We start from the raw sequence: 72,089 nt of genomic DNA, 5'->3' as shown, positions 1-72,089 counted from the left end.
ACGGCAACGACGACGTCGAGTTGGCGGCGGAGGAAGACTCGGCATTCAAGCGTCATTTACTTTTCCTAAATGACAAAATCAAAAGAACTAAAAAAAAATAGTCATTCTTTATCGTAACATATTAAAAAAAAACAATCATTTGTGTTTATTAAATGACAACAACAAATAATATAAATCTAAATGGACTCAATGGATGAAAATGACTTATGTTTTGGATCAATATTAGTATAAAGCTTAATATTATGATGAAAGTTAGGTTAGAAAAATCAAGGTTAGAATCAAGGCCAAAATCAAGGACAAATCCAAGGCCAAAATGGGATGAACAGTAATCCCGGACCCCCCCCCTTGGCCCTAATCATAGGACAAAATATTTTGGCCCTAATCTGCTAAAGGCCAAAATCTTGAGCTCAAGCCCTATTTAGGCTCAAAGCTAGACATGGCGGGTCAGGCCCATTATGGCCAAACTTTCACCCCTAACCTTGACTACTTTCTTGAGGGGTTATTAAGGAGTGCTTGGACAAGTTCTATGCTTCTTCAAAAAGTAGGGTGCGTCGTGAAAAGACTAGGGTATTGATACTCTTCTTGCAAAGGAGATCACTCTTGCTAGTGGTTTTATGGAGACCAAGGATATTGGTTAATATTTGGGGGTACCCATATGGAGTCACCGAGTTAAAAGAAGGGACTATGACTTTATCTCTAGTAACATGAAGGAGTGTTTAGCAGGTTTAAAGACCAATTGCCTTATCTTTGCAGGGAGGGTGACACTGGCCAGCTCGGTGTTAATGACATTCCTCTCTATGCCATACAATCGAGTTTGATTGCCCGAGGGATCCTATATGATGTAGAAAAGATGGCATGTGCCTTCATTTTATTTTCTATTTATTATTATTTTTTTTTGGGGGGGGGGGGGGGGGGGAGGAGATAGACTCTAAAAGAAGAGTGCTTGTGAGGTGGGAGATTCTTTTTCACCCCAAGATGGAGGGGGGTTGGGTTTTAAAAAGCTTTTTGTCATCAATGATGCTTTTTTGATGAAGGTGGTTTGGGGTTATGTGCAACAAAATTTTCTTCGGGCAAAAGTTCTCAAGGCCAAGTATGGTTCTACTTGTTGCAAGAGTAAGCTTTTTTGTTACCAATCTTGATTCTCCCATTTGGAGAACAATTTGCAAAGTGGCACCTAAGGTTGAGGCTAATGCAATTGGATCCTAGGCAATGGGAAGACTTTTCTCCTCTGGAAGGAAGATTGGTTGGGTGTTGGTTTCACCTTGGAAGGCATAAGTTGAACAATTATAGTCTGCCAACTTTATCTGAACTAAGAAGCATCCAGATTGGTTAGCAAAGGTCGTGCCGGTAAAGAAAAAGAATGGGAAAATTCATCAGGTTGATGAGGGACCGATTCCTAAGGGAATGCAGTGGGAAAGTGTGGTAGACTATGTTACGATGGATAGGAGGTGGAATTCTGAGAGAGAGTTGAAGACTTGCTTGAGGCTTCATTCTGAGTAAGGATCAGTGAAGTGCATATCCCTTCGGAGGTGGCGGCAATGACATGTTGGTTTGGAGTCTTTTGGAGGATGGCACCTTCTTGGTCCATTCTGCGTATGATTGTTTATAAGTGATAGGTCCAACCCCCCCCCCCCAATGGTGGAACTTGATGCTGATTTTTGGGAAGCAATTTGGTCACTTCAAGTTCCTTTGACGTTCTTTTCATTGCTATGGTTGATTGGGCATGATGGGCTCCTCACATATGTGAGGAAGAAGAAAATGAATCTGATAAGCTATGATAGATGTTGTTGTTTTTTTTTGTGGGTGTATTAAATATCGGTCCCCACGTCCTTAGGGACTATGGGTATGCCAAGGGCATTTGGTGTGGTATTCTCTCAACAGATCATTGGGGCAAGTTTTTTAGCTTTAGTCTCTTGGTTTGGCTTAGGTCCAACATTATTGGGACTTTATCTAAATGCATATTTTGTTGTCATGTGAAGCTCGCTTGTACTGTTTCTCTTATTTGGGTAATGGAAGAACCGTGATGTTCACTAGTTGGACTTTGTTAGACCTACCAATGGTTGGAGGTTAACTCAAGAATATTGTGTGTCGATGGTGAATGCATGGGAGGCATGTTTTAGTTCCAGTCGCTCTTCATTGCCTAGGGCCCCTCCTCAGTGGAGACCTCCTCTTGTCGGATGGGGTGGGGGAATGTCGACGTGGTAGTTCGCCGTAATGACAATCGGGTTCATGTGAGTGACATGTTTCTAGATTTGGAGGGGCAATTCAGGGGTTGTTTTGTCAAGCGGGTTGCCATGGTTCATCTTTTGGAGGCAGAATTGATTGCTATTCAAGTTGGGTTGAGAACGATGATGGAACAAAGTTTCCTTTGTTGCAGTTGGAGTCAAACTCCCAAAACGCCATTGATTTATTGGATTGTGGTTGTGTTGATAAGGGGAGGTTCAATCTCCAGGTTGAGGAGGTCACATTTTTTCTCAATTGGGCGAGTGGTGCCCGTTGTCTCTATGTTGTGTAAAGCCAATAAGGCCGTTGATTCGACGTTGAAGTACACTTTGGTTGCGGGGTGTGATTGGATGTTCTTTTTAGATGTTTCTTTGGAGTTGGAGGATGTCCTTTAGGCTAATCTTTGCTCTTACAAGCTAAGTTAGTTTGTTTTCTCTTGTGTCTTTGACTCTGTTTTTGTATTGTCATAAAAAAATAGGAACTAAACTTTTTGCACATCTTTACACGGGAATTAAATACCCTTATTATTAGTAGTTACATCTTTTCAACTAATACTCTCTTACCCCAAATCCTATGCCTCTTTCCAAACAATCAAATTTTATTAAAAAAAATAAAATAAAAAATAAAAAATCATACTCCTATATAAAAGTTCAAACTTAGATTTTGGTACTCTTAATATTACATTTCTATTGTGTAAAAAATCACCTCCGTTAATTTTCTTATATAATTATTATTCAAACAACAACAACAAAATAATAATAATAATAATCCCAATGTATCGTCATAAAAAAAAAAGGAACTTGTTATAAAATAAAGAGAATATATTAGAGACAAAGAAGAAAACTAGAACAAGATCAATCAGAAGTAGTCCATTCAGTTAAGTGCATTACATATTTATAGTAGAATGAGCATCTACTCTGATATGGAAATATCAAAGTCTATAAAGAAATACAATATATGATTCTTGCACACAATAAGATGTTATTGATTTGGAAAGATAGATTGCCACCCAAGATAGAATGTGCATATAATGGAAATATTGACTGCCAACATTGTGTGTTGAGATCACTGTAATCTTCAATTAAGTTGGGAATGTGAATCACCAAAATTGTATGCTAAAGTGGTTGAGATCTTCAATTGGAAGTATTGTCTATTAGGGGGTGATGGATATCCACAATCAATATTATTTATAAACACTCCCCATTTGATGTCCATCAATAGATAATGTACCTTGTTAAAACCTTAATAAGAAAAAAACAAGTGGAAAAAAATTTTAGTGATGGAAAAAGAATATACATATCTAAATAATACGTATCACTAATTACTTTATTAAAAACCTTACCGGGAAAACCCAGTGGGATAAAACCTTGGTGAAGGAAAAAAGAGTGCAACACATATTTTACTCCCCCTGATGATAAGATTATTGAATATCTTTGAGTCTACGCATCCCAATCTTATTACTAGCTTTTCAAAACTTGAAGTAGGTAGTGCCTTAGTAAATAAGTCTGTGAAATTATCAATTGCACGAATTCAATGAACATCGACCATTTTGTTGAAGATCATGAGTGAAGAAGAATTTCGGTGAAATATATATCGTTCTATCTCCTTTGATGTAACATTCCTTCAATTAAGCTATGCATGCAGCATAATCTTCATATAATATTGTTCAAACAACTTCTTCTAGTAGAAGATTGCATGCTTCTTGAATGTGTTGTACCATTGATCTTAACCAAATATATTGTTGGCTTACTTCATGAATTACTATTACCTCTTCATGATTTGCAGAAGTGATAGCTATAGTTTTTTTTCTAATGCCATAGAATAGCTAACATTCACTTGAAAATAAATAGCATGTTTGAGATCTAGTTTTATGTAGATCAGATAAATATCCTGTATCTGCAAAACTAGTAAGTTAATATCCACATTCATAAAATAATATCATGTCAATAATTTCTCGAATATACTGAAATATATATTTTATAACATTTCAGTGTCTTCGTATTGGAGAATAAATAAATCTTGTTAATACACTTATAGAGAATGCTACATCCGATTGTGTATTATCAGCAAGATACATTAATGCCCCAATTGCATTAAGATATGGTACTTTAGGACCAATAAATTCTCCATTGTTTTATTGGGGTTGAAATGAATCTTTCTTTATATTGAACGATCTCACAACCATTAGGGTACTCAATGAATGTATTTTATCTAAATAAAATCGCTTCAAAATATTCTCTATATAAGTTGATTGATAAACGAATATTTCATTCATCAAATGCTCAATTTACAAGTCAAGACAAAACATTGTATTTTCAAGATTTTCATTTCAACTTTCTTCAAATAATTTACTACTTTTGAAAATTCTTCAGGAATTCTAATGATATTTAAGTCATCTTCATATACACTTATTAAAATCAGATCCATATCCTTTAATAAAAGCACAATAATAAATTAGATCATTTTTATACTTTTCATTTAGTAAATACCCACTAAATAAGTTATATCATCTATGCCATGATCATTTCTGAAGCCTTATTGAACAAACTTCTTAGGAATTTTTATGTGTTTCAGGCATTTTGAATCCTTCAGGGATTTTCATATATATTTCACACTCGAGTGAGCTATATAAATAGCTTGTAATAATATCTAATAGACGCATGTCAAAATTTTCATATACTGCCAGATTAATAAGATATCTGAAGGTGATTGCATCCACCACAAAATAACATGTTTCAATGTAATCAATGCTAAGCCTCTGCGAAAATTCTTGTGCCATAATTCATGCTTTATATATCACGATTTCATTCATTTTCTAATTTCATTTTTCGTAGAAAACTCAATTGTACCCCACTGGCTTTAGACCTTCAGATGTTGGACTACAGGTCCAAAAACTTTATTTTTCAAGCGAATTCAATTATGCTTGAATTGCGTCTGTACATTTTGGCCAATTATTTCTTCATTATATTCATCAACAAATTTATATTCAAGATCCTCGTCTTGTTGCATTATTTCAACAAAAATGTTATATGCAAAAATTGTTGTTGACAACTTTATATTTTTGGTTTCATCTTTTTCCTGCAATGACATAACTAATCGAGATCTTTTCATTATTTTCAGGTACCTGAACCTCCTCTAGGGTTTTATAGAAAGTTATGTCTTCAGGATCTTCATAATCAATTGTCTCCATATTATGATCATCTTGATCATTTGCTCATTTTCTTTTCTAGGATTTTATTCTTGGAACCGATTGATCTTCCACGTTTTAAATGTGGTTTTATTTCATTTGCATTGATAGATTGTCCTGCTGGGATATCAATTCTAATTGGAGCATTTACATCTAGAATATGAGATTTAGTAACTCTTAGTAGGTCAACAAATCTGGCAGTTGATCAATAATATTTATTGCATTATCCTTTGAACTTCAAGTTCACAGTGCTCAGTGCGAGGATCTAATGAGATAATGATAATGCATACAATCAATATCTTTTTCCAACTATTTATTCTCTCCCTCTCATGTTCGAAAAACTAATTCATTAAATAAATCTCCTATCATTGGCAATATATTGAATTATATAAGGAGATTCATATCCAACATATATTCCCAACTTTATTTGGGAACTCATCTTTGTGCGCTGTGGTGGAGCAATTAGAACATAAGCCGCAAATTCAAAAAATTTTAAGATGATAAATATTTTGCTTTTGACCATAACTCAATTGTAATAGGGAGAATTTATGACAACCTTTTGGCCTGATGCATACAAATGATGCTTTGTTCTCATAAACAATGGTTTAGCTATTAATTGGAGACATTTAATAAATAATTTTACCAAACCATTTTGGATATAAACATGAGCAACAGGCTATTCAATTGTGATCTCAGTTGTTATACAATAATCATAAAGCTTGAGATGTAAATTCACCAACATTATTAAGACAAACTGTCTTTATTTTATAATCCATAAATTGTGCTCTTAATATAATTTGAGCAACAATCTCGCAAATACCAAATTGCGAATTCATAATGAACGTACATGTGACCATTTTATAGATGCATCTACTCAAATAGTATATTATATGAATGGTCCACATGATGGGTGAATGTGCCCATATATTTCACCCTGTATACGTTTCAAAGACGTAGAATGTTCAATCTCAACTTTAGCTGGTGAATATCCAATAATAAATTTCTCTTGAGAACAAACAACATAAGAAAATTCATTTAATTGAAGAATCTTCTAGTTCTTCAATGGATGACAATTGAATTTTCAATAATTTTTTGCATCATACTTGATCCGAGATGGTCCAACCGGTCATGCCAAATAATAAAATTATTGGAATCAATGTTCATTTGATTTACCCAAGCATGTGTTTCAACCATGCGATATTCGTGTAGTACAAATTGAGAGAAAATATCTAATTTTTTGTATAGATATTCACTTTTACCATTATTTGTAGTCTCAATTTGACAATCATTTTGGCAAATAGCTTCGAAACTTAAGAAGTTTCCTTGAGACTTACTACAAAACAATGAATTATTCATAGCCAATTTTATCTCCCAGATAATAATAGATTAGCTCTTCCGGAGCTTCCAATCATGTTGGACTACCGATTTTTTATATGAATATTGGCTTCCACATCATCAAATAAGAGAAATATGTATATTTTTCTCTCAGTATAATATGCGTCCCAGCATATAAGAGAATATTCACATTCTTCATCAAAATGAAACAAAATATATTAAAAGATATATAGAAAGTCAATAAAAAAAATTATAGAGGAAAAATATTAAATTTAAGATAAACTAAAATATGAGATGAGATTTGATGAGAAAAGAATAACAAACTAATATAATATTAATTTTATTTTTATTTGAATTCTACTAACATAATCAAATCTTCAACTATTATCTTTAAAGGAGTTTGTAGCATTTAGATGTGTAGTATCTGTGAGGCCATCAAAATCATCACTTGCATAGGCAAAAATTGCTTAAGTATTATGATTTTGGAAAAATCCAATTATCTCCACATTATTTTTATTTGTTTAATTAAGGCTTGACAAAGCTTAATTAAATATTGTGGAGTACGACAAATACATGTCCAATGGCTTTCATACCACATTGGTAACAAATATTATCTTCACTCCTTTAATAGTTATGTTGAGAATCCTTATTATCCTCTTATTTATTTTCATAATAATGACGGTAATTATTTCGTCATTTGCCTCCTCATTTTCCACAATCATAACCATAATTTTAATTTTGCCTTCTTTCAGGCATATCATGAATTGTTGCATTCACTTCAGGGAATTGAATAAAACCAATAAGACGAGCTTCATGACTTTTCATTAATAGTCCATTATTTTACCTACTCGTTCCAATCAAACCCCGCAACCACAAACTGATTGGCATTTTCTGATATCCATAATAGAGATTATTTCTTAAAACTAGACCCCTTTTACAATATTATTATTGTAACAACAAATCGGGTATTCTATTCCCCCAACTTGAAAATTTGCCCCACCTAACTTTGTCCCCCCCGCATATTTTCATGAAAAATATTTTCTCCTTATATTTTAATAGAGAATTAATTTAAAAAAACTAGAGAACTGTATTTATTTACAACTTCATGTGCATCTGTTATCCATGGGGAGGTGTATTCATTTACGTGGTTTCCTTCCCCCCTGTGGGTGGGGGGGGGGGGGGGAAAAAAAAATGAATCTTGCAATCTTAATCAAAATGTTAGTGAGGTGCATTTAACCAATATTTAGTGGTACAAGCCTAATAACCACTATATACAATAAATAAAATCATTATTGGTTTATGACAAACCTCAACTGTTAAGGCAACCTAATATTTTAATTGATTATTATATTCAATAAAATACATACCTTTTTTTTTTTCTTCATGATGCACTTACATTATAAGATTGACAAGGTAAACTCCAATGTTTACAAAAACGTGCAAGGAGGTCGATCATTCTTTTCACTTTGGAATAGAAAACATAATGATACATAGTCCGTTGTCTTTCTTCTCAAAACGCAATACTTCGAGCGGAGTCGTTCACAATTACTTCGAACGGAATCGTGTTGATAATGTGTTATAAAATAAAGAAGATATTGTAGAATACAAAGAAGAAAGACAAGATGAGTTCAATCAGAACTAGTCCATTCAGTTGAGTGCATTACATATTTATAGTAGAAGGAACATCTACTCTGATATGGAAATATCAGAGTCTACAAAAAAATACAATATATGATTCTTACACACAATAAGATATTCTTGATATGGAAAGATAGATTGCCACCCAAGATAGAAGTTGCATAGAATGGAAATATTGACTGCCAACATTGTGTGTTGAGATCACTGTAATCTTCAATTAATATGTGAATGTGAATCACCAAGATTGTATGCTGAAGTGGTTGAGATCTTCAATTGGAAGTATTATCTATTAAGGGGTGATGGATATCCACAATCAATATTATTTATAACAGAACTAAAAATTTTGCACATCTTTACACTGGATCAAAATACCTTTATTATTAATAGTTACATCTCTTCAACTAACACTCTCTTACCCCAAATCCTATGCCTCTTTCCAAACAATCAAATTTTATTCACAAAAATAAATAAATAAATAAATGTTTAAAAAAATCATTCAATCATACTCCTATATAAAAGTTCAAACTTAGATTTTGGTACTCTTAATATTAGATTCCGTTAATTTTTCTTATATAAATATTATTCACAAAAAATAATAATAATAATAACCCAATGTATTTCATTTTCATCCCACCCAAAAATCTGCTTAACATTGTATTTTCCAAAATCTTAAAGAAAATGAAAAAATAGGTAATTTCCTTGGCAAAGATTAAAGGAAGAAGGTCCTACCGGGAGTCGAACCCAGGTCGCTGGATTCAAAGTCCAGAGTGCTAACCACTACACCATAGAACCATTACATTATATTATAGACAACAACAACAACACTTGTCCTAGCTAAATGAGGTCGGCTATATATTGCCTTCCAATCAGCTTTATTTGAGATCATACTAGATACAAAGTCTAAGCTATGTATATCATTTCTCACCATTTTTCTTATCGTTTTTCTTAACGTAATCTTAGGTATGCCCCTTGCTCTTCTGAGTAGGGGAGATGGTCGAGTTTTGAGCAAAGCTAGGATTGCACTGATTAGGCCCATGGGCCAAGGGGCCCAATAAGGAGAACAGAGGCAACTTTTGAAGAGAGCTAAGATTGACAGACTTGGGCCCATGGGACAAGGGGCCCAACAATGAAGATTTAGGGGGGGGGAGTAAAATGGTCAAGTTGGCCAGATCGTGGGAGGAGAGAGGAGTAATAGGGTTGTCGGGGGAACATCTTCCAAAAGATTGTTTACCATACTGGTAAGAAGTAGAGGTGGAGAAGGGTGGTCAGAGACTTCAGAAGTTGAGCTTTCATGGAAGGGGAAATCAACAGGTTTAGGATCAAGCAAGAAAAGCAACGACCTAAGGAGGTTGGGAGAAGGGCTCTTGGTTTCTATGGAAGAAGCAGGGTCCTAGGCTATGGTAGGGTTAGCAGCGTCATCGGTGGCCGTGAGATGGCAGAGGTTCATTGTTTGGGTAGGCTTTTGCCTGGATCTACGCCTTCGGTAAGTGCAGGCTATCGGCAGCTGTGGAAGATGGAGCAGATTGTAAGATTTCGGCGGTGATTTGGGGAGCTAACGATGTGGGAGAAGGGATTAGAGATTCAGAGGACTCATTGGTTGGAGTATGGACAATTATTGGAAAGTCGATAGTTGGAAAAAGTGGATTTGCAACAGCGGTGGAAGCCTGTTAGTTCTTGAGCCCCGACAGAGGTGGTGGCCACAACAACAACATCAATGTAACATTTCTCAAGTCTATCGATAATTAGGTGAGAGGAAGAAAAAGCATTTGCAGGAGGCGGCATCTATTCATCATTCGGCGGTGGCACACGAGCAAGAGAAGAGCCTAGTTGGATAGAGGGCACAAGGTCTTCAGGCATTGATAAGGGAAGAGGCGCCTTCGGGCAAGAGTTTGCCGAAAATTTCGATACGGCAAGGCAAAGCACATCATCGTGACCAAATGAAGCACAGATAGAGCATCTATTGGGGATCCAGTCATAAACGATAATTTGGTCGTAGTGGAGACCAAAATCATCTTCAATGGAAATACAAGGGGATAGGGGTATATCAGCAGAAACATCCACACAAATTCAGGCATAAGAGAGCCATTGCAAATTGAGAGTCTTAGGGTCAGCACAGAGAGGGTGACCTAGAGCCGAGCCAATACGGCTAAGGCAGTCAGGACTCCTGAATTCAAGAGGGAGACTAGGGAGATTAATCCACAAGGGGAGGGAGTGTAACGTAACCCGACAAAAAGGCATTGAGGGCTCCCAAGACTTGGTGAAGACAGGGGTTAACTACCAACAACCCAAGGAGAGCCTTCAAGTGCTTTGGCTTTGCAGGATGGAGAGGGGAGCTTAAACAAAAAGATACCAGAGTCTATGTTAAAGATTTCAAAAGAGGCTTGAGCATACCATTGCTTGGAGAGGGAAGCTTTGATAACATTAATGGGGGGACAAGGGCCAAGGAATTGGCCGATAACAACCAATTTCCAAGGGAGGGTGCTGGGATTGTTTGTAGAGGAGGGACAGTGGACGAGGGGATGGGGAGTCGAAAGCAATGGAGAGATGAAGGATAGGGAACAATCAGTTGAGGTAGAGGGAGGAGAGGATTTGGAGAAAAGTTAGCACCAGCGTTGCAGTGGTGGCAGTGACGGCGAGGAAGATGAAGGGTTAATGGGGTAACTAGTAGCAATAGGGTTCGCAGATCCTTGTCCCTCAACTCTTGTGTATTCATATTACTTAAAGGTAGAAACTCTTGAATACAATCACCAATGAGAAAGGAGAATAGTGGCATTGCCTTGACACAAGGTAAGCATAACTGTGAGAGGCATGGTTTGGTGATTCATGATCATAGAGGGGTAGCGAGGAAGGCTTGGTCATATCTGGAAGTATTCACCACAGTATTGCAAGCGAAAACACTAGTTGTTTAGTATTACCTTATGCACTTACAATGGGGACTCAACGTCTTCAAGTTGAATCCAACAATATGGAGCTCGTCAATCATTTAAATGAAAGACTAAGATCCCCCACTTGAGGAAGCATGTGTGATTGAAGATGTAAAACAACTCATTGTCTTCTCTTCTTCTTCTTTTTTTTTTTTTTTTTTTTTGGGGGGGGGGGGGGTACAATCACAGGTCCAAAGACCCAAGCAAGGAACTAAAAAAGAATTAGCCGGTACGGAATTCTTGATCCGAGGATATCCTCCAAACCCAAAGACCAACTGGAAAGAATGACTAAGGAGGCGATGAATGGAGCGGCACCTTGGACATCCAATCAGCAGCTTTGTTCGCCTCTCTTTCCATATGGGTAAATCAAACGCGTCCACTTCCACCAGCAAAAGATTTTATTCCTTCGATGTTGCTATCAGCTTCCCCAACCCACGGCAACAAAAGGATCAAGAAACATCACCACCTTCAATGAAACTGATTCAATCTGCAGTTGCATGAGATTCATCCTAGTCCGACATGTAGACCCTCCGAAATCACGACAAGCTTTGCATCCACGACCCGACGGTGCTCAATTCTCGTCATCTTTAATATCCATTTTATTTTTACTTCATTCCAAAGGGCAACAATGTTGTAGTTGACACCCTGACAAAGAAGGCTCTATCACTCATGTATGATAAATTGGCCATGTTCCATTTAGTAGCTTCATTAGTAAGATTTTCTGAGGCCACAATATCAATCTCAGTAAAAATTCTCCTACCAAAAATTTATCTTCTGATTTCCATTTCTTGATACAATTTTCCCAGCATTGTCAAGACTCCCTTATGAAATTATTCCATCATCTGCTATATATTTATTCTTTTTCTTTTTCAAATAGCATGGTTGGTATAAAGGAGGTGGTTGGATGAGGATTTGAGGACTAGAAGAGGTAACTAAGAAGGTCCCAAACCAAAATGATCAGCTACATTAGCGTCTCATCAGCCAACCAAGAACTATCCTCATCACCATTTCTCTTTGCAATATAGTTTATCATTGAAAATGAGATTTGACCGAAAACTTTAGCTTTCAATATGCGAAATATATATCCCACTTGTCAACTAAAGTGTTAACACAGTCATTGACATTCTTGTTACATTTTCATTGGAGGTGAAGTTCGTCCGGACCAGCTTATGCACACCTTGATTACTTCTCATAGGAATAACTTTTTAAACATAAGGTGAAACTTTGTCCTTGGCTCTAGGGGATTTGAAGTCTGACATTCATGTTGCATTTTTATTCGTACTTTCTACATATAGAATTGCTAGTAAATTGAGCTGGGTCGAACTTTTTAAAAGGGTAACCCTAGTGATCTTGACCTTGACCAGAGAACAATAATTCCCAAGTTTTACCTTACATTTATAAAAACTATCCTACAAAGTGATAGATTTAAACTAGAGCATGCTAACCTAGACCTGTAAATGGATCGGATTCAGCTCGGATACAATGCACCAGTATCCGAATTCGAATCCGATTAGCAAATCCGCTATCCGAATCCGGCAAAAATTTAGAGTAGGCATCCGAATTTGAATCCGAAACTTTATCGGATATCCGATAATAATCCGATCCGGTAAACTATCCGATTATTGATTGATAATTGTCACTTTTAATATTTTTTATTATAAATTTTTTATTTTCAATTACCGGTTTCTAAGTCCGATTAGCATCCATTTTTAAAGAAAAAATGTTAAATACTTTACTCTATGCGGATAAATTTTTATCCGGATATTATCCAATCGATAAGCAATTATCCGAATCCGAATCCGTTTGCTTAGCGGACGGATACGGATATTTTCCGGTAAGAAAAATTCCGGATACGATACCCTTAAACGAATACCAATGCGAATTCGGAGGCGGCGGATTTTGGCTATCCATTTACAGGTCTATGCTAACCTACCCTCAACCCTATTTAAGGGCTACTCCTTAGGTCAGAATTTAAAACCTAAACCATATTGCAGTTCACAGCAGGTCCCAACTGTTGGTGCTAAACTTGCACCCCCTGAGCTACATCTTGTAAACAAGGACCTACTAAGGTCCCGCAATATCTTTATCTAATTGTGAGTTCGTTTGTAAGAAAACTCTGGAAACGCATTTACTTCTCACAACTGTAATTCTACGTATTCTTTATTTTCTAAAAACTGGTAGACTTCTTGGTTTCGAAATAAGAAACCCGTTGAAAAAGGAGTTCTTGAGGAAGCGTAACACTAGCACATTGAGGTAACACTAGCACATTGAGGTCTTTTTTGAGTCAATGATGTCTTTGTAGCACATGAGTCCTTGCTTGAGTTGGTGTCTTTTTAGCAGAAGAGTCATAAACTATAATGATGTCCTTGCATCCAACGAGTCCTTTTCGAGTTGATTATGTATTTGTAGCACATGCTTCCCTGTTTGAGTTGAGATCTTCGTAGCTGATGAACCTGTTTGAGTTTGAGTCAGGGATATCTATGTATCTAATGTGAAAGTAGAGCTCCAGTTATACTGGATTGTTTGACCTTGTTAATGGTAAACCATCGAGAGTGCAAGGTTAATGTAGGAGAAATGAAGTGATAAAAGGTAAGACTAATGGAGATTATAAAGGAGGTAGCTGGTGAAGATAATGTAGGAGGTGAAGTGCAGTAATGGGTACGAAGGGTTGGAGAGGATATTGGAGATTAGGTTTGTGGAGATCGATAACAAAAGCTGTGGAGATAAAAAAAAGGACATCACATTAGATCCAGAAAGGTGGGAGATAACGCTTTTGATGGAGAGAGCAATTCCTGGACCTATAGAGCTAGCTCAAAAGTCTACCATGAGAAATATGCACAAAAACATTGCAAGTTGCTAAAATTCAGTGGGTCCAATCCTGATAAAGTTTATCAAACAAACATTCAAACATCAAAACTAGTTTTTCTTGTATGGTCCCAAATTCCACGCCTAAATAAGAATGTGCCCAACAAATGCAAGTGTTAAAAGCCAGGTGAATTATCGATCCTGGATTTTGGCAGAACGAAAGAGTGAAATTTGGCAGAACAAAAGCAACCCCTGAGTGTGTCTGGCAACCCCGTATATTTTCCTTCCTCTTCTTCTTCCTTAACAGATTCTCATAAATGTGAAATCAACAAGCACAAGATCTCAGCTCTAACATCGTTCCCCCCCCCCCCTCTTATTTCTGTCATAAGTAGATTACTCAAATCTGCAACTTAGGAAGCCCAAAATATTAAGTTCTCTGCAACTTGAAGAACTCCAGATATTTTAACATTACAGTTGCATGTTTATAACTTTATATCAAGATCAAAATGTAATACTCCCTGATTTCCTGACCATGCAAGAACAGCAAATCTTTTGGGCAAATAAAGTGATTTATGCAGTTTCCATAGCTTTTTGAGAAACTCCTGGCATAAGATGTTGACTCCCTATATACAAAACCAAGGCATATGAACATCATTGGTGGAATAAAAGATGAGAATAAGTGAGGTTTCTGCAGCAAAATTCAAGAGTCTCACCTTTTGGTAACTAGATATACTGTGTGGATGATCTCCTTGAGTTCTTCAAGCAAGCAAAATTTTATTACAACATACCAGTAATGGAAAATCACATCTGAAGAAGATTATTCACAGTAACTACAACAGAATTTGTTCTTCGTAGGTCCTGGAATGATTCAAGAGGTCAGATATCCCAAATTTCATTATGAATATAAACAAATGGCAACTACAGAAGCACCCCTAATTCCAAACCAACACAGCCTTAGAATCAACAATATAATTACCAGAACAAATCTTATCGGAATGTTGGTCAGTTTACCTCGATACACCTATAGCTATATGCTTCTAACCTAAATATTATCAGAGTGGCAAGAAATCAAAATTAGAGAATAAAACCTGGTGATTTTAGAATTCTACAATTTCAAAAGAGAATGTTAAAGAAATTTCCTTGAAATGAAAAGAAGAGAAAAGAAATCTCAGCCTCAAACTTCCCCCTTCAAACATCCCACCCCCCCACCCCAAAAAAAAAAAAAAAAAAAAAAAATTTCCAAAGTCTAATCTCTCTGAATTCCTGCAACCAGAAAACATTTAAAGCTTACTTCTTGAACTAAAAAACTTCTTCTTTACCTTTATAAATAAACATACTTGAAGGAATTTGTAAGATCTCCATCCATGAGGAAAAACTAGCTATTGCACTGGGAAAAGACAAAAGTAGAGGAGGCTCCCAGACTGAGGACCCCGGCCACCAAGACTTAGCTAGTTTCACAGTTTGCTAGCCCCGCTTTTAGTGCATCAGCTACACTGTCTATCCTCCCAGACAATCAGGGCCAGTACTGGATTTTATGTAATAGCAAGGGCAAAGCTTCACGCACCTCTCTCCCCTGCCCCCCCAGGCCAAAAAGAAAATAATAATAAATAAATAAATAAAGTAAAAGATGTGGGCACAACTCTCATACTTCCTCCAACTACCATCACTAAATCTCACCCACGGAAATTTTACCTATGTTGTTACTCTACATGTGCAGTTTCATGCCTTGGAGGAGTGGTATCAAACAGGGGACCGGGAGATGGGGAGCATATTAGACATTTCATAAGCAGTGGTGCTACAGTAATCTAAGTCTTCTGAGCGATGTCAGCATGCAATTTTGCCAAAAAAGGTGGCAATCTTTTGTCCTATGTTTGTTTAGAGCAATTAGTTACTCTCATATCTGGGTGTGCATGTGGCTATTTTGCCATTTTACCCATTACTCAAATGAAAAAAAAACCTAACGTGATGAGTCATCAGGACTAAACTGAATCCCATGACTTAGAACTGTATGTCAAGTCTTCAAAAATGTTGTCCTAGATGCACCAAATGATATGATAATCCGGCTGACAAGCATAACTTGAAGCCAGCTTCGTCAATTCAATAAAATTATTCAGAAAATTAAACAATGTTGGAGTCAAATTCAAAACATACCTGGGAAATTATTTCATCAGGAATATGAGGCAACACCTCCCGCACCATGTCAGCCATTACATTTATACTTGATATATTGTCATCTGCAGAGAGAGATGTGCTACTAAAACTTAAACCACCAGTGGCTGGGACAGATGAAACAGGAGAACCTGGAAGAGCTTGAGTGTTAGTCACAAACCAAAGGCTCCTAGTAGCATTTTCAAGGGCAGTCACAGTATAGTTTTCACCTAAAGATGCCAGGTGTCTCATCATCATCTGTACTCTGCCAAGTCCAGCTGATCTAAGGGCAGTGAAAACACCACCACCATCAAAGCCTTGGCTTGGCCTAGGATGAAATAGACCCATAAAAATATCTGTGGGGTTAGTGAATTGTAAAATGCAGACAAACTACATTAGAAGGCAAAAGCAAAGAACTGAACCTTGCAGGAAGACTTTCTAAGGAGTTCTGTTGCACGTTGGAGAATGCTTCCACAGGAAGTGAATGTCCAGATGTGTTTTGCTGCTCCAATCCTGAACTGATTTGACGAGCAAGCTGCTCGTTCTCTACAGAATCTTCAGTATGGGGATTAGTATTTTCTTCAGGTCTGACCACAAATAATGGCCTTCGACAAGTAGGGCATGAATAAATCTTGGTCAGACCTTGATCCAACCTGGAAATTGTTATTTAACATTGACTCAGTTGTGAAAGAATTGGATGGAAGCCCAATTGCAAATAAACAAAAGCAAAAAGAAATTTATATTCAGTAGTTAACATCAGTAGTTCATACCAAGACTGCAAGCATGCTAGGTGGAAAAGGTGGCCACAAGATAACTTTTTAGCCTTTGCCATGGGATCCTGTTATTTACACATTGTTACCTCGGGAAGAGCCTACAGTGATAAATATAACAAACAACGAAGTATAGTGAACTTTACTTTACAAATAGCACACTCATCATCATATGCTTCTATCTCTGCAGAAGTTGCATCAGGAAGAACCTTATTGAGGGCACTTAGAGCTTTTTTCAGATTAACAAATCCTTTGATCCGGTTATATGTAGCAGTAGCCAAAGCCTGATCATGAAATGCTACATCAATGAATAGAAGTGACAACAATATGGCAGATGATAATATTCCAAATCAGAGGTTGACATGGCAAAATAAGTTGAATAAAGAAATTTACACGTATAGTTAGGAAAAGGAATGGTTCCACAAGATGGAATGCCATGCCACGAATCCACCACATATACAAATAATGACCTAGGGCCATTAACAAGGTCATCATGTCTAGAAAAAAACCAAAATTCCGAGTAAGAATGCCTTTCCATTCCCATAGAGAACCTGCAATAAAACACTTCCTGCTCAGGAGTCGCAACTACACAACTGAACAATTTGAGAAATAACATCTTATAAAAATTAAAGAACTACAAGCATACTAAGTTGCAATGATGAGATACATCAAATTAGAATATCAGAAATCTCTCACACTCTCCCCCCTTTAAAATTACAGACTTGTGCCTTCAGAGATACGGATTCTTTATTTTGTGACCTTTAATATGCATAGGTAAGTGTATGCTTTTACTAGACAATTCTTCCCTTCTAATGAGTTGACAAATAGCTACAGAGGTTCCACTAATATTAAATGGAAAAGTCCGGGAAAATTAACGAAATCATTTGCAACAATATAGTACTTCCCTGCATGCTTTCCTCTACTGTAATTTCTCATTCTTGATTCAAAAGGAACACGAATACATAAATAAATAAAACAGATAAATCTGACACCACACCACACTTGTAACATGAAAAAAAAAAAAAATCGAAACAAAATGAAACAATTCTACGCAAAATGCATGTTACATATATACATAAAATGAAATGATAACATAGAGTGGATGATGCAGCTGCTTGGTTCACCAGGGTTAGTTTTCTAATTTTAATTTACTACTCTAACTCAAATTGATAAAGTTGAGGGATAGAGTTGTCAAGTGTGATTCAATATCTACTACAATCATTGAGTTCGAATAGGTATAGAGTTCGTTACAATCTTTAAATATGCACATATATACATTAAATAAAATGATAATACAGAGAGAAGATGATGCAGTTGCTTGATTCACCAGGGTTAGTTAGGGGTTACTTTTTGTAATTCCATTTTATTACTCCACTCTTAATAGAGTTGTAGGATAGAGTTGTGGAGTTTGATGGAATATCTACTACAGTCATCGAGTTTGAATACATTTTGATTTTGTTACCAGTATCTGTATATGCATGTAATCCATCAAATATTCAACCTAGAGTGCAATTTTAATTTATTACTCTAACTCAAATTGAAAAGTTGAGGGATAGAGTTGTCAAGTTTGATTCAATATCTACTACAATCATTGAATTCGAATAGGTATAGAGTTCGTTACAATCTTTAAATATGCACATATATACATTAAATAAAATGATAATACAGAGAGAAGATGATGCAGTTGCTTGATTCACCAGGGTTAGTTAGGGGTTACTTTTTGTAATTCCATTTTATTACTCCACTCTTAATAGAGTTGTAGGATAGAGTTGTGGAGTTTGATGCAATATCTACTACAGTCATCGAGTTTGAATACATTTTGATTTTGTTACCAGTATCTATATATGCATGTAATCCATCAAATATTCAACTTGGAGTGCAATTTTTTGGGTACTTACAGGCTGATGCCATAGCAAGAAACCATGTTCGACTGGTGATCATCTCTACTCCTGATTATTGTCTTTCAGGTTTTTTTCTATCTCAATCTTTTCTTTCTCCTTTATGTTTTGTTTTATCTAATTCATTTATTTTATCAGTAGGCACCAGGCAGTGTTGAACTCATGACATTTTTCTGTTTATGTTCTGGTTTTCTGTCTTCTGTCTTCCAATTCTCATTCTTCTTCTCCTTATCTATTTTCTATTAAATTTCACATTGTACCAGCACTCTTGTTGGAGAGAAGAGTTGTTAGAACTCGATATGATGGGGACATCACACGTCCACCCATCATTCGTCATTACCACAGACAAAGACAACGGAACCTCTCAGCTTGGTTCGGCAAGGCATATGGAAATATTTTCTAGAGATGGTCATCTGGATTTTTTCCTTACCACATTTTTTCCTTTTCTTACCTTACTATTAGTATCTTGGGATTATTTATTGTAAGGGTAGTTTGGGGAGTGTCTTTTCATATCTTGGGTGTTATGGGAACTTATTCTGTTGAGATTATTTTAGGAGAGTCCTTTCTCTTGTTTCCTTTTCATTCACTGGGGTTATTTTAGGAAATCTTTTTCCTTTATTTTACCAACCAACAGCAAGGATCAAGAATGAAATCAGAAAGAAAAGAAAAAACAGATTGAACCAGTACCTTCTCTCCCTTTCCTCCTCCTCCCCTTCAGCAAGCCTTCTTATTCTCCTTTGCTAGTGTTTCTTATCTAGAAAATTCCCTCACCCCCTCTCCTCTATCTAGTTCTGCCTTCTTCTTCTTTTTTTATCTCTGAAAAAAAAACCTTGTTTCCTCTGCAATAAATTTTTTTCTTCTCCTCCCTCATGTTTCTTTTCTCCCAAAAATCTCTCGGCAGCCCAGTTCTGCCGCTGGCTTTTTCCTTCGCCTCTCTTCCTTATTTTCTGTTCTCTTCTTCATCCCCTACTGCAGAATATTTCTCTGCTATTGAGTCTTCATTCTCCCTTCTTCTCCTCAGCCCCTCTGCTCCCTTACCCCCCAAGACAGTCCCCTTTGCGCAGAATTTCTTTTCCTGTTCTCCTTCTCTTTCCCCTGTCTTAATCCCTGCTGCAGTAAGAATTTTCTGCGATCACTTGGGTTTTCTTCTTGCCCTCTTCTCCATTCTCCTCCACAGTTCTGCCTTGTTATTTTTCTCTGTTGCTAGCTTACTGTGTTACTATTACTTACTGCTGGTTATATTATCAGATTTATTACCTTAGTTTCGGTGTTTGGGTTAGATTTTAGTTTTGATTTGAATTGGGATTGACACTGTTTACGTATTTTGCCAACATTGGATTAATAAAGAATATTACTTGTCGCTGAAACTTTTTTATTTACTGTGAATGCAATGCCCCATTCTCCCCTCCCCTTGACTGGTTCTGATGATTGACTAAGCTTGATTCGGTTTGTTCATCTTGAGTCTTTAGATTAAAATTTGCATGCTATTTATATTTCTTATTGCTGAAATTATATCCATTGTAAATTTCTATCAATGGTCTAAATATGTGCTGTGCAAACCCCTCTCCTAATCCCTCCTAGTGTCTTTGTTAGCTTAGGATATTGTTTCTTTGTAGAATATCCTGGTCTCTAGGGCTGTCTTACATCATGATGAGCCTCCATTGTTTGGGCAGATAGTTAATATTTTATTTCCACACACTATAGCTAATCAAACCCCAGATATATAATCTTGGATACCACTCCTGTCATAAGAACTAGGACGTACAACTAGGACTGGTGTCAGATTTTACAATTTGAAATACTTTCAACAACTAGCATCTACTTTCATGTTGTTTATTGTGGATATTGGTTTGTTCAATTCAAGAACCTCACAAGGTAGCAACCGCCACGTAAGTTTACTGACCTATTGGGTGTTCTATCAAATGAGTTCTCTAATTTGAGGCCATACTGTTCTAACTCTGGAATAATTCTAATCAATCATGACATCAAAGACAACAAAGTTTGCTTACTTATGATTAAGGGACTATTTGCTTGGTTTTACCAAACTGCCCTTACCATTTAAAATCACTACCATCTTATCCCAAGGTCATTTAAAATACCAGGCTGTGAAGAACATCTAGAATTTTTTGAGAATAAAATTGGGAGGAAGCATAGGTCTAGTAAAGGTAAGAGCTCAACTATGGACAATGACATCCCCAACCTTCCTGTCAATTAATCCAGGGCCAAGAATCCCCTCCCCCTTTGTGACTGGCTGATGATCCTCTGGTCACTGGTTGCCTCTTTTGCTGCTTGATGAACCCCTATGACCTTCCTCGTCCCCCTCTCCAATGACTAGTTGCTGCCTTTGCTTCTTAATGAACCCCTGTGACCTTCCTCGTCCCCCTCTCCAATGACTAGTTGATGATCCTCTGCTGACTGGTCAATGCCGTGCTGCTTGATGAACCTCTCCGTTCTTCCCCCTCCCCCTGTCACCTCAGTTACCTTCAATTTTGGTCCTCCCTTTTCTCTACATCGGATTGCCCCCAATCTTCTGGACTTAATGTTAAATCATCCACCCTTCTCCTACTGGCTCCTATTTCCTCGCCCAGTAACCTGCCTCCACCCTTGAATGCAGCAGTACACTCCAATTGCCCTCGTCCCTCTTTCAATGTTGTCAAGGATTCCTTCTTCAGACAATGACATGCCCAAGGCAACCTGGACACTTACTTCATAACGGCATTTTCTTATTCAAGTAATCCTCTATTTCTGCTGAGGAAAAGGCACTTCATGGATCTCCATAGCTTCTTGGCAAAATTCCCATTTCCTTAAAACCTGTCGAAATTTGATGTGGACTTGCATGAAAAAGTCCTAAGTTTTCTCGAAATTTCTCAATTTCCCATCTAGGTTTCCCATTTTCACCCGGTCAAAACTTGAGTTTCCCTCGAATTTTTTTCTATGGGACTGAGTGAATCTTGCATAGGCATTCATTTTTCCAAAATTCTAGGTAGACCAAGCATGTTAATCCACAAGGGAAGAGAACTGAAGTCGACCTTTGGAGAAAGGGGGAGTGTTCCCATTGGAAAAGAAAATGGGAATTTTGCCAAGAAGCTATGGAGAATTTTTTTTTTCTCATGAACCAGCTGGTCCAGCTAGGTTGAACTAGCTTTCGAGGTTTCGACAAATTTTCAATGGTTCCGAATTCCGATCAAAACTTGAGACTTTATTTTGGTCCCCTAGTTTTTCACTTCGAGGTTCCCAAAATGAAAATTTTCGGTGAAAATTTTGCAAGTTTTGACCGAATTTTGTTATATGCTCAATCCTCAGTAATCCCCTTCACTCTCATTCTCAAACCTTGAAGATGGACCGCCTTTCATTTGCCAGAATCTGAGTCAAAATTTCAGCTTGGAAACCCCTGCCACCCCTTACCTCGATTGAAGGCGATGAAGGATTTGTCTTTGAGCAACCTATAACTTATGACTGGGTTCCTCCACATTTCAATAATTGCTTGGTCTTTGGCCACCACTCTAACACCTAAAGCCTCTCCTGCTACACCAACTTCACCTGAGGCTACAATATATGCCCTTGTTGATAGCTTAGCGGTTGCTGCTGTACCTAAAGAATGAATATCTTCCTTTGTGCCACCATCCTCTGGTGTTTTCGCCTTCCTGCTCTGCCATCAGTGACAATGGTTTCTGGCACTTATCAATACCCTACTGAAAAGATTCGCCCACATACTTCCTGTGATCGAAGCCGTGCCCGAAGAAGATCTAGGTGATACTATTAACACTGGTGAGGCCAACCTGCCTCTTGCTCTCCACCGTCTAGAAGTGCCCCCTCCTTTACTCTCCCCAAAGTAGGGTTTCTGAGGCTCTAAATTCTCCTGCAACTTTTGCAACTGTAGCAAATCCTGCAACTGATGGCTTTAATCGTTTGTTGAAGGATTTACCAATTGGATCATCTGCTACAAGTTCTTTTTGGGTTCCTCCACTACATTTATGATTATTGGCCTAACCTCAGTCTCCAATCTGTTGCATGCTCGTTTTTTGGGACTACACATCAAATTTGCAAAACCAAAACTGTTGTGCCTCACAAAACCCTGCTTTCATGCTTCCTCTTCAATTGGTCACCTCCTCTCCCCTTGCTGTTCTAAAAACCTCAGTCTCCAATCTGTTGCATGCTCGTTTTTTGGGACTACACATCAAATTTGCAACACCAAAACTGTTGTGCCTCACAAAACCCTGCTTTCATGCTTCCTCTTCAATTGGTCACCCCCTCTCCCCTTGCTGTTCTAAAAACCCTCCTAGCAATAATCCTACCTTTCTTCCCATTCCCCCTAACATCCCAACCTATTCGCATCACTTCAGTGGAGCCCACCATCTCCCTTCAACCTTTAGTTTATACCATGAGTCTTCCCTATTTGCCCCCTCAAACCAACCTTTAAGCCCTGGGCTGCAACCCCTCTTAAATCACCCAAACCAAACCACCCCTCCCTTGCTGTTTCCTTAACTTGACATTTGAATCCTATTACGTCCTCACCCAACTCAACTCCCCTTCATCGCCCTCTCCCTTGCCCTTATCCCCTATACTTTTTTAAATTACTAATCTAACATTAGACTTTGCCTGTAATTACAATGCTCCGTATTGTTAAGCTCCGTTAGTTAGGTGACAAAGTGGCATCTTTGATTTTCAAAAACCCCAAAATAACCTCAAGTTTTTATATTACTTATTTACACTTCATATTAAATTGCATTACTACGCTAGTAATTTGGGAAAAGATCAACCCTAAACCTAAAGTTCTGAAGCATCTTCTTCTCTTATCAAAATAAAAATAAAAACCCGTCTTCTCTTACTCTGTCAAAAAAGAGACATCTTTCTTCCTCTTCCTCTCAGCAACCTTAAACACAACTCTTTCCTCTCCATAGATGAAACCTAAAACCAAGATTCAAATACAAGCCAATAAAAAAATTGTAACTCCTTATTTTTTAGTTTTTATTTGTTTACTTTCCAATTTTGCATTATCTTTTAGTTTTTATTATTTACTTTCCAATTTGACGTTAACAATTTTAGGAAGTTCCTACTTCCGAAAGGTTGTAATTCCTTGTATTAAGCTATTGTGAGGGGAAGAAACTGTGAAGTATGTTGAGTCTCTCTTGGCAGTCTAATGTAACCAAGGTCAACAAGCCCAATAAGGCCCAAAACTTGGGCCAAAACTGTGCCTTAGGCTTGCAGCTACCAAGCATGGCTGAATGCCCTAAGGGTACTTTGGTCATTTCCACCCCCGGAAGGGGGTGTTCTAGGTCCAGTTCGATTCTTTATCTCTTAAGGAGTCTAGAGTTATGTTATTTTCTTTAATTGCTTATGTCATGGTTAAGTTAATTATGAGTCCTAATTGGAATCCATTTGCAAATTCCTTCTAGATAATTAGTATTTTATTGGCAAGTAGTTATAAGTTTACAAGTACTTTAAATATTCAATTATTTGTGGTTGAGTCCAATTCGGTTTTCAAGTTCAAGTGCAAGTCGAAGTTTTTTCATGTGAGGCTATATATAGCCCCCACATCTTGTAAAGTTCAGTTGAAGTTGAAAAAAATTCAAGCTTGGAGTTGTGGAAGACACCTCACTGCCTGGGCTGAAGGTTTTGAGTTAGTATTCCAAAATTCCAGCATGGATCTTGTTGGATTCTATTAGGAGTCTAATAAGAGTTTGTATAGGAGTTAAATTAGAGTTTGCATTCATGTAAACTTCTATTCCTTATAATAGTCTACTTTCCACTTAATTATAAATAGAAGGCTTGAGATCATTGATCAATAAGCCATTCTACTACAATCGTTTCTTTCAACATGGTATCAGAGCCTAAATACGATTAGGGAAGTGAGGGAAGAAAAAAAAGAAATCCATCACCCTTTCTTTCTGGGCTGCCTCGAAATCCACAGTGTCAAAATCCATCGAAATCCAGCCTCGATTAAGACCTTTTTTCTCTCTGCAAAACCCATCGCAGATTTTCTCCAATTGTTGCAGAATTTTCTGTGCAAAATTTTTCTACAACAGTCGCAGGAATTTGCAACCGTCTTGGTCGCCAACTGAAACAGAAAACAAAGGAAAGAAGAAGAGAAGAAGAAATCAGCAACTTCCGCTGCTTCTGCAAACTTCCGCTGCTCCTGCAACTTTTTTTCTCTCTGATTCTTCATCTGAAACCTGCAATTGAGGTTCTTCGATCGGGGTTCTTCGATTAGTCTTCTTAAGCCTGCGATTGAGGATCGATTCTTCATCTGAGATTTTTCAGGGGTTGTTCTTCATCGCAGAATCACAGAATACAACCAGTTCTGGCCCATCGCTTGTCTAAATCGCAACATATCGATCGTTTAATCACACCCAAATCGCAGAATATCGATCGTAATCACAGTGAGTTTTTTTCTGGTTTTTTTCTCTTCTGAAACTCTTCGTCTCCGTCAAATTTTTTCATCTGATTCTTTCTTTCGAACCTTGAATCAAGTCCTAACTTGTATCGAATCAAGCCCCAACTTGTATCGAATCATACCTAGTTTCTTTTCTCCCTTAGCTACCGTTCTATTTGCCCGGAAAAAAAAGAAAAAAAAGGAAGAAACAGAATATGATGGTTGAGGGACTTCTTTGGTAAATTTACTTTTTCCTAGGGACCTACATGCAAATTCCCATAATTTTAGGGGTTTAGTTGTAATTTTATAAATTTCCAGGGGCTTATTTGTAATTCTTCATATCTTTTGGGACCTGTTTGTGATTTTATATGTCTTCAAGGACATGTTTGTGATTTTCCATAACTTTAGAATCAGAATCAGGAATCAGAATCAAAATCAGGAATCAGAGAAAAAAAAAACAAAAAAAAAAAAAAAAAAAAAAAAAAAAAACAAAAAAAAACAAACAAAAACAAAAAAAACAAAAAAACAAAACAAAACAACCAAACAAACAAACAAACAGAATTGGCTCATATCATATCATTACCTAGACTTGTCATTACTTAGACTTGATTGGGTTGTTCGGCTATTGTGTATTCTCATGACGTTAATGTTACTTGAAAGGGTGAAGATCAAGAAGCTGCTGAGATAATTTTGTCAACATGACAACTATTGATGATACTACTACTCCCACTGGATCTGAATATTTTTCCACTTTTCATTCTCTTTCGGTAAGATTTGACGGCACAAATTACTTGATCTAGTCTCGAATCTGCTTACCTGACTATTACTGGAAGAGGACTAGTTGGATACATTACGGGCAGCACTATCAAACCCACTACCGCAGGTGTTTTACAAGATAAATGGATATCAAATGACTCTCTTATTATGTCATTCCTTTTGAATTCCATGCATCCAAATATTGCCCGGGGTTACCTATTACTTGATACATCGCAGCCCAAATCCGGAAGGCTACTATTGAAACATATGGACGGTTGGGGAATGATGCACGAGTTTATGAGCTACGAAAGAAACTTCATGAGACTACCCAAAAGGAACTAACTCGTGGCTCCACTATTATCGCTTGAGTTGCGATCTCTTTGGCAAGAGTTGGATCATTATGGGGATTATCACCCCACTAATCCGGATGATGTGGCGACATATAAGAAGTACATTGATAAGATTCGAGTATATGACTTCTTGGCGAGGTTTGAACGTGGAATACGATCGGATCGAGTGCAAGTCTTAAGTCATTCTCCCTTTCCTACACTATAACAGTCTTATGCTCTTGTTGGTGTGAGGAAAGTCGTCGATTAGTCATGCCCCCCCCCCCCCCCCCCCCCCCCCCCCTCATACTCCTATTATGGAGAAATCAGCTTTGATCTGTTGGCACTAAATCTGATCCGGCTAAGGAGATTGTCAAGTGTGAGCACCGTCACAAACCATATCATACCAAGGAAAATTGTTGGAAGCGCTTGGAAGTTCTCGATTTTGAGCAAAAACAAGCACAAAGACAAGGAAAACCAAAAGCTAATCTTTTCGATTGAGTTTCCACCACACCCTCTCAGACGTTGGTTTTTCACAAGAGGAGTTAGTGGGGTGCTACTGGACATATTCTGATGCCGTCTTCTGATAGGGCTCTCTGTTGGACAGCCTCGACCATCGCTTCAACTCTTCCTTCTAACCCTACCAACTCCTACCTTGCTACTTCCGGATCTGGTCACGGGGAAGGAGATTGGTCGTGGTAAATGGACTTTATTTGCTCGAGCCGATTGGAGGATCTACTTCTGCTTTGACTACATCTTCTAATCCGGTCCATTCGGTAATATCAAACCTTCATCCGTCAAAACCGAGGCTCGATCACCCCGCCTCCACCTTTCAAATTTTGTCATTTTCTCTAGATTTATTTTCATCATACTTTCATCTTACCATTACAATTTCTTCCTTTCCAAGTTTCCCCATTGGGATTTCCTTTGTTATTGTTTTCCCACGTGTAAAGCTACACGTGAGGGGGAGATTGGAGATGTCTATAATTCAATGCCTTTCATGTAGACTTCCTTATGTAGAATTTGATCTTTGTTACCTTTGAAAGTTTGTCCCTTAACTTCGCAATCTTCTACTCCTTTGAAAGTTTGTCCCTTACCTTCGCAATCTTCTACTTTGGAGATCTAACATTGCTATAGAGCTATCCTTTTGACTATGCAGAACTTGATCTCTGTTAACCCTGGAGATTTGCCCTTTAACTTGACATCTTCCCTTCGGAGATCTAACCTTGCAAAAGATTTGTCGTTTGACCTTTGCAGAACTTGATCTCTATTACTTTTGGAGATTGTCACTTATCTTGACAAATTTTCCCCTACCTTTGGAGATTGTCCCTTGGCAAACTTTCCCTTTAAAGATCTAACATTGCTACAAATCAAAAGTTTCACTTTGGCTGTTTTACCCTAGCAATTGTTACCCCAAAAATATATTTTCCCTCAGATTTGCGCAAAAATTTAGTCTTCTTAACATTTGAAGATTCTATATTTTTTCTTGGGCGTTCTTCCTTGGAGACATAAAGTTGCAGTAAAGATGAGGACAAAGCAAATGGAAGTCTATAAGGCAGACGTAATCTATAAGTTTGAAAATCAAATTGCAGATGTTTACCTAGGACAGATGTTTTATACTCTTTTGGTCAAGTTGGACATGTGTGATATCCATGCCTCAACTTGAGGGAAAGTGTTGGATTCTATTAGGAGTCTAATAAGAGTTTGTATAGGAGTTAAATTAGAGTTTGCATTCATGTAAACTTATATTCCTTGTAATAGTCTACTTTCCACTTAATTATAAATAGAGGGCTTGAGATCATTGATCAATAAGCCATTCTACTACAATCGTTTCTTTCAACAGATCTTTAACTCAAGAGCAAACAGCAGCATACCTGATACCTCCACCTGTAAGTGCATCCCAGCACCCTTCCCTTCCATTTCCAGCCCCTCTCTCCCATTCCATTCCATAGGCCACACAAGAACCCCCCCCCAACCCCTCCCATCCCGTTGCAAGACTCCCATACCCCCTTCCATCGCAAGCCACCATAGCCCTCCCCTTTCCACTTTTAAGCACCCCCACCCTTCCCTTGTCCCCCTACACTTTGCCGCAACCTCCCCCTCCCTTTCTCTCTCCTTTTCCCCCTCTTCTTGATCTGTGGCAGTTCTGAAAATTCGAAAACAGAAAAAAAAATAATAATAATAAAATAAAAAAAAAGAAAAAAAAAAGAAAGAAAGAAAGAAAGAAAAGAAAAGAAGAAAAGAGAAAGATCAAGAAGAGAGATTACACCAAGATCCATTCAAGAATCCATCAAAATTCAACCAAAATCCTCCCCCCCCCCCCTGGTGGCACGACCCTAAACCATCCCCAAGACTCCACCATAGTTCCCTTTCCCTCCTAGAATTAGTTTGGGTATTTCAAACCTTACCCATATTAACCTTAGTTTGTCCCATTCCTTTTCCTACCAACCCTAGTTCATCCCATAGATTCTCAGGGAACCCAAAAAGCCTAGTAATCTCAAAACCATCAGTCCATCTTAATTTTTTTAAAACCCTAAAACCATCGCTGACCTCCCAAAACCAAGATACACAATCCTATTGCCCATCCAGGAGTTTGTCAACCTAAACTTACCCAAGATTACTATCCGAACTATCCCATAGGATATCCAATAGTTTCCTATACTCTCAAAACATACCCAAACCAACCCATAAATTAAACCCTAACACTTCGATAGCCCATTTATTTGATGGTTCTAATTAGAGAAAGGTCCTAGAAGTTTAACCCAGACCCTAGGTTACATCACAGTCTCCCCTATCATCTTCTTCTCTTTGTCTATTTTTCTTTTTTTCCTCGTAAAAGATCTCACCCAGTTTCATCTCACCAAGATCCAACTCTTTGGAATCCAAAGTGACAAGAATACAAGAGTAAAATTGGTATTTCATATGGTTTTTCCTAAATGAGGACAATATTGTCTTTTGGCTTCTAAATTCTAGAAGGGAAGAATATACATTAAATGTCCAACCATAACGGTCACTTAACACCATTAGAAGTGAGGGGGACAATACTAATTCCACAAAGAACAAGGTCCCTTTAGTAATGAAGCTATGGTATAAGAGGCAACAATAATTATCCCAAATGTATTTGAAAATTGAAACCCTCTTCCCCATTGGTCATAACCCATATGAGACTCCCTACCCCGTGGAGGTTAGCCCTGCTTGTTCCCCATTATTTGTCCCTTGGTGTTGTCGTACCTTCTCTCATCAGAGATAGGGCTCCTATTGATGTAAACTCAGTTTTAGGGTTAGGGTTTTTGAGAATCTACCCTAAAACTAAGGATGGCCCAAAATCTTCCAACAAAGAGAATTATCATCTAAGATGTGTAGGGTTGTTTTAAGCACTTAAAACTTTGTTGTAATGATCAACTCAGATCTGATTTTTAACAAGAAGGGTTAGAAAACTAGGGCATAGAAGAAATTTCAGTCGAAATTCCAATTATTTCGGAAAAGTTACAGGTTTTGACCAAAATTTTGGAGATTTTGACCATTTTGAAGGTTTCAACAGAAATTTTTATCATATCGACTAAAATTTCGACCATCTCGACTGAAATTTCGACCATTTCAACATTCCAACTTGTTTTTCCTCAGTTTTTGTTGATTTTGATCCCATTTTCACCTAATTTCCACGACTCCTTTGCCTTCAAGCACCTCTTTTGCTCATCTTTTGCCTCCAAACACCTCCTAAGCCACAATAGCTACAAAGAAAACTCCAGCAGCAATAGAATGTGAAGTATGAGCCATATCCAACAGTTCCAAACTTCCCATTTTTTATTGTTCGTTTTGTTCATGCCTTAAATGATCTTGTATTGCCTTGAAATTAATATATGTTTACCTAGGACTATGATCTATGATTGTGAATTTTGTACTTTTTTTTTATTATTTGCTACTATTTTTTCATTTTCTGATTTTATTAATTATTTTCTAAATTATGCATTTTTATTTTATGTATATATGATATATGAGCTTCAACTTAATATATGTGAGACACGGACACCATCACTTGACCTAGTTGGTTATTTTATTTTGTTGACTTGTTGTAAATGTAACCATTCTATCAAACAATTCATGTATGTTGATGATTATGCCCGTATGCAATACGTTTGTACTTGTCCAGAACCAGTCATTTGTTAGTATACTTGAATGATAAATTTTCAATGTTTTTTTTTTGGCAAAATACTAGTTCCATTGTGTTTATTATGCTTTAAATAGTTAGGAGGCAAGAAATCAGATGACATGAACGTCATATAAGGCCCAAAACCTAGGGTCGAAATTTCAAAAAAAAAATCATATGTTTTGACCGAAGTTTCGGTCGAAACCTAAAAATTTCGGCCTTTTCTTGGGTCGAAATCTTGGTTTCGACGGAAATTTTTTCCTTGAACTAGGGTTTTCGGGTTTTGACTAGATGAGGGAGTGGCTGCTATTGCTCCGTTGAAATTTCAGACTTGGTTTTAATGTATTTAGGGCGTGGGTGAGTGTTTAAATTGAACTAGGGTTTAGGACTAAAGGTTGAAGATGAATTGCAGAAAATTTTGAAGAAGAAGATGAAGAGCAGGAATTTTTCAACATAGGAAAATATGATTTATTTAGGAAACTAACAGTAGGACTGAGGCCTAGGGATTGGTGCGATCCTATAGGGAGAAGAAGCGAGGTTAAGGGGCTGGGAAATAGGGAATGGCAGGGGATGGGGGTTTAGTGCTACCGTAAGGAAGATGAAAGGGTGGGGAAGTTTGCGGGTGCTAGGGGAGAGGGGAGATATCCAGAAGGGGGGAGGGGGTTTGGGCTGCTGTCGGGGGGTGGGGAAGAAGCTGGGAGGGGCTGCGATGGGGAGGGGTTGGGCTCCTAGGGTTTGTAAAAGGAAGAGAAGGGGTGGGGAAAGGCTGTGGGTGAGAGAGGAAGAAGGGGAAGGGCATGGGCTGCAGTACTTACTTGTGGGAGTGCTGGACTTGCTGAACAAATGCTGGAGATTGGGAGAAGATGCTGAAATTACAGATAGAGGTGCTGGTCCTTGAACAAAACTCTGGATTACTCAACCATGGCCCCCTCAACAGGAAACCATGATCCTTAACTCAAACTCAATTTTATTCAATAATTGGATTAAGAATTACAAAGAAACAATAGGCTATGTATAAACTACTAAAAGATTCTAGGACTAAGGGAAATTCTTTTATAGATTAGGACCCCACCACAAAATCTCAACCCTAAAAACAAGATCAAAACATCTAATGGTTCCTAATAGTCACATGCTGGAAATAAAAGACTAAAAACTTAAAACTCTTAAGGAAGTTCACTTGAAAAAGAACTCCTTAGGACACTCAACTATTAAATACTAAACAACAAACTCAAGTTAAGAGGTCATAACCAACTTGGACTCTTCGACTAAATCTAGAATTAATGTCAGCAATAAAATAGTGCTAAAGATGCCCAAAATAGCCCTCCTAGGGGGTTCGGCCAGCCTAGGGAGGCTTCTTGGAGCCATCTAGTGGGCCCCACTTAGGCTTTCGGCAAGGGGTGAGACTCGTGGTCACATCACCCATGTTCAACATTATATTGCTCCTCCTAGTTCTACATGTGTAAAGCTTTAATTTGGAATATTAGGTGTCTGAACTCCCTAGCTAAGCAAACAGATGCCAAACGTATCCTTAATTCCTCCAAGATTTCTGTTTATGCCCTCCTTTAGAACTGCATCCTCAAAGACAACGCTCGTTGGATTTCCTCTTTTATTGCCCCCTCTTGGTCCTTCCTCTCCAACTACAACCGCTCCATGGCCATTTTTGGTTCCTCTAAGACCCTTAAAAATTCATGTCCCTTATTAAATTATTCACCTCCCCTTATCCTTCCCATCCTCCTCCCTCCCATTTCTTTCTCTTCGTTATTTGTGGCTTCAACAGCCCCATCAATCGCCTCCATAGTTGAACCTACTCCCCTTTGTGCTTCGGCTGATGGTCATCCCTAGGTTAAAGGGGTGACTTTAACATTGTCTGATACAGCCATAAGAAAATTGGTGGCTGCTCTCTTGACTTCAATGATGTTAATGCCTTCAATTCTTGCAATGAGCATTTAGCTATGACTAACCAACGGCGATCAGATTCTCTCCTCACCTAGAAGTCTAGAACAACTGTAGAATTGGTACCGACCAAATTGCTTCCAAACTTGATTGTTTCCTTCTAAACGACTACTGGCTCTCTCTTTCCTTCCTCCCATGCCTCCTTCCTCCCTCCTCCCCCTCCCCCAAAAAGCCCATCTAGCCACACCCCCTGTTACCTCCACATTCATTATGTATCCTCCTTTGGTCCTAAACCTTTTGAACACTTTGACATGTAGTCCACAACCCCTCCTATCCCCACTATTAGTGAAACTAGGTATAATCCAATACACTGCTTCTCCTTCCCCCCTTGTTGCTCTTGCTCAAAAACTCCACAATTCCAATTGACTCTTAAGTCTTGGAACTCAACCACCTTTGGAAATACCTATTCTCTAGTTCCTCTTGTTGCTCTAACCTTGCTAGAGGCAAATCCTCCTCCAAACAGATCCTCTTAACCCTTCCCTTACTGTGGAAGAGAAATCCCTCTTTATTGATATTTCTTCCCTCTCTTCTCAAAAAGAGAGCTTTTTTCATCAAAAGTCTAGAGTTAAATGGCTCAAACTTGGAGATTCGAACATTACTTACTTCCATCGCGCCCGCGACAACTTATCAACATTCCCTTACTTCTTTCCAATAATGGGACATGGATTCTTGGTGCTAGCAAGAAGTGGTCTCTTTCTTCTCCTCTCTCCTTGACCTCTCCATCCACAATCTTGTACCCCCTCCTCCCTCCAAAACTGAATTAATAAATTGGTTCAACCTTCACTTCTTACTTTCCTCCAAGCCATCCCTTCCTCCTTTGAAATTCTTGCTACCATCAACTCTCATAAGTCCAATAGTGCCCCTGGGCCTAATGGCGACTTCATCCAAAAGGACCTTACTTGGGTCATCCATAGATTCATTTTCAACCCTTTCTAGCTCTCGTCCACCATTAATCAAACTTTTTTGTACCTCATTCCTAAAAAGCTTGGTGCCCCGTCCCACTCAGACTTCAGGCCCATCTCCCTCTAAAACCTCCTCTATAAATTCATCACAAAAATCCTTGCCAACTACCACAAAGCTGGTCATTTCTTCCCTTGTTAGCCAAAATCGATCTCCTTTCATCTCTAGTAAGAGGATTACTAACAAAGTTCTTCTTTGTCCAAAAACTGTAAAAACTATGTATGAGGTTTTCACCAATACCCGCACTTCCCTACCACCCTCCTGAAAGTTGCATGCATAAAGCTTTTAACTCCTTCAAATGGGATTTCATCATCAATGCCCTTTTTCAAATAGGTTTCCCCTCCTTCAACCATTTTATTGAAGTTTGCATCTTTGCCCCCATATTTCTCCATTATTACCCGTGGATCCCTACTACTTTCTTTCCATCCAAGTCGGTATTCTCCAGGGTGCCCCCTCTATCCTTTCCTCTTTACTCTTGCATTGGATGCCTCTCCAAAATCATCCAATCAAACACTAGTCAACTTCTCATCTCTCCAATCCCTAAGTCTAAATCTCTCTATCCCATCTTGCTTTTACAGACGAGCTCTTGATCTTCTCTAAAGCTTCCTCCTCTTCCATCTCCTCTATTCTCTACTTCCTCTCCCCTCTCTGAATCCCTTTTTGGTCTTTGCTTTAACATGGAGAATTCTAGCCATTTCTTGCTTAGTGCCTCAATTTATGTTAAAGGCCTCACTCCTTCATCTTACTAGTTTCTCTCTTGACTCCCTTCAAATTGTTTACTTGGGTTTACCCCTCATTCTTGGGAGGCTCACCAACCATCACTATACCCCAATGCTTCACCACATCCAAAAGAAACTCCAACTTTGGTAGGGTAAGATCCTATTTTTTACTGGTCGCATCCGAGAATACAATTCCGCCAACTTGATAAAGTTAATTTGGAAAATCTCCTCCAAACACGATTCTATATAGATTAATTGTGTCTATTTTAACCTTCTAAAATTTGACTCCACATGACAATCTCTCCCCTCTTGAACCCTTCCTAGACCTAAAGGAAATTGTTTCTCCTCAAAACCCTTTCTCTCTCAGCCACCTCTATCTTGGTCTCAAATGATTCCTCCATCTCCTTTTTGCTTGATCCTTGGCATCAGCTGGATATCCTTTACAAACACATATGCCCCAATATTGTCTATGCAGCCCCAAGTCTACTACCCTCTACACCCTTCATTTTTTACAGCTCCTAGTCTCCCTCATTCCCCTTGATTCTCAAATAGGTTTTAGGCCTCTCTTCCTCCCTTATGTAACCACAATTGTAGGGTTAGGGTTTTGAGATTGCTTCCCTAAAATTAGGGTTAGTCCAAAATCCTTTCTTTTGTGAACCAGCAAAGCAATCAACAAACCTGGGAATGGGAGATTTTTACTAAACCTATATGGGATGGGTCTAATGGAAAATTTTGGAAAATTAGGGTTTTTGGGAAAGATTGGGATTGACAAAAATTTAATGGGCTGTAGACATGGAGAAGAAGATAAATTTTGGGTCAAAGGACGAACAAGTTAGGACCAAAATCTATATGGATTGGTTTGGGAAGATTAGGGTTTTAACAAATAAAGATAGGAGTAAACTTGGGATACCAGACTTTCCCTAGGATGGTCAAGGAAGCTTGTAATTGGGTATAGGAGGGTTTAGGGATAATTGGGTTGATCTTGGGTAAGTTTCTTTGGATTCTTGGAAGGGGTTTCTTGGATCTTGGCTTTTCTTTCTCTTTCTAGGTCTTGTCTTCTATCTTTCTTTTTGTTCTTCTTTCCTTTCTCTTTCTTCTTTTCTTTCTCTCTTTTATTTTCTTTTATTTTACTACTACCACAAGATCCAAGGGGGAAAAAGAAGAAAGAAGGGAGGGAGGGTGCTGCAAGGTATGGAGAGGAAGGGGGAAGGGTAAGGGTGCTGCCTCAAGGTGTAGGAGGGAAGGGCAAGGGCTTTTAGGTGATACCGGGGGGGGGGGGGGGAAGGGTTTTTGGTAGGATGAAATAGGGAAGGAAGGGTGGGGGAGGGTTTCTTGGCTGCCGTAGGGGCATGGGAGGGGCTGGAGATGCTTGCACAAGAAGGGACATGGGTGGGTTGGGTTCTTGATGGAGTTGCAGGATAGGAGAAGTGTTTAGGGCTGCTGTACTTGTTTGATTGATTGATTGGAAGAAGGTGCTGTGAATGCTAGACTGCTGCTGGAATTAAAGATCACTTGCAGAATTGAAGAAGAAATTCTTTCTAAATCTGCCATGGCCATCCAAGAAGACCACGACCTTGTTTGCCCCCAAACAGAAATTCTTATTCATCTATTCAACTCCTTTTACAATGAAGTAAGGTAGACTATTTGTAGCCTTACAATTTGAGGGAAAGACGTAGACTCTAACTTGGAAACATAACTTGACTCAACTATGGAATCCTTTATAGACTAGGATCCCCCTTACAACTCAATATATAATAACCACAAAAAAAGGACTTTTAAAGAAAAACAACTTGCACTATTAAAGCTAATTATCCAATAGGAATCCCACTTCAAAATGGATTCCAATTGGGACTCCAACACTAAGACTCTATCATGATTCACAAAATACTAATCCAAAATTCCCCCCAAAAAAAATTAATTAAAGATAGATCCATAGCCCTTGGATCCAGGGGGTTCCAACCAGACCCTTTTTGAGCCCCAAAAGGGCTGGAAAATGACGAAAATACCCCTCGGGTATTCAGTAAGCTTTGGATTGGGCCTTTTAGATCTGGGTTTCAGGCCCCTTTTTTTTTTTCTTTTTTTTTTTTTTAGGGGGGGGGGCTCAACCTTGCTTACATCAATTCTCCCCTTTTTGAAAGCATTCATCTCTTGATGAATATGCCAATCATGTGTTCCAAGGTTAATCTTCTGGAAATCTTTAGTGTGAACTCGTCCTTGCATCTTGCAATGGGGAGGAAGCAGCAAGCATGTTGCTACTAGCAATATTCTGAGGCAGAACTCTAACAAAGTGATAGGACGAGGGATGTAATCTTCGAGTCTGGGGACCTTCTCAAAGCACCAATGGGGTATGTTAGAGTTGATATGCTCCCACTTGAAATTTCCCTTTATGTCCCTGGAATCTCCTGTATCTTTATCTCTCACCGGTACAGTCATCTTTGTTATGTTCTCATTGATCTCTTGAGTACCAACTTCAGCTTTGCCATCCTTCTTTGCTTCCACTATGCTAGCCTAATGGTCTGGATGTTATCTAATTTGATTGCTCCAAGAAGCTTTTTGGGAACAAGGGTAGAGTTGATCCTACATGGAATAGGGTTGAGTGTTATTCTGAAAATTGTTGGCAGCAACTCTGCTTCTTCTGTGTCAAGGGCATGGTGAACATCTAATGGGAAAAGTGATACTTCAAGTGCATCTCCAATTGGTGTGATTGCTTTGACCATGTTCTGGTACTCTTTGGTCACACCTTCTAGAACTATTATTACTTTGTCATCAAGTGTTTGAGTGAGCTCTTGATCCTTCACTGTTTGAACCAAGTGGTCCTTAGCAAGCTCTTCTGACATTGCTTTGGTAGGCATGGGCAAATAGCTCCTTACCTTTCACAATCTCAGTAGGCTCATAGTAATTGTTCAGGGCTTCATCTTCACCAAAGGAGTCCTCCAGGGATGCTTCTATTGGTGGATAAAGGACTTCTTCTTCAACAGCCGGTTGATGGGTTTTGAAGTTAACAACTCCCCTTCTTTGAGGGTACGCCCTAGCAAAGTGACCCTTTCCTGTAGTTGCTAGGGTTTCTTTCGTTGGTGTAGTATGTTCCTTCGTATTTTGTTCTAGGAGGTTGTCAAAAAAAATGTAGGTGGATTGGTGGGTGGGGGATCCCTCCTATGGACTATACTCCAAATGTGGTGTAACCCTTAATCATAGTTACCAAAGTAATGTTTTTTGATGAGCTCTTCCAGAGTGGGTGGTTAGTGATGACTGATGAGGGAGCTTTTCTTCACCTTCAAGTCTGTTACACAATGGATTCTCATACCTGAATTTTCCGATATAATTATCCATGCTTCTCTATTCTTCATCCCAAAATAGGTGATTTCTACTGGCTTCACCACAAGGGTGAAAGGCTTTATGAGAACTTAACACTGAGGGTGGATGAGGGGTACTTCTTCTTGTCTATGGATTTGCTTTAATCAAGCCACTCCGATAGATACGCCCAGTAGTCGTGCTGCCAGACCTTGCAATTGTGCTAACACAACGGTTTGGGTCTTCTATATGTTTTGTCCATCTCTGGCAATGAACTCATTTGGCTCAGGCTCTGACTGATTTTTCTAGCTCTGAGTGTTGCTGATTCCTCTAGCTTTGATATCAAATTGATATAACCACGATTCTAGGGTTAGGGTTTTGTGATTGTTTCCCTAGAATTAGGTTTAGCCCAGAATCCTTTCTTTTGTGAACCAGCAAAGTAATTATCCACCCTGGGAATGGGAGATTTTTAGTTTAATGGAGAAATTTGGAAAAGATTAGATAGACAAAAATCTAATGGGCTGTAGGTATGGAAAAGAAGATAAATTTGGGTCTAAGGAAGATCCTAGGGACAAATTAGGATCCACCAAAATTTATATGGGTTGGTTTGGGAAGATTAGGGTTTTAACAAATCAAGATGAGAGTGAACTTGGGATACCCATACTTACCCTAGGATGACCAGGGAAGCCTACAGTAATGGCTGAATTTTACACCCCCCCCCCTTATATATCCTTCACTCTCTCCTGCAAGATTTTGGTAATGATAGTGTAATCCAAAAATAACACCAGATCACTTCTTTCCTTTAAATTTCAATTACCAATTTTGTCCAAATTTTGTTTGCTCCATGAAAAAATCGAAACACTATTCAAGGTATTCAAGAGTGTCCAGGCCTTCGGCTAGACTATTTCCACGAGTTGATACTAACCCCACAACTGCATGGCCAGGTCATACTGGGGTTGATTGAGGACAAAACAACTTTCATACGAAGCTGTGAAAATCACAAAACACCCTTGTGTGAGTGGCCCTGAGGGTATGAGGAATCGAACTTAGGACCTCACACTTCCTTCAGTAATCCTCCCTAGTCAACTCGACTACCCCACTAGGGCGTCTAGCTACTTAAAAATTTGGCATTGATAATTCTTAAAAATTTGGCATTGATAATTCCATTTTAGTTAAACAGCAACTCTTGTGGGGCCATAGCAACCCCAAAGCCTGATTTTGTGCTTCAGATTTCATAAATGGATATTCTTTTCTGCACAACAATATTTATGTTGCCATGCTTTTCTATAGGGCCTCATGTCTTCTGACTTACCAGAAAAAACAACAAAATGAAATAATGGAGGACACATAACCAGCACAGATTAGAGTAAGTCACATGCATGGGCAAACAGGACATTTCTGAAATACCTGCTGCTGATCTATTAAAAAGACAGGATCTTTGACCATCAATGCTTCTTTCCATGGAATGACGATGCCATATATCCAGTAACTGAAATCCATGAACCATAATGGCCTACCAAGTAATTTGAATTCCAAAGAAACACTTAGTTTTACAATTCAGAAAGGCAGTGTGATCTCTTAAAAGACTTTTCTTTATGAAGCTTGCAAGCAATCAAAGAAAAAGTGAGGGAGGAGGTTGGACCCATTACCTGCAATGTCTCAAAAGCAATACTCAGAGGTTCAAAGAATAACAGCAAAAACACCGCTGAGTTCCAAGTTATGTATATTTTGATACACAAGTTTATCCTGTAACCAAGGAGCACAATGTTTAGAGATATTAAATATTGTATCCAGTTCCATTTAGACAATTTAAGTGTACATGATTTCACTAATAGGGAAATGTTATTAAGAGGAAAATTTAAGGATAAATGCAAAGTTGCAATTATGGAGATAAATATTAAAATCAGAAGGTTTTAAGATAAGAATAGAAACATAGTCTATGGGTGTAGCATCGATAACAATAGGATTGAATCTGGGGTGTGAAAATTAAAGATAGGGAGGTACAGGCATACAACAAAGTGGAAAAATGAGGCATCTAGGTTCAATAATAAAATAAACAAGAACCAGAGGATAACATTGCACAAAAAGTTGAAAAAGGGCAATGAAGTGAAGGGTTGCAGAGGGAAGGCCTATGTGCAATGGTTAAGGTTGCTCATTTGATCAAGAGGTCATAGTTCAAGTCAGAAAACACTCTTTGTAAGGGCAAGGTTGCACACACTATCACCCCTCCTCAAGCCCCGGAGTGGAGGGAACCTATATATATATATATATATTGGCAAGTGTTTCTTTTTAAGTAGAGGGGTGCATCCAAAGTGTTAGTATGACCAACAAATTATTTTAGAAATCAAATGGAAATTCGAATAGTTATATAGCCACCAATTAGGTTGTTGGTATGGAAAAGTAGAAAAACTAGTGTTGTAATATGGGTTCATTCATGGTTAGTTTTCCCATAAGGGTATTTCTTCCCTTGTACCTATTATAAAACTGTTCCTCGTCGTATCATATCATACTACTATACAAAAGTAAAACCTCAATTAAGTTATGGTATGCTCTTTCAGTGGACCAAAATACCCTTCCACCACAACAGCATACCTTTCCCTCATTGAACATATCTTTTCAAACCACCCCCATGTCATATCCATTGAATCACACCACCAACGAAACGTCCCACCTATCCTTAAGAGGTTTTCTAAAGAGGTACACCTCTTCAACTAACACCCTCTCACCCAAACCTTGTCCCTTCTCCCACCTCCCTTATTTGTCTTCTATAAATATAAATATTATTCACAACAAAAAATTTCTCACTATATTTCATTCCACCCCAAGAATCCACCTAATAACCAAATCAATCAACTTAATAACTCATAAACGTTTAAAATTTTAAAAAACATAAATGAAAAAGGGATAATTTAAGTTTGATCCTTAATTTGTTCCCCTCCTAAAAGAAAACATTTATATTTTTACATTATTTCAAAAAATAAGATTGATCCTTAATCTATTCTCCTCCTAAAAGAAAACATTTATATGTTCTCCTCCTAAAAGGAAACATTTATATATTTACATTATTTCAAAAAATAACATAAATCACGTGCATACGCCCATGAAATTTTGCTGGTACTATTAAAATAAGAAGAGGCTGTGGTCAAATATGCACAAGTTTTTCTTCCATTCTCAACATACTACACAAGTGAGAATCCATATTGGCCCAAATGCCAACCATCTTGAAGCCTAAGAATTCTTTTTTGTCGTGTTTCTTCTTATTGTCTATACACATAGCTCCATCAGCAAGCACCACTGCCATTCTCCACGCCTGATTTTTATGCACAAAATGTCTATTAATGTCTATTCAATTAGTTGTTTTTAATTGGGTATTTATGATCACATTGATACCATTTCGCTATTTTCATGTGATTGTAGGATTTTTTATGGAGAAGCAATTTTTCCCATAAAAAGAAAGGAAGAAAACAAACATTAGAAGGAAAATAGAAAAGAAGGCACGTGCAACCCCCCCACTCCCATCCCACACAACTCTCATAGTCCCACTGTTTCTCTCTCCCCCATCCCTCTTTCCACAATCTCATTTCAAAATCTGTTTCATCTCTCAGGTTTCTTTTTCTTTTTCATTCCATTCTCTTACGATTCACGACTTTCTTTTTAATTAGTTTGGGTAAATGACAAGCATAGTTTGAAATTTCAGTTCATTTCTACACCGAAATTTCTTTTTTTTTTTCTTTTTTTCCAAATTTTGGTGGTAGATTTCGATGGTTTTTGTGCTTTGTTGGGGCTGGTTTTCCATGTCCACCCTAATTTGAGGCCAACAAACCAATGGAAGTGTTAGTTTTTTTCTAAAACCTAACCCAAAGTGGTATTCTTGATTGGCACATGCCCGATTGTATGCAGGCGAAACTTGAAGTCTGGAACATGCATTTTCACAAATGTAAATATGAATATTATGCAAGACAACACTAAGATTTTCAATAAAAATGTAATAAAAAATACAACAAGTAGAGTTCAATATAAAAGTATGTGTCCGGCTGGATCCATCCCCTAAGTCATGGAGGAGTACTCTGAATACTGGACATAAGCAGGCCATGACATGGTACAGATAAAGTCATCCATATAATCTGTAAGTGCCCTTCTATAGCTAGGCATCATAACATTAAGTAGATATCCACCCCAGGAAATGTGTCATACGGCCACAAACTGAAACCCGGTCGCAGAACTTGCATAACTAGCTTTGTTCATCTTGATGGATATCCAAAGATGGACATCACAAATTAAGCACCTAATCCATCTTCTATACCCATATGCAAACATACTAATGGAATGAGCAAATGAACCACCATATGCTCCACCTCATCGATAAATAGAAGCCTCGTACGGTATAACCCCTTGGAATTTTCAAAATCTCACCAAAAATTTTGAGATTTCAGCAAAATTTCACCCAAATTACTGAAATTTCAGCAGAATTTTGCAGACTCAAATATCAGCCATGGTTCCATTTAGCTGAGTATCAAAATGACAAGATTTCGGAGAAATTTCACCAAAATCTCACAAAATTTCATACTATGATGACAAGTACCTCCTCTCTTGGTAAATGACGACTACATCCCCTCAAATTGACATGACACATATGTACTCCCTTGCCACCCCTCTTGGGACATCTAAAACATCCCTTTCCCTAAAACTACCTAAAAGACAAAAGTGCCCCTAAAATATTATAACCTAAGGACCAACTCAAAAAAGGTGGGTCCAACTTCTTTTTTCCAAGACACAACCTCTCAGTTGGCTTTTATGATTAAGAGCTGTGATGGGATCAGAAAAAAATGAATGGTTGATGAGAAAAAACAGAGGAACAAAAAATTAATCTTCTCTCCTCATATTAAGGATGTAATCTGAGAATTGCAGATTTCAGAATTCTGTGAACTAGAGAGATCTATATGTTTTACCACCTGTGTCATGGTCTCTTTTTTGACATTTTCAAACTGACTTTATCAAAATCATAGTTTTGAAACCATCAAAATTCAACCCTACAAAGATAATGCTTCGAAGCAAATGTCAAGGCCCAAATGCTCCAAGAAACAAGCCCAGAGCTGGATATACCCAAGAGACGAAGCATTCAGGTGGTGAACACTCAAATTTCTGCAACCGATCAACTTCCAAATTTACTTGCATTTAGTTTTTAGTTCTTCCCCCCCCCCCCCCCCCACCATACTGATAGACAATTCTTTGTTTCAGATTTTTTAACGTGAAGCCATGAAATTTGTTGAGAATGAATGAGCACTCAAGTCCAGAAAGAAGCTCAAGTAGACATAAACATAATGAAAATGAGGAAGGAATCAAGATCTAGCTTCTTCCTTATGCAATCCCTCCCTCCAGGGCTCCAGCATTCAGGTTTTTGGTAGACTGCCAGAGTGGAATCATTTGTCATTTATAAGAGGAGTTTGTTGTCGTTCTGCCACTTCAGAGAGGAGGTACTTGTTATTTACCCTTCTATTTCTTATCTCCAACTCATGGATCTCCCTTTCCTAACGACTCGTGATTCTCTTGGGAAACAATGTCCTGCACACAAGTCCTCTCTAATGGTTTTCTTAAAAGACAACTCAAAGATCCCAATGAGCTCTCTCACGTTGTGCCTTCTCTGTCTCAACCTCTGATATTCTCTTAATTTCTTTTTCTTTTGCTTCCATCATATCTCAGTTTCTAATATTCTGGATTTTATTTTTTTTTGATTTTGCTTTGTTTCTCGCACAGTTGCTTATCTTAATCCCCTCTCTTTAGTATCAGTATCCTACAACCAGGTGATTTTAAAATAAATAGCATTTTATTATATTGTATTGGATATATGTATCGAATGGTGCAAAAAAAAAAAAAAAAAATTTTTTTAAAAAAAAAAAAAAAAAAAAAAAAACCCCCCCCAAAATGAGAAAAGGGCGGCTGCGGGTGTTCGGTGATATATGTATCGAATGGTGCAAAAGATATGCATAGCTTAGGCCTTATATCTAATACAGTTCAAAAGAACTAGAAGAACTAGGGATAGATCTAAGATAACCTTAAGAGAAGTGGTGCACAAGATATGCATAGCTTAGGCCTTATATCTAATATGACCTCAAAAGAGCTGATTGGAAAGTAAGGATCCATGTAGCTGACCCCATTTAGTTGGGAGAAAGCTTGTTGTTGAGGCTGTTGTTTTTGTCGTCATTGGTATGTACCAAGATGCACCAAGCTGTATTAATTATGACATATTAGTGAAGTCGTTGAACTCTATAATGGATGTATCAATGGTATTGAGATATATCGATCATCTCATGTTGTATAAGCTTATATTGGCTAATACATTTCAATATAATCCGAGACATGCCATTTAAAAATACATAAATAAATAAAGAGACGTGTTGGTAGGTATTGTGTAGGTACTGGTCGTCATGGTTAAGGATTGGCCTGCATCTTTTCATAGCAAAAGGTACAACAAACCCTGGACAAGATTTACGATATCATCATATCATGTACCGAGAATGTATCGACTGGCTGATACGAAGAAACATTTCTTTTTATATTGTATCTCACAAATGTGTATCAACAGGTGCAAAATTGCATGGAAAGGGTCAATTTCAATAATAATAAAATAAATAAAGATGCAACCAATAATTACCAGACAAAAAATAGATACAAACAATAGTCATTTTAACATGCATAGACACTAACATGGAGAATATTACATACCTAAGAAAAGCGAGTTAAACTAAAGTTGTTTAGTTATCAAAGATGAGGTTTCTTACACGTATTGCTATTTCTAATACTACGAAATGCGTCAAGGAGGTTTAAACCATACGTGGACTCTTCTTTATGTTTATGTGTATAGTTTTCATTTCATGAGGGGCTTCTTGATCAGATTTATGAATGATACACCCACTAAAGAGGTCTCTTAACTAAGAAAACCTTTTTTTTTAATATATCTACTTCTCGTTGTTCTTGTAATAAATAGCGAGCAAGAGAAGTTTCAAAGATTGCATATGTAGTGTGACGGGTGCCACCTTCTGTTTCTGTTTGATATGAAACAATGCATTGATTAGAAACCTAGGAACATGTTATACTATTTACTGATTACATGGGTTTACACATTTGATAAATTCCCACATCAAAGTATGTAGTGATGTTTACTGCTTCATGACCTACCATGTGATGGGACAAGGGTGGATCAATGTAATCAGAGTATCTCATACAAATACAATCATATCTACCACATCTTTAAAATTTTAGTCCAAAATAAATAAACAAACAAATAAACAAAATGAATGAAAAGTTTAATCCAAACCGAGTGTAAACTGTGAAGCACCAACAAATTTTAAGAGAAATGAGTAGCAGTGAAAATTTTGAATCTTTGGCACCAAAATGGAGCGGATTTTCCATCTGTCTCTAGTTCTATAAGAATCACAAACAAAAAACTGGGATTTTGTGGTCAATACATGCTGATACAAGCCAATACATGTAAATACATGTCAACTCATTTTCTAAGGCAATTTACATAATAAACTCAATAATCCCAAAAGAAAACTGTAATTTGAGACACGAAAAGAAGAAGAAAAAAAAAAGCTTTCCAAAGCAACATTAACACAAATAAATAGCATATGTTTGAACAAAGAAAGAGGGGAAAGAAAAAAAGAAAGAACAAAGCAAACAACGAGACAATACCAGAAGAAATCAATGGAAAGCACCAACAAGAGGACCAAAAATACACGAACATATGTCCATGGAGTTGCAGAAGGAGATGCATTCAACCGTTCAAGCCTGTCTCTAGCCAATGCTTCAAACATCTGGCCAAACATTACAGATAATCAAAAAGAATGCCTACCATCTTTTCCTGCAAGAAAAAAGAGAAACTACTTTTCAACAACCTTATGTATGATACCTTTAAAGAACATATAACTATCAACCATGTTGACCACATGCCAGCTTGAAACAGTGTTTGAGGGACTACCAATGGAAGAAATGCCCCCTGCAAAAAAATAAAAAAAAAAATGTTTAATGTTGATAACAGATGACCATAGCACTGTTATCCAAGAGATACCTACCCTTTCAGTCATGCAGGGATTCTTGACCTTATGCCTTCTAAATCCAAAAGGACGTAAAATTTGCACCCTGGTTTCGTGGATTGGTTGGAATAAATAAAATTCTCATTGGAAAAAGGAAACAATCTTGTCATGTGTCTTTTAGATGAACAAAGCTTTGAAGGTAATTCATGGTGTTCTGAGGCTGAAAGGTGCCTGAATTGAATCCTTCAACAGCAACAATCGTTTTCCACTGGCTTCTGTTGTCACATATCTGACAGCCTCACCGCGATTCTATTGATTCCTTATTCCATGCTCTAAGTTACTCGAATACCCTTTTTTTCTCTTGCATGTTTTCCTTCAACCCTATTTTGTCTTTAGTCTTAATCAGATTGTCTTTATCAAAGTAGAAGACAATCTCTCCTGCAATTCTGTTCTTTCATGGTTGTCAAGGCGATGCCCAGGCAGTTCAGGTGCCTTGTCCAACTCATAAAATAATGTGGCTTGATTTTAACCCAAGAGGGGCACCTCTTGGTTTTGTCAATAAATTATAACAACAATAATCACCTTAAAAATCACATAGTTGATAAGACGTTCCACCACTTTTCGAACCTCCGATTGATGTAGCTGCACAAAGAAAATAGTCTGCATGCACAACCAGAGAAGATCTTCATCAGATTATTCAAATATCTAAAACAACTTCATAAGGACAATCTCTAACCAAATAAAATTAAATGCCATAAGATAATATACATGCCAACTCCCCTTAAAAGTCATTATAATGTGAACTGCTAGATTGCATGTGTGGAATGGAATAAATTTCGGTTGAAACTAGGGAAATTTTGACCGGAATGCTGCCTGCAAAGTTTGAAAATGGAATTAAATTTCTTCCCCCCCCAAATTTTGGCCCAAATTTTTCCGTTTTTCCCCCCCCCCCCCTTTTCTCCCTTTTTTTTTTTTTTTTCTCCCCCCCCCCCCCCCCCCCCCCCCCCCCCCCCCCCCCCCCCCCCCCCCCCCCCCCCCCCCCCCCCCCCCCCCCCCCCCCCCACCCCCACCCCCCCCACCCCCCCCCCCCCCCCCCCCCCCCCCCCCCCCCCCCCCCCCCCTTTTTTTTTTCTCCCCCCCCTTTTTACAAAGTTTGGCAGAATGGCTTATTGACCAGATCCAAGCCCCTATTTATAATTAAGTGGAAAGTAGACTATTACAAGGAATGAAGTTTACATGAATGCAAACTCTAATTTAACTCCTATACAAACTCTTATTAGACTCCTAAAAAATCCAACACTCCCCCTCAGTGAGGCATAGATATTAGTCATGCCCAACTTGCCTACAATAGGAAGGAAATCTTTTCTTCAAACCCTAGTAAAAACACGCTACTTGGTCTCCGGATCTTCAAAGGCATGCGATAAGCCCTTGTTCCAACTTTCCTTTGACAAAAAACCGTCAATTTCAATGTGCTTAGTTCGATCATGTTGCCCTGGATTATTAGCAATACTAATAGCGACTTGTTGTCACAATATAACATCATGGGTTTGGAACTTGGACTCCAATATCTTCAGCAAGTCTTTTAACCATAGTAGCTCACAAACCCACGAACCAAGCCATATTCAGCTCGGACAGATAAAGCTACCACATTCGTCTTACTTCTCAAGTAACTAGATTACCTCCAACAAAGGACGAACCTGAAATTGACTTCGTGGAGATCCAGCCCAGCGCATCGGTGTATGCTTCTACTTTAGATTATCGGTGGGTGATGAAGTATTCCTTTTCCAGAGTTCCCTTCAAAACCGTAGTATTCGTAATGCCTTCATATGAGCTAAATATGGATCATGCATGAATTGGCTCACTATCCCTACAGATAAGCGATGCGGCCGGTGTGGGACAAGTAAATAAGCTTCCCTACCAGCCTTTGGTATCTTCCTTTGTCCACCGGTTCTCCCTCTTTTTCTTTAAGTTTAGCTCCAGCTTCAATAGGGGTATCAACTGGTTTACACCCCAACATTCCCACTCGATAATAGATCTAGGACATACTTTCTTTGGGATAGGAATATACCTTTATTTGATCGAGCCACCTCAATCCCAAGAAATACGTAACTTCCCTAGATCTTTAATTTCAAACCTCTTTGCCAAGAAAGTCTTTTAACTTTTGAATTTTTCACCATCATTCCCCGTGATGACAATATCGCTACATAAACAATGAGAAGTGTGATGTTAGTACCGACTTCTGACAAATAGTGTATGATCAGCATTGCTTTGCTTGTACCCAATGAAGTATTGCCTTCAAGGCGTCCAAACCAGCATCTAGGAGACTGTTTAACCCATATATTGACCTCTTCAACCGACGGACTTTCCCGCAGATTGTCATCGGAAAAACCATGTGGGATTTCCATATATACCTCTTCGCTAACTCCCGTAGAAGGCATCTTTACGCTAGTTGGTGCAAGTTCCAGTGTTTGTTCACAGCTACGGACAAGGAACTCGACAATATTTAGTTTCGCAACAGGGGCAAAGGTCTCCCGATAATCAATCCCATAGGTCCGGGTAAACCCCTTTGCAACTAGTCAGCTTTCAACTTGTTGGCTGATCCATCCATATTTTGTTTAACCACAAATACCCATTTGCAGCCCGGTTTTTTTCCTGGAGGAAGTGTAATCAGCTCCCAGTGTCATTTTTCTTCATTGCTGCATTTCCTCTACCATAGCTTCCTTCCATTTCTTATCAAGATAGGCTTCCCGCCAACTTTAGGAACAGATACGAGATGACGAGAGGATATAAAGCATGGTAGGAGTCGACAAAGAGTTATAAGAAACATATTTAGCTATGGGATGTTGAGTACAAGATCGACCCCTTTCTAACAAGAATAGGAAGATTGGAAGAAGATACCTCGGTAGAATCGATTCGGAGCGGAGACCGAAGTGGTAACATATCACCTTTCTCCACTTGCTTTAGCCGTTGTATTTCTTCCTCCGATAAGTCTTCACCTCCATATTCGGTCAATTTGGTTTTGAAAGACCCCAACAGTGTGTCTCACAGAGTGGTCTCCCCCGCTAGGTTCTTCACATGGTTCGAAAACGAAGGGGGTGGATTGGAGTCCCGCTATCGGCAAGTCTCCCCCGGTGGAAACCTTTGGGACTCAAAGTTGTGTTGGTCCAGATAGGAAGATCAGAGTCGGAAAGAACACCTTCCAGGACTCTCCCCGAGAGGTGTATAGTAAGGGCAAAACTCATGAAAAATTACATCCATGGATACAATGGTTTTCCTAGAGGAGGATGATAACATTTGACCCGAGAGCAGAATACCCAAAATATGCAACGAAGCCGCGGGGAGCCACACTCGTGGGCGTGATCGGCATAGCACACGCATCCAAAAACCGGGGGAATAACAAAAGAAGAGGCTCCCGAAGAATCTCATTAGGACATTTAAAACCAAGATCCACTGGCATCCTATTCGAAGGTAAAAGCGGAGTATAGCATCACTCAGACGGTCGGACATTCATAGCAATCATAATGGAACGGGCTATCTCTAAAAGATGCCGATTCTCCTCGGCCACCCCATTTGGGCAGCGTATGCAACCGGTCGATGTATTATGCAGTCGGAGAGATATCTTTAAATTCACCATCAATATACTCGGTGCCATTGCACCGCGAAGGATCTTACGGTGGCATTGAACCGAGTTTTAATCATATTATGAAAATCACGAAAACATCGGAAAACCTATTTTTTGTTTTAAAAGATAAATCCATGTAGAACGAGAGTGGCAATCAATAAAAGTAACAAAGTACCATGGCGAATAGATACAGTCGGGACCCCACACATCAGATGAATTAGCATAAAAGGAATAGGTCTCGAGAAGAGAAAGTAAATAAGTAGAACAGTCGCTGCAAAAATGAGCCGAAAAAATTATCCTCATTATAAGAAGAAACCAAATCGGAAATATCAAGAGTTCCGAGGGGGTGACCAGCCTACGGTGCACGATGAAGGTCAATTTACCGAATGGACTGGATTAGAAGATGTAGTCAAAGGAGATTCTCAATCGCTCAAGCAAATAAAGTCCATGCAGTTTACCACGCAACTCCTCCCGTGACCATCGAAGGACACAATAAGATGGGAAAAAGTCACTTTACAATTCAAGTCATGTGTAAGACTACCGATAGAGAGCAAGTTACTAGAAAGAGGGAACATGTAAAACTTAGACAAAGAAAGTGATGGAGAATGCTGAATGGTTCCCCAGAATAGAAGAATATGAGCCATCAGCGATTCGAACTATCCCCAAGTTGGAGAATATGAAGAAAGAAGAGGATAAACGCATATGATCGGGCTCCGATCAATGATCCAAGGAGTAGAAACGAAGAAGCGAAAGCGTAAAAGTTACCGATATAGCAAGGAAGAGTTGGTATGGGTAGTAGAGGAAGCGGTGGCGAGGTTGTACCGTCAATAGTTGTCATGTTGACAAAATTATATCTAGATTCTGATCAACTTAAGTAACTGAAATGTGCAGAATGCAATAGCCAAACAACCCAAACAAATCTACCTCTTTTTTTTTTTCTTTTTTTTTTTTTTTCCAAGAATACAAATATGTCCTTGAAAAAGGAATTTGCAAATAAATAACTTATACAAATTTACATATAAGTCAAAGCAAATTTACCAAAATAACTCAAAACTTGAATTCAAAACTTAAATTCAAAAATTGAATTCAAAAACTTGAATTCAAAAATCAAAACCATAACAGATCCGTTATGGTCTTTCACAGAGCAAGGAGAAGCCCAACGAAGGTTTGGATGACTAACCAAGCCGAATCGCAGGCGGATGAAGAATGAAGAAAAAATCAAGAGAAGCCAAGTTGTTAAGAGGGAAGTGGATTTTTCTTTCTCCCTTTGTTTATTCATTGAATCGAGACGAAAGAATCGTTTTCTTTCTTTTTTTTTTTTCCTTTTTTCTGTTTAGTTGGCGACCAAGATGGTACGAAAAATGCCTAGAAATGAAGATTGGCGATGGGTTTGAAAAAAATCAGAAGAAGAAGAAGGTAGGTCGCTTCCCAAATCAAATTTAGGCTCGATACCATGTTGAAATACAATGTTTGGCAGAATGGCTTATTGATCCATGATCTCAAGCCCTCTATTTATAATTAAGTGGAAAGTAGACTATTACAAGGAATAGAAGTTTACATGAATGCAAACTCTAATTTAACTCCTATACAAACTCTTATTAGACTCCTAATAAATCCAACAACTTTAAAAAAAAAATATTTTTATAGTCGAGCAAAATATATATTTTTGTGGTTTTTAAAAAAATTTTTTATTAAAATAAAAAAATAATTTTTTTTTATAAAAAAAAAAAAAAAAAAAAAAAAAAAAAAAAAAAAAGAAAAAAAAAAAAAAAAAAAAAAAAAAAAAATGATTGTTTTTTGTTTTTTTTTGATGTTTAAAAAAAAAAAAAAAAAAAAAAAAAAATAATTTTTTAAGTAATAAAAAAAAAAAAAAAAAAAAAAAAAAAAATGATTCTATGTCTGTATGCAATACAATTTGTATTTATTGAAACTAGTCATTTGTTAGTATACTTGAATGATAAATTTTCAGTGGTTTAGGCAAAATACTAGTTCCATCGTGTTTATTCTGCAATAAATAGGTAGGAGGCAAGAAATCAGATGAAATGGAGGTCATATAAGGTCTGAAACCTAAGGTCGAAATTTCAACAAAAGTATCCAGGTTTTGACCGAAATTTAGGTTGAAACCTGGAGATTTTTGTTTTTGCCTAGAACAAAACTTAAGTTTTGACTGAAATTTGCACCATAATGCATAGGCATTAGGAATTGAAAACTTCCAAGAGATAATCCACATACTATAAGGAACTTGATGCTAAAGCATACCCCCAATGAATTATGGGCTTTATTTATTTGGGTTTTATCTTGTACAAGTTTGGAAAATGAAGCCTAACGGTTCCAGTTAGCTAATATCAACGTTCTCTCAAGTTGGTATCCTTAATAGGAAAATTTGTTAAAGTCAAGGTAGGGCTAGTTGAAGAAAAATGTCCAGTCATATTTGGTAGGAAACTAGGAATTTTTAGAAGTCCACCACCTAAATATCCTGCTTCAATCAAGTTTAAGCACGGATTCATCCAAGGTAGAAGATTAAGTGCAGAATTCAGAAGTTTTTAAATTTCAAAAGTTTTTAAAATTCAGAAGTTTTTAAAAATTCTGCAGAATTCATCCAAGGTAGAAGATGAAGTGCAGAAATTTCTGGGTTAGGGGAAATAGCAGAATGGGGAAGATGACTGTGGGATTATATTCTAAGGCTTGGTGCAATCCTAGGGGAAAGGTAAAAGGGACAAGGGAGGTGGGGCTAACAGGGGGGGGGGGGGGAAGAGGCTACGGTTCCTATGGGGGAGGGGGGAGGGCTGTACTTAACTTGGAGGGAGGACAGAAGCTAAGCTGCTGCTGAACTTTGAAGGAGAAGGAGAACTGAAATCACAGAAAACACTGTCACAATTAGCCATTGGTCACCCACCTTGGGATCCCACAACTTCTCAAAAGCCTTTCTTCAATTCAAAATTTTCATTAACTCAAACTGCCTAAACTACATCAACTTCTAGGCTATTTATAGCCTTCAAAACAGAACTGGACTTGACTGGGATTCCTTAACTGTGAGGATCCAACTACTTAAGATTTGGACTCTAATTAATAAAAGACTTGGACTCTAGGTGGGCCTCCTTTATATTTTAGGATACCACCACCTTACATGGACATTTACTTAATTTAAAACACTTCCTAACAAGGACTCAACCAACCAACTTTGACCAGGCAAACAGACTTGGACTCTTTATAACTCAAATTTACTAACCAAAATAAAATAAAATAAAAATAAAAAGATCCATAACCCCTGGATCGAGGGGATTCAAACTAGACCCATATTGAGCCCTAAAAGGGCAGGGAAAATGACCAAAATACCCCTGGGGTATCACCTTAAGATTGGCTTCTTTGGGGGGGGGGGGGCAACCCTGGTTACATCATAAACCCCCACTATGAACATAGACTAAATAGAATGGATTTAGTTATGAGTTAGACAGCTTCTGTGGCCATGTATGTGTGCACTTTTCATCTCTCCCACCCCCTTTCTTATGCAATTTCCTCTTCCTCTTCTTCCTATTCTTCTAGTTTCCCCTCTACGAAAGCCCACCATGGCAGCCTATTCTCAGGCCTGCATTTGTTAAAAGTTAATAGTTCATATGGCCATTAAAGACCATGTTTTGTGGTGCATCACCAGATTGAACCTAGGGTTGATAGACATGGATGTTGGTCCTTTGTCCCATAGTTTTATGCGCTTTAAAAGTTGACTGCTTAGGCCAAGCACCAAAATAGTTTCATTTATTGATTTACTTGTATAAGTTCTGTGCAACTCAAGTTATTAAGGGCAAAATAGTCTTTTCTTTTGTTTTATTTCAGTTTTAAGTGCCAAAGTCATAAGGAGTCCTATGTCCAATAGGTTTTTAATTCCTATTCCTTTTAGGTGTTTTAAATCTTATTAATGTTATAAGTGTTAAGGCTGAGAAGCCTATATGAAAACCCAAGAAGGAAGAACAAAGCTACAGTTTACTGGATTAAAACTCAGCATTGTGAACTTCTGAATAATTTTTGCATAGAGATCCTCTTTGGTGTAGATCGACTTTGCTTGCTGCCCTAGTGAGTCCAGTGCAAGAAAGATTCAAGGTGGATAGGATGTGAAACCTAAATACTTTTGGTAACTGTGGGGTCAGTTATATACATTGAGCCACCTGCCTTCACATAAGGAAGATTGATTCCCATCACCCTTATTTTCCATGTAACTTCTATTTTCATTTCTGGAGATCTCCATTCATTGGGATCCACCTAGAGTCCATATACACCATAAGAGACAACACCCCCATATCATAACCTACCTTGTTCTGCCACTTATCTCCATAAACTCTAAGTTTAAGGTTCAAACTAGCTGCTGCTTCTAAAACCTGCAACTACCTTCTAGAAGAACATACACAAGGTGAATTTTGTTGAGAACCTGCCAGCTCAATGCAACCTCTTTGTCCCCATTGGGCCATATAATCCCGATACCCTCCTAACAAGATCATTTGTATATATGACTAGAGATTGCTTGAAATTACTCTTTTACCCTTCAAAGTAGTCCTACTAGGAATCCTGTAATTCCCAAATTCCAGTTAACTCTAATTGTGATCTTGGAAGAACTGGTCTTCAGTTGATCCTGTTCAATCTAGAGTACCATGCAACTGTTAGACTAAGATTTTGGTCATAAGATCAAATATTGAAGGACATTTCACTGAAAAAGGTAGGTTTCACTCAGAAGAGGGGAAAAACTTGATCCTTATGTTTAAATCATGGTTTTTAATACTTTTTTCCCCTACAAATCAACACACTCAGCTAAAGCTAAGTTTGTTGATGCATCAAATAATGCAGCCCTTGATTGAGTGTCGAAGCAGGGTAGCAATACACCAGGATCCTCTTAAAATCGAACCAGATATGATTATATTTTAACAGCTCTGCAGGACGAGCAGCTGGGGGATCTATTTGAGATGTGGTTTTTAGGGGTGAGACTGATATGGATAAGAAAAGGACTGATTTGAATTTCAGCCTCAATGGCAGACTCCTAAAAAGTAGGGGTTAGCTGAAGGAATTTAGGATTCTAAGGTCAATGCCTTCTAGGGCTGACTTTATGTCCAGGACTTGCTTGGCTGTGATGCAGCCTCAAAATTAAGGGCCAGTTACAGGATACACTAATTGAATTCAGCAGGCAAGTTAGGGTTTCTCAAAACCCTGCAGTTGGGGAGGTAAAGGCTGTTTAGGGATTTGAGGAACTTGTAGGGATGATCTACCAAGCTCGTAGAGGGTTTGGAGGTCCAGGATTGTTGAAACCTAAATCTAAATGCTGTTATTTTCAATTTTCAGTTCAAATTTCAGAGTCTAGGGTTTAGGGGAAAATTTAGGATTTCTAGTTCTAGGGTTTTGGGGGGTGGCTAGGGTGATGGTGGGAGATCTTGCGAGCTATCTCGCTAATTTGGATTAGCGAGATGACAGAGGGGTCGAGATGGAAGATCTCACCAGAATGGGCCCAATTACATTCTTTAGGGGGGTTTTAAAAACCCCTATCTCTTTCCAGAGAGGCAGATCTTGCCTCTCTCTAGCTGCAACCCTCCAATCTCACCGGAAAATTGATTTTTGGCCTGAATTTTTTGGGGATTCAACTAGATTTCAACTTCCAAAGATCCTTAACACATCTACAACATCAAATTATCATCATTCAAGCCTATTTCAACCAGATTTCATTCTTCAACAAAGATTTTCCCCCAAATTTGAATTTTTCAAATAGAATGTTCTACAATGAGTGTGTGAGTCTAGCATAAATCTATGTTGATCTACTAGCTTTGATCTACACTTTCATAGAAACAAATTTAATTTTCTACCATTAATTTATTTTTTGAATTTTTGTATTTAAAAAATATAATATCTAAAAAATTAAGATTAAAAAATATAAAAAAATAATTATGATATGAATGTGATTATCACCGATGTTAAACTACATTGAGAGGGCTACAACCCCATGTAGTCATATTTTGATTATCATGCTTGCTGTATTTTTTATTTAAATAACTAAATAAAATAATTATGAAAAATAATATTTTATTATAATTTTATCTTCTTTTTTTTTTAAAGGATGCTCATATTATGTAGTTTGTTTTAAAAATACAAACATGTCTGTTTGAGCATTGTATATATGTTATCTTAGAACAAAGTGCGTGTTTTGTTATTTTATAAATTGTTTTTACATGTTTTTAATTATCTAAAAATTATTCTAATGATTATTTGGGAACATTCATGTATGTATTTAAGTGTTGTAAACTTGTAGCTTAAATGGCAACTAGTGGGAGTGGCAACACCAGCAGTGAGACTCAAGACATTGCTTGGCAACATGTGAATCCACTCATTGCTGACAAGAAAAAATCCCAACGCAAGTATTGCCTCAAGACCTTGAATTCTGGTGGTTAAACCAGATTAAAGCAACACTTGGTTGGTGGCTACAAAGATGTTACCAAGTGTCCCAAGGTTCCTTATGAAGTACAAAAAGCAATTGCAGCAACTTTAAAGGGAGGGAGATAAAGAAAGGATGAGATGGCACAAAAGCAAAGGGAATTTGAGGATACAGTGCTACACAAACCTTTTGTTGATGTAGCTAAGAAATCAAACAACGATGAGGAGAGGAGGAAGCGTATGGGTATTGAGTCATAGGCCAAGTGGAGATAGATAAAGGCTGCAATGGAAGCTAGCAAACAGTCCTTACATTTTGAGAATGTGAAGCAATATGAACAGACAAAAGAAGTAGGTAGTTCGAGGTCAGGGGCATCCTTGCCACCTAGACATAGTTTTCATGAAAGTGGGGGAAGTGAGAGGACTAAAAGGAGGAGGAAAATTGCACATTATAATGCCATAACATTATAATGCCATATTTGACCAAGACCCCTCCCTCTTCAAACATCAAGACATCTATCAAAGAAGTATTCCATATATGTTTGCTAGAGGTAGAGAAGGCACTAGGGAGGAGGAAGCTTAGGTTGGCAATCAGCAAATTCATGCTCTACAACAACATTGCAGCCAATGTTGCCAAAACACCATACTATCATAGGATGATCAATGCAATTGTTAAGGCAAGGGCAAGTGTAGGGGTTAAAGACCCAACAGCTGGGAATTAATGAATAAATATTTACCAAAGGTGAAGCAGGAGGTGGAGGAATACATTGGTTCATTGAAGGAAAGATGAACAATATATGGTGTTACTGTGATGGCTGATGGATGGACTGGTCCAACTAGACAATCCATCATTAATTTCATGTTGAGCTGCAATGGAAAGACATCATTCCTTGAGTCAATGGATGCCTCAGATAAAATCAAAGATGATGACTACCTTTACAAGCTCCTTAGGCAGGTGGTCCTCAAGGTAGGGCCAAGCAATGTTGTCCAAATTGTCACAGATAATGGTGCTAACTTCAAGAAAACTGGTGAAATGTTGATGAAGAAGAAGAGCAGTAGGATCCACATCTTTTGGACACCATGTGCAACATACTCAATTGATCTTATGTTGAGGGACTTAGGGAAGAGAAAGTCAATCAATGTTGTGGTTGACAGGGCTAAAAGGGTCAATAATTTTATTTATAACCATAGCTATGTGCTAAAGATGATGAGGAACCACTATAAAGGTGATCTTATCAGACTTGGATTGATTAGATTCGCCACCAACTATGTAGCTCTAAAAAGCTTCTAGAAGAAAATGGTGGGTTTATGGCACATGTTTGCAAGTGAAAAGTGGTTTAATTGGCATAGATGGCTAAAGCAATAGTAGTCCAACAAACCATTGCTGATGATTCCTTTTGGAGGCAGCTGAATAGGACAGTGGGAATTTTAAAGCCTCTTGTGTTTGTTTTAAGAGGATCGTGGATTCAGAGAAGAAGCCCACAATGCCCCACATATGCTGCCCTCCAGCAAATGAAAGAGTTGGTTAGAGCTGCTGCCCCTGCCTCCTGCAAATCCTACGAGAGGAAAATCAATGATAGATGGGAGACGACTTGATGGATCCTTTGCACTTGGCTAGTGAGTCACTTTTAAGTCTTTAAGTTTTTGTCGTATACTTTAATTTACATTGTTAATTTGTTATAACTTATATTTATAAACAAGCAAATAAGCAAATTTTTATTTCCACAATACAAGCTTAAGTACCATTACAAGAATGATCTAGGGCATAATGTAAGGTTGATGAATGCGGTGCAAGACGTGGAGAAGCTTGTGCCAAATTCTTGTCATGCAAGGGACAATTATAGAGAGGTGAGAACTTATTCAATTGTTTCTTCAACTTCTTGCATTAGTTCATATATAGTAGTAAAAGTATAATAATTGAACAATTGGTGTACAAATCAAGGAGTTCAGGGATGCCTCTGGGAGTTTTGGAAAGCCTTTTGTGGTTACAACTAGGCAAAAAAATGACCCTAGTAAATAGTCCATTACTATAACTCTATAACTGATAACTTATAAGTCCATAAGACTATAACTTATATAAGTATTAAGATTTACTTGCCTAATGCATTCTTTTATTTGATTATGCAGCTAACTAATGGGTGTTATATGGAACTAGTTCGCCAAATCTCAAGGACATAGCAATTAAAGTACTCTCACAGATTTGCTCATCCTCTGATTGCGAGAGGGACTAGAACACCTTCTCACTCATCTATAGTAAGGTACGGAATAGATTGGGGAGTAAGAGGCATGAGGACTTAGTGTATGTACATTACAACACGAGGTTAAGAGTAGGGCACATACAAGATGATATGGAAGACGAGAATCAGGAACCGATTGAGTTTGAGTGATATATTCCACGAGCCCCGCGTAAAGGATGACGAAGATGATGTTATATATCAGTGGGTTAGGGATCGAGGTGGTCCAGTGCTGAATGGGCCAGGTGGGTAACCGGATCCTACTATTGTTGCTGCCACGGGCCCAAATGTTGTGGCTAACCACATGTCTTTTAATGAGGGTCAGGACTACGTAGCAGCATCAGCAGAACCAAGAGTACCATTTGTGGAGCCACCTAGTCGACTTGAAACAACTGAGGTGATGTCTAGTAGTGGAAGTTTAGATGATGCCAACGATATCATCCCTCCATATCAATCATCGAGTCATGAAGGCAGTCAGGCTGGTGGTGTTGCTGGTGAAAGTCAGGGTCAACAAAGGGAGTCACGACACATGCGAGTTGTGGTTCCCCTATCGCCCAGACTTATACTAGGAGTAAAAAGAGCAGATCAAACCAAGGACAAACAAATGATGATGCGAGCATGCAAGATCTTGAATTGAACATGGGAAGTATGAGCCTAGATAATGGTTACAGTGGTTCACAACAACAAAGTTTGGCTAGTTGGCAGTCATCGGAATACATATACAAGGATCACAGCACCGGGTCAGATTACACTAGGCATTTTTCTTATGGAGATCGTGCTATTCCTCAAGACCCTGCACCTGGAGAGTACACATATGGGGGTGAAAGTGGGTTGTTGATTGACTGGTTTAGAAACCCCTACCCATATATTTAACAGTAACATGAACAGCAAAAGCAGCAATGGCCCTTTCACCCACCCACGATTGACGGTTACCCTAGAATGTTATTCCTCCAGTATTTAACATAGAGACATATAAGTCCCACATAAACCGATATGTGACATACTAACAATGATAAGTTGACTTGAGAGTCATATGTGGCCACCGTTCAGAATCAATTGGCACAAAATGTTGAGTGATACTCTTGCATGCTTGTGAACTTATGGATTATGATTTATGACTTACTAAAACTTCTTATGGTTGTAAAATTTTGAAGACATTTAAGTTCTTTGATAGTTTGATGTATTACTTGATACTTGATAGTTGAAAATTTGAATCACTTGATATCTTTACATTACATGTTCTTTAATCTTGCATTTCACAACATTTCGGTTTTACATATAAGGTCGACTTAAAAGACATACTTGGAGTTATTTTCTCAAAAATCCAAGGTCACCAATGTGTTCGAAGGCTTAAATAGGCTAGGTACCAAGTTTCAGCACAATCGGGCCCTAAAACCCACTAAGATGGGCCACTCAGTTTACGCCAAAAAAACGGTATATCTCGACCGAGATCTCGGTATTTTGAGGTGGCGAGATCTCGCTCTCCCACCATGGCAAGGGTTATGGTAGGGTCGAAAGTTGAGGAGGCGAAGGGGATGAAGAATCCACAAGGGATTGGGATTCGGGTGAGGGATTGAGAAATCTAGGTTATACAAGATTAGGATCTTAGGGTTTGGGGAAAGAAGATGAAGCGCAGGTTTTAGGGTTTTGGGTGCACAATCAGGGTGAGGGATGGGGATTGAATGCTAGGGAGGGGAGGGAGGTGATCATCCCAAAAGGTGGTGGGATTTGAGGGGGAGGGTTGTAAGAGATATGGGAACTATGGTGTGGGAAGAAAAAAGCAATGCCACAGGGATGGGGGAGGGATTTTAGACGAGGTGTGATGGGGAAGAGCAGGGGAAGGGTTGGGATGCTTTGCTTATTAATTGAGAGCTTAAAGAAGACAAATACTTTGAATTGTTCTAGGGTCAAAACAATATTAGGGGTAACTCAAGGAGTGGCACTGATAATTTCCCTTAACTTACCCCTATCTACTTCATGCTTTCCTCAAGGGGGTATTATAAAATGGCTAACAGCATAGAGTTCCTTTTACACTAAAAATAGAAAAAAAGGGTCCTAAACTAACTCTAAGATAATGTCCTACCTAGTTCTAAGTTCTGACAACCAGCCTACTTTTCTCAGAGAATTCTAAAGGAAGAGCAATAACCACCCACCTTTTTAAAGGACTTCTAAACCAACTAAAACTCCACTAATTCATAGATTAAATGAAAAAAAGGCTCTACCACCTCACTTAAATTGGACTAATGATGTAAGTCATGTAACCACTAACCAGGGTTAGCCCCCCCCCCCCTTTAATAGGGCAAAACCCAGGCCCAAAGGGCCCAATCCAAAGCTGCACGAATACCCCAGGGTTACATTAGTCATTTCCTCAGCCCTTTGGGGGCTCAAAAAAAGTCGGGTTTGAGCCCCCCCCCCCCCTTCAATCCAAAGGTCATGGATCTATCTTTATTTTTTATTCAGATTAGTATTCTGTGGGTTATCAAAAAGTCCCAATCTACGTACAACTTTGAGTTGGAGTTCAATTTTCAAGTAGGACTCCTCAGAGTTAGTAATTTGATTCCTTCAAGATGTCTTATGTAAGAGTCCAATTAGGGTTTCTTTAAAGAGTCCTTTTGTTATTAATTAGTTGAGTCCTTACGTAAGGGGATGATGGATAAGGTCCCCCAGTTTGACTATTAGTCAAGTTGCTTAGTTTGTAAGGCTAGTCAAGTTGCTTAGTTTGTAAGGCTATAAATAGCCCATTGAGTTAGTAATGAAATCATTTTTTTTTCTTTGGTAGAAGTAATAAAATCAATCTTGAGTCATTGAATCAAATCTGAGAATTGAAGGAAGAGAGAACCATGGGTTCCTAGGAGGATTCCCACAGCTGAGTGTGATCTAATTCTGCAATTTGCTTCAAGTTTCTCCTTCAAGTTTTGGCATCACACCTAACTCAAGAAACTACAGCAGCTCAAGTCTCCCTCTCAAGTAAGTTCAGCCCAGCCTCTCCCCTTCCCCACAGTAGGATTTTGCACAACCATCCCCCACCCTCTTTCCCCTATGGCAGCAACCTCCATCCCTCCCTCTTGTTCCCTCCACCCACAACACCTCCCCAGCCCCATTCCCCTTCCCTTCCCTTCCCCTCCCCCTACTCTGATTCTTGCAACAGAACAGAAAGAAAAGAAAGAAGAATGAAAAGAAAAGAAAAGGAAAGATCAAGAATCATCTAAGTTGACTCAATAACCTAGCCACAAGTTTCCCTACCCCTTCTTCCCTAACCGCAAGACTCCCAAGCCCCTCCCGTTTGGGTTTTCCTACCCTTCCCTAAATTGTTAAAGCCCTCTCCTGTCCCATTTGAATCTCTCCCATATTGTGAGAACTGAAACTTCAGTTCCCAAATCTCATCCCATTAACAAACCCTAGTTTTCCCTAAATTTTCCTATCCCACCTAGGGAGTCTTTGGATATCTCAAAACCGGAAATCTTCGCAAAACTCTAAATCTTCCCCAACTTTTCCATTAAGTTGGCCAATTACAAAGGGAACCCAATCAATAAAGGCCCAACCTATATATCAATCAACTCTAGGTTGTTTTCTAAAAAAAATGAAAATAGAAGTGGCTCTTTGTTGGTCAAACTGAGCAGTTTAATTTTTGTAATTTTCTAATGATTCCAAATTCTTATAAATTAAGTTAACCAAATTCAATTTTTCTCGTTCTATCTAAGTACCCATTCACTTGAAACTCATCTGCTTCCATTTCTACTTTCCATAAGTGCGCCCAGGTTTTTTTCAACTGTTCAATGGCCACCTCACATAGTTCTTCTGAATTTCGAATATTACTCAATATCCTCTATTTTCAACTATCTACTAAATCACTTAATGAAGAGCCTTTTTTGGTGACTGATCTGCATTATGAAACTTGATCATGAGCTAGGATTTGTATTCAAATCGTTAGGATGTTGTTCATTTTAGTGCTTATACACTATATGTGTCATATATTACTTATTCGTATTATTTTTTGCAACATTTCCATGTGTATTTTGACCACTTCCATGCTTTCTGCATTAATTGACATGTATCTCTGATCAGATATGTCTTTTAAAATATCTGGCCAATATAATACCTGATACCCGATATTTTTATCCTCTATGGGAAGTAATGAAAAGCCAAAATTTTCTGGAAACTGGGCATTGACAAGAGACCAAGAATACACAACCTCATATGATTAATACTGCTGGCCAAATTTTTTGACTCTACAAACATACAATTAGTATATCTATCTCAGGAAATAACCCAAGCACATCATTTGCATCAAAGTTACTGTCATGAAAAATCAATTTACCTTAAGACATAGAATGCCCAAAACAAATATGTTGAGTACAAAATTTGCTAGCAGCACGACTGTGACATGTGATCCCAAAATTAGCCCCAGTAGATGGCCAGTATTCTCTGAATGAATAACATTCTTGCCAACTGAATCATCCAACTTGAGTTGGTGTAGCTGGATTTCTGTCCACCATTGAAGCCCTACCAAGCTTACCACCGTACATAATGCTGAGATATATAGATTACTGGTGCCCATTTTCAGTGAATGCAACCTCTTTACCACAACCAGCCCCCCAAAGTCTCATAAGAACTGAATTAAGATAGCTGTTGGGACACCACAACATCCTGGGGCAGGAATCAACAAACAATTGATAAGGAACAAACAATGAGAATTTGGGAGACCAACAAACTTAGTAGTTCAATAGCTCCACTCCTTAATCAATAGTTTACTTTAACAAGTAGACTAGGGGAAGGGCAATCAAACAGAACCTGTAAAGTAATTATAAATTAATTCAACAAAACTCTATTGTCACTATAACCTTAACCATAAACATTAGGCAATACCCTAATAACCAAACCGGTCAATCCTTTCAAATAAGAGACAGATAATACAATTCAACAACATTAAAGAATTATTTTAATAACAGTGGGCATTTCCCATCAAATAAATCCTCAGAACCTAGATTAAAACATCCAATTAGCATTTACATGGATAAAACCTCAGAAGACAACGGAAAAAAAAAATCAATCACCATAATCCCTGAACAATTCAGTACGCATTTCACATGCAGATGACACCCCCATCAAGCATCAAACCGATAAAATAAAAAAGAACAACTCCTACTATCCAATCCTATCAATTCATCCAAAAAAAAATAATCTAGAACAAACATACCGTATTTGGCGAAGGAAGAATAATTGACATGGTCAAGATTTTCTGCTTCAACGTTCCCTCCCTCTGCGGTAGAGAGAGGGAGAGAAGGTAGGTGGTTATTGCGAAAAAGCGAAAACAAGAAAAGCGATCCAAAAACTTCTGCCTTGTAATGCTCAATTATTTATGCCATTGCCTTCTATTTCCGTTTCGCATTGCTCGTCTCTCTATATTTCCTTCATCCTTCATCCTTCAGCAAAATGGGCACTGGCATCATTGTGCACAATCAGTTTGCCTTTATACATGCCACGTGGCAGTTATTTTTTGCCAAACACTGACAAACATGCCACGTGGCAGTTATGCCCAACGGCCAACCAAACGTATTCTACATTTAGCCGACCGGTCCAACCCTGTATCAGTTCTCATAACTCGTAAGTGATATGCCAGGCAATTTTCTCAGATTTGAGTCATTTTATCAGGAAGGGAAAATCTTTCCCAAAATGGGAATGAGATTGATTGGAAAGATGGGACCCTCAGTTTCCCAATATGAACAAAATCGTACCAATATGGAATGTTATTAAATTTATGAGTAATTTTCATCTGGATCCTGAGGTTTGTTCCAGGTCACTTGTAGTCCAGTTTAAGTTTTTTTTTGCATATGGCTTCCCTGTGGTTTCAAAAAAATGATTAAATAAAGACAAGCTTAACAGAAACTATTAGTTTAATAATTTTTGTGACAAAAATACTCTTTTTTTATTTATTTGTTTTAATTTTTTTCTTCTTTTTAATAAGTTTATTTTTTATTCAAAAGAATAAATGTAAAATTCCTCGCCGTTTTCTTTATCTTCTCCGTCGTCGGCCAAGAATTCGACAACTGCTCAGGTCTGTTTGATTGTGTGTGCCTCACAGCCAACGGTAAGTAATTTGTACTAGAGTATCCAACGTTTTCTTAAACGAATGTGTTCTAAGCTTCGGCAATTGACCTACAATTCAATTTTCAATTTTCTATTTTCTTTATTTTTTTAAATATCTAGAAAAACATACTTCATAATAATTATCTTCGTTTTGTTCTACATCTTGGTGGTTGTCTTGGTAGAAAATTTGGTTCCTCTATTTGAGGTGAGTTTATTTGTGTTTTTTTTTTTTTTTTTACCTGGTTTTCTTTCGTCGCTGAGATCCAATGGGTGCAAAGAAATTAGGTGATTGAAACGCCACCATTGGAAGAAATTCAAGCTTTAGGTTCTATCGTCTTTCATCCATTCATCTTATTATGATTTCAGTTGTGTCAATGCAGAAATGTCTTATGATTTCAATTGTTCCACTGCAAAAGGCATTTCAGGTATTGTCAGATGTGGTTACATAAACAGGGGTGAGATCCTAGAATCTCACTCATCTTTCATATTTGGCTTGTGGCTTTTACCCCTATTTTAATTCGGTTTTTTACAAATTTGGGCAGAGCCCCGTCTCTGACCAGAGCACCTAGCACCTCTCTCTCTCTCTCTCTCTCTCTCTCTCTCTCAACGTTCGAGGCCCCAACAGGAATGGCTACACTATGCAAGTCTGAAGTCATTCTCGCCATTTCGTCTGCTTCTCGTCGAAATAGGTTCAGAAGGCCTTTATTGCTCCGGCGCCAACCGTCTGCTTCTCGTCGTTTAGTTTCAGACCCTCTTTTGCAACAATCAACACTACAGGATTCGCCAGCCCTTGTTGTTGCAGCTGCCGAATTCTTGGCCGACGATGGAGAAGATGGAGACAACGGCAAAGAAATACCAAAGGTCTCACCTAGTGGTGTTAAGAGATTCTTTTCATAATAAACTTATTAAAAAGAAGAAGAAGAAAAACTAAAACAAATAAATCGAAAAAAAGAGAGGGTATTTTCGTCACAAAAATTATTAAAGTAATAGTTTCTATTAGGCTTGTCCTATTTAATCATTTCTTGAAACTACAGGGGAGCCACATGCAAAAAAAAACTTAAACTGGACTAAAAGTGATCTGGACCATACCTCAGGGGTCCAGATAAAAATTACCCTATAATTAATTTCATAAATAATCATCGTATTTATTTTTATTTTTTTAAACAAGGTAGTTTTATGTATAGAGAATGGGGCTATTACATACAAGGTCCAACATATCGAACAGTGTCACCGTGTCGATGACTAGTGAGACCACCGACACGGCGACATTTCGCCGATATGTCAACGACTTTTGGCAGGGGTGTCGATGAAAATTTGACCCCCGGTTTTTGGGGGGTATTTAAGGTCATTTTGACTTGAATTTTGTTATGTTGCCTAATTTGATGCAAATAAACACACTGTGAGCATTATTCTCGTCTAAAACATCACTTAATCTAAAGTTTTTGGTTGGCACATGATAGGCTATATGCGGCCAAAACTAGAAATTTGGAAAACTCATATAAACAAATGTAAACATGTAAAGAGAATACAAATACACAACTGGTGAAGAGAAGTATTAACCTCTACAATTCATTATACGTAGAGGCCTTACGTCACTTTGGCAAAAATCAAATGAAAAATCGATGAAAAACCAAATGAAATTCTTGTAAATATGGTGAATTTGGCTATATATTGTAGAAAAATAGACTTTTCGCGATATATCGCCAATTTTTCGGCAATATATCTTCGACTTTTTGTATAAGTCGTGCCACTGGGGGAAGTTGTGTCGCCCCCCAGCGACACGGCGATATATATCCGCCAACACACTGTACGATGATTACGTATATCGTCCGTAAGGGTGAAACCCATAACCTTTTCACTAAAAAGTACGAGTCTTTATCATTCTGAATGTTAAGCCCTAATTATCAAATATGTTCATTATTTCGACCGTCTCAATGTGGTACGACCTATGGTTGAAGACAAGGACGCTCTATAGTCCTGATATGGTGGTCATGGCAGCCATTGGTAGGGATCCCTATTCTTGCATCTCAAATTTAATTGGGGATCATGGAGACTCGGAAGATGATGTGAGCGATCCTAATCCTTGTGACAAATGAATGGATATTTCCATGACCCATATATCTCATCGGATGCCTAGAGACACTCCGATGTGGACGGCATCATCGTCGGGTGAATTCTCTATAAGCTCTGCTTATCAAGTGTTCTAGCAGTCTGGGGAGTACTCAGTGGCCTGGCGTTGGTTGGGGTGTTTCCCTAAAACATAGAAACAGTATTCCTTTGTTTGCTAGCTTGCTTGCATGGAGCGCCTCCCTACCAAGGACCGGTTGATATCTTGGGGTAGAGATATTGACCCTTTATGCCCTCTATGCAAACCTAAGTTTGAGCCACTTTGCCATTTACTTTTTGCTTGTTCCTTTTTCTTATGGAGTTTGGAGTCACATTTTGTCCCTTCATGGGTTTCAAAATCATGGGGTGCTTTGGTTGGCCACAACAGCAAACACATTAACATGTTGAATGATTTCAGATGATTCAACTTTGTAACCACAATTTATGTTCTCTGGCAAGAGAGAAATAATCATCTATTTTGGCAGCCTTCTTATAGTGAACAGGATGTCTTCTGTGTTGTGACTAAGATGACTCTCCTATGATTACAATTTTCAAACTAGGAAGTAGCAAAATGTCCTCGGTATCGTCAGTTTTTCTCTAAATGGGGTATCGATGTGTCCTTCACCTATATTAAGACCTCCACTCATCACTAGCAATCTCCTCTGTGGGGGTGGATTCTCCTCATTGGTGGCTATGGTGTCTTGGCGAGAAACTACAGATGTAATGTCATTTTTGCCTACACTAGTGGTTGCTCAAGTGTCGGTGTTCTTCAAGCTAAATTATTGGCTATTCAGTGTGGCTTTCGACAAGCGATAGCATGGTTGCACCAAAGTTTTGGTTTAGTTAGATTTCAAGTGGCAATTCAAATTCTCGAGTGGACTCTCATTGGGGGATTTTGTACCTCATCAAGGAAATCCTTGATATGTGGAACCTCTTTGCGAACTACATCTCCTACCACGGGGTTAGGGAGGCTAATAGATGTGCAGACAACCTTGCTAGTTTGGCTTCAACAAACATAGGGATAATGTTGGATCTTCTTTCCTTTCCTCTCTCACATTTTGTTGATTGAAGATGTTAGGTTTGGTTGCAACGGAACCAAACAACCCCCTAAATTAACACCCCCCCCCGGGTTTTATTAAAAAAATTTCCCCCCACCCCCCCCCAACCCCCACCATATTATAAAAATAAAAAAATAAATAAAAAAAAAAAAATAAAATCAAAAAAGAAAAAAACAACAGCGTAGAACCTAAATTTGTAATATATCCTATGTATCATATCTTTTGGCGTTAATACAAACAAAAACAAAAAACAAAAAGATTTCAAGAAATAGTCGAATAATCGAAAACTACATCAATCAATATGAATTATTGCATCAGATTGTATTGTGATAGCTGTTGGGATTCTACAAAGTTATTATAGGTTGTTTTATCCACCCATTATGTGCATATAATATTTAATATTCATATATAAGCAAACATCTTGATTTGTGAAAGTTTAATATTTTCATTCATGAGAATTTTTCTATTAGATACTTGACTACAACTCGTACTATTCCTGAAATTTTATCCAAAGATGATGGAATTTCACTTTTTTGTTTTTCAAATAATTAAACTAGAGTGGAGGAAGTGGATGGGTGCGTCCAGCGTCTTGTGTGATCGGCGTATTTCATGTTCGACTAGCTATAATGTACGATGCAGGGTGTTGGATTGCTAAAAAGAATCATATAGATAAACTCAGTATAACAAAAATGAAAATACTAAGATGGATGAGTGACAAAACTAAAATGATAAGATAAGGAATGATCATATTATAGTTGGTTTGGGAGTTGCTCCCATAAGTGATAAGTTTAGAGAAAGTCGTTTGAGGTGATACGGCCATGTTTAACGGAAACCTATAAATACCTCTGTACGAAAAAGTGATATAATACAGATTGAATGAACTATAAAAGCTAGGGGTAAACCTAAGATAATCTTAAAAGAAGTGGTGAAAAATGATATGTATAACTTAAGCTTTGTATCTAACATGATCTTAAACAGAACTAATTGAAAGACAAGAATTCATGTAGCCAATCCCATTTAACTGGGACAATACTTATTGTTGTTGTGAAGATTACTTGATGGCCTTCCCATTGGAGGTCAAGTTGCTTGATGGATGAATGTTGACATGTCTTGTTGTTTTTGCCAACGAAGTGATGAGACTGCTTTGCATCTTGTGTTAGATTGTCCTATTTTTGGGAGTAAAAGGTGTTAGATTGTTGTTGGATAAAACATATTTGGATTAATTGCCTCTTGGGCTACGTACGGATTTCTTTCATTAAAATTTGTCTTGAGTTCATGCATTAAGATTGGCAAGTTTATTCATGGGATGTAGTAGGTGCACTTACTTTGGATCTTTAATATAATAACGCCACTTACTACTACATATGGAAGATGAAATTATCTTTTAAAATGTCAGATCTATACGACTATACCTTTCAAATACCGTTGGTTTTCGGGTTGAAAAACCTGATAAAACAATTACATAGTTATGTGGTTCATGATGCAGGGGTAGAATCAAGATTCAATAGTGGGGGGGGCCGAATAATAAAAGTTCAGATTGAGGAAGCACCAATTCTTTTTCGTCACACATATTATGTGGACCCTTATAAGACTCATTAGGGTCCCACCTATGAATTATTTTATTATATTAAGAAATATGTTTACATATATTTTGTGGGGTCCACATATATTTGACAAAAATAGGTAAATTATTAATAATGGTATTTTTTTTTTCTTTCAACAAGATATAGGTAAATTAAAGCATTAGTTAAAAAAATATACACGTGACTTTAACCCTAAAAAATTTGCAAACAAAAAAAAATTTAGGTAAGAAATGCAAACCAATGGTAGTTAGTTACCTTACAATTATAGACATTTTATTTACAATATAAAATCAAATAATAAAAATTGCAAAATAAAATACAAAAATAAAGAATATAAAATCAAATAAAGAATAACAAAAAAAATAAGTAAAAGAGAAATAAATAAATAAATTGAAAAAGAGAAAGAGAACCTAATTGTGCAGAAGATTTTTTCCCAAATTTTCCTTAATCCGCACTTATAGAATAAATAAAAAGAAAGAAACTGAAGAGAATAAATATGAAGAAAAGAGGAGATATGAGAGAATAAATAGGGGTTGAGGAGTTAATTTCTATTAGAAATGACCTTTTGAATATTTAATAATATATATTTTTCAAAAATTTCCGTTAACCCACGTTTATAGAAGGAGAATATATAGAAAGAAAAGATGTGAGAGAGAAGAGAGAGGAGAATTAATAGGAATTGAGGAGTTAGTTTCCATTAGAAATGGCTTTTTCAAAAATTTCCCATAAACCAAGTATATAGAAAGAGAATAAATAGGAAGAAAATATGTGAGAGAGAAGAGAGGGGAGAATAAATAGGGATTGAGGATTTATTTTTAAAATAGAAATGACATTTATACCCATTATTTTACCTTTAAAATTTGTTTTCAAATTTTGGGGGGGGGAAAATAGTGATATTTCACATGTGAGAAGAGAAAAAAGATGGAAAAATGAAGGAAATAAATATAAAAAATGAAAAAAACTAAGGAAATAGTAAAAAAATTTAAAAATCCGGGGGGGGGGGCCATGTCCCCCCGGCCCCTTAGTGGGTCCGCCCTGTCATGATGATTCTATACTATTAGTTTACCTATTCCATTTTCCCTTCTAGATAAAAGTTTAAAAATTAAATATATTCAGAATCATATAGATTAGTCAAAAATACCTTAAGATAATAATAATAGAATATGATGAAACATAAATTTTTGAAAAAATATCATACAAAGAACGAACCTGTAGTTGATTCTATGATCAATTTGATACTAGATCTTCCCCTATAGACTCCTCCCTAATCTTTATACACTAGCTTGATAGAATAACCACTATGAACTAACACTTTATGTGCAAAGAATGTGTTAAATTTATGAAAAGCATTCACACACAAGAACCCAATAATTAATGTGGTTCGACATTCATTGTGAAGCCTACATCCACATCAAGAAACAAGAAAACCCCCAATCAACTTATTTCTGGGGTGATGTTTTATTATCTTTAAATAAAAGAAGAAAAAAAGAGTAAGAGTTCTACAAGAAGTTCAATTCTAATATCACTCTCCTTCTCTATTAGTCTCCTTATAAAGTTGGGAGACTGGCAAGTTACATTCATAACACCCCCCCTCAAGTTGGATCGAAAACATCATTTGAGGTCAACTTGCTCAATGCAATTTGAAACAATTCCTTTGACAAGGCTTTGGTGAAGACATCTGCAAGCTGATTTTCACTTATTATATAAGGGGTTTCTATAGTTCCATCCTGAATCTTTTCACGAACAAAATGATAATCAACTTCAAATGTATTTAGTTCTTTCATGAAATACTATATTAGAAGCAATGAGTGTAGCTGCTTGATTGTCGCAAAACAACTTCATAGGTTCTTTAAAACTTCTCACCCCAAATTCTTGAAGTAGAGCACCAATCCAGACTAATTTTTGGAAATGATATAGTTGAAACTATAACGCAATTACCAATTCGCAGATCTACTCAGGTTTTTCAGCCTTTAGTGAGATTGCGCGAGTTTACCACTTATCATACATCTAAGTTCCCAATCCAATCTCATATAAGTTATGATAATATCTCCCCTCAATATTTTGCATATCTTTCGGCCATTGAAGACCACGAGGAGCCGTCCAGTTTTATTGAAGCTAAGAATTCACCTAAATGGGTGAAGGCTATGAATGAGGAACTAGAAGTTCTTCATAAAAATAAAATATGGGATATAGTACAAATCCCAAGTGGCAAACATCCAGCTGGATGTTGTTGGGTTTATAAGACCAAATTCAAGAGTGATGGGACTCTATAGAGGTATAAGACATGCAAGGCTTGTTGCCAAAGGATATACTCAAACATATGGAGTTGATTATAGTTAAAATGAATACTGTAAGAGTGTTGATATCAATAGCCGTTAATTGTGGATGGCCACTTTACAAATGGATGTAAAAAATGCCTTTTTACAGGGAGACTTACAAGATAAAGTTTATATGGAAATTCCTTCAAGCCACCCATTAGAAAAACAAGATAGACTTGCTTGTAAATTGAAGAAAGCAATATACAGCCTAAAGCAATCACCATGAACATGGTATGAAAAGTTAAGTACAGCTCTTATTAGATTTGGATTCACAAGAAGTGGATCAGATTCCTCCATGTTTGTGAAGAAAGCCTCCATTGGCACAACAATAATTTTGGTATACGTGGATGACATTGTAATTATTGGAGATGATCGTCAAGGAACCAATACTCTCAAAGAATATTTGAAGAAGACTTTTGACATCAAGGACTTAGGACAACTTCGATACTTTATTGGAATTGAAGTTGTAAGGTCTAGTAAAGGATTATTTGTCACACCCCACCCACCGGTCTCGGTTACCCGCCTGACAACCCATGGGAGTGATTCGTCACAGGATCCACGGTTTTAGTCTATCAACAATAATAAATACAAGTATAGACAATCAAGAGCAATAAATGTCCAATAAATTAATTAACGAATTACAGGAGTCCAAATAATCCAATAAAAATAATAAAAGAAAGAATAATAAATAAAACGAATATGAGTTCAGCGGAAGCAATCAAAAGAATTATATTAGTTTCTTTCCAGTTTCCTTTTCTAAGGCTAAATAATGTTTTTCATGAATTTCAAGATAGGGTGTCCTCCAGTTCTTCTCCATTCGCAGAGCGAACTGTCTAACCACTTTTCGTCTCTGACCATCAATAGGTACGATAAGCGCACTCCATGCACCCGCAGGAGCTCCCGCACAAGCTATCTCCATTTTCCACTGCCGGTGCCACATCCTCTTCATACGAGATGGTTTCTTCATAGAAAACCAGTCCATCTTCCGGTATAATTCCTTCATCTGTGCAGGCTAATAAACATATAAAAAATAAAGGAGTGAGTTCTAGAGAACTCAGTAAGAACAATTACAAATCCCATCAATTATCCAACAAAGCATAAATGCACAAATGATATGAATGAGTGTAAAGTATGAATGATACTATGATTTCTAACTATGCAAGGTCTCTAACAGTGACATGCTTTAAGATATACAC

General features: G+C 37.8%; 1 protein-coding gene and 1 non-coding gene across 2 annotated transcripts; both read right to left on the bottom strand.

Annotated features, from left to right (window-relative positions):
• Positions 1-9,103: 9,103 nt before the first annotated feature.
• TRNAQ-UUG (transfer RNA glutamine (anticodon UUG)) lies at positions 9,104-9,175 on the bottom strand. The gene has a single exon. It is a non-coding gene; the product is annotated as a tRNA-Gln (tRNA).
• A 5,316-nt stretch (positions 9,176-14,491) lies between these two features.
• LOC149029532 (E3 ubiquitin protein ligase RIN2-like) lies at positions 14,492-63,197 on the bottom strand. The gene is made up of 15 exons (XM_089141934.1): positions 62,939-63,197; positions 62,060-62,388; positions 46,069-46,146; positions 45,363-45,449; positions 45,146-45,267; positions 39,103-39,199; positions 38,861-38,966; positions 17,424-17,581; positions 17,177-17,314; positions 17,031-17,098; positions 16,683-16,913; positions 16,491-16,588; positions 16,264-16,412; positions 14,826-14,970; positions 14,492-14,735 (listed from the first exon to the last, which is right to left on the bottom strand). Exons 2-14 carry the CDS (start codon positions 62,297-62,299, stop codon positions 14,914-14,916), a joined length of 1,629 nt encoding a protein of 542 aa, XP_088998060.1. The 5' UTR covers positions 62,300-62,388; positions 62,939-63,197; the 3' UTR covers positions 14,492-14,735; positions 14,826-14,913.
• Between the last annotated feature and the right edge of the window lie 8,892 nt (positions 63,198-72,089).

The sequence above is a fragment of the Hakea prostrata genome, chromosome 1, assembly GCF_041222555.1.
Source record: "Hakea prostrata isolate BN-2017 chromosome 1, UWA_Hpros_2, whole genome shotgun sequence".
Taxonomy (NCBI): Eukaryota; Viridiplantae; Streptophyta; class Magnoliopsida; order Proteales; family Proteaceae; genus Hakea; species Hakea prostrata.
Note: the sequence above shows the minus strand (reverse complement) of the source record. Positions and strands in the feature narration are given on the sequence as shown.

Bases quoted from the DNA above. Each gene is read 5' to 3' on its own strand.
- LOC149029532 (XM_089141934.1), bottom strand. From the start codon at position 62,299: ATGGGCACCAGTAATCTATATATCTCAGCATTATGTACGGTGGTAAGC. The intron at 17,099-17,176 runs GTAAAGTTCACT...TGTAAATAACAG, and splicing joins ATGAGTGTGCTATTTGTAAA to GATCCCATGGCAAAGGCTAA. The intron at 16,589-16,682 runs GTTCAGTTCTTT...ATTTCATCCTAG, and splicing joins TTAGAAAGTCTTCCTGCAAG to GCCAAGCCAAGGCTTTGATG.